Source organism: Schistocerca gregaria, unplaced genomic scaffold (genome assembly GCF_023897955.1).
Source record: "Schistocerca gregaria isolate iqSchGreg1 unplaced genomic scaffold, iqSchGreg1.2 ptg000407l, whole genome shotgun sequence".
Classification (NCBI taxonomy): domain Eukaryota; kingdom Metazoa; phylum Arthropoda; class Insecta; order Orthoptera; family Acrididae; genus Schistocerca; species Schistocerca gregaria.
Window position 1 is genome coordinate 1,165,004 of NW_026061844.1, and position 72,089 is coordinate 1,237,092.

The window sequence follows — 72,089 nt, forward strand, 5'->3', positions numbered from 1 at the left end:
AACCGTTTCAGAGAGAAGAGCGGCCAATGTGACGATCTGACATTAAGTCGATTTGATAGCAAATGACGAAAACGGGCGGATTTGTTAGGTTTTTACTACATATGTACACTTTTCACATTCTCCCGTGCAACGTGGCTGATAGTCCTCCCTGCATGCAAAATCTTTAGGTCCTAGCTCATGTCCAAGTCACCAACGCCGGCTGAAAAGTCAATAATCGATAACTAAATCTTAAATTATACTGCTTATTACTGGCTGTTATGTCAAATTAAAAGCTTCTTCTGTGTTCTACTATGGTGCTTTTAGTGTCTCCGCATATCGTAGCACACGATAAATGTAACCGTTTCAGAGAGGAGCGGCGAATGGGACGATCTGGCATTAAGTCGATTTGATAGTAAATGACGAAAACGGGCGGATTTCTTAGGTTTTAACTACATTTTAACACTTTTCACATTCTCCCGTTCAACGTGGCTGCTAGACCTCCCTTCATGCCAAATCGTAAGGTCGTAGCTCATGTCCAAGGCACCAAAGCCGGCTAAAAAGTCAATAATCGATAACTAAACTTGAATTGTACTGTTCCTTACTGGTCGATTACATCAACTTACAAGCTTCTTCTGTGTTCTGCTATGTTGTAATTAGTGCTTCCGCATACCGCAGCAAGCGACGTAAGTTTGCAGACGATAAATTTTATCGTTTCAGAGAGAAAAGCGGCCATTGTGGCGATCTGGTATTTCGTCGATCCGATAGCAGATGCCGAAAACGGGCGGATTTCTTAAGTTTTTACTACATATGATCAGTTTTCACATATTCTCGTGTAACGTGGTTCCCAGACCTCGTTTCATGCAAAATCGTAACGTCGTCAGTCACATCCCTGGCGCCAAAGGCGGCTAGTAAGTCCATAATCGATAGTAAAACTTGAATTGTACTGCTTCTTACTGGCAGATTACATAAACTTAGAGCCGGCCGCGGTGGTCTAGAAGTTCTGGCACTCAGTCCGGAACCGCGGGGCTGCTATGCTCGCAGGTTGGAATCCTGCCTCGGGCATGGATGTGTTTGATGTCCTTAGGTTAGTTAGGTTTAAGGAGTTCTACGCTCTAGGGGACTGATGACAACAGATGTTAAGTCCCATAGTGCTCAGAGCCATTTGAACCAATAACTTAGAAGCTTCTTCTGTGTTCTCTGGTGTTGCTATTAGTGCCTCCGCATGCCGCAGCCCGCGACATAAGTTTCCAGACGATAAATGTAACTGTTTTATACAGAAAAGCATCCAATGTGACGATCTGTCATTACGTCGATTCGACGGCAATTGACGAAAACGGGACGATTTCTTAGGTTTTTACAACACATGAACACTTTTCCAATTCTCTCGTGTAACGTGTCTTCCAGACTTCGTTTCATGCCAAATCTTAAGGTCGTCGGACATGTCTGAGGCACCAAAGCCGGATAATAAGTCAATAATCGATTACTAAAACTTGAATTTTACTGCTTCTTACTGGATGATTACATCAACTTATAAGCTTCTTCTGTGTTTTACTGTGTTGCTATTAGTGCCTCCGCATACCGCAGCACACAACATAAGTTTGCTGATGATGAAGGTAACCGCTTCACAGAGATATTTCAAACTCTGTGTCTGTGTCTATTGCCTGCTCATATTGTTTAAAGCAGGTTGCTGTAAATGCCCAGTGGATCTGATTCCCTTGATACCTATTCTAAACAATCTCGGATTGGTAAAGACCAAGCTCTGCTTATACTTATAGTCTGGGAAGTTGACATATCTTAGACAGTAAAATATGATGGTTAAAGATGTCCACTGAGTATTCCCATATACACTGAAGTTAGCTTTGAACAACAAATTATTAATTGGCCACCTACTCTTGACTCAATAGCTACTAAGATCTTTCACTAGTGAAGGAGGTGACGACGTTGTTATGTCCATTAGAGGCTTCTGTAGTTTGCTGAAAATGATGTGATATAATTGTGACTTGTGATTTTCTGTGGAGTTCCAGAGTAAGTTCTATACTGGTGCAGGACATTCATTCCTGCTGTTCTCATTCGAGGCAATCCTGGATTCTGAATCTCAAGCACCAGAGGATTATAAACAGCAATGATACCTCTGTCTTCCTGGCAGTGCACTATTTCAAAGTGCTCTGGTTGACAGTCTCTTCTCATTGTGCAGTTCTTGTAGATTATTGTAAATGGATTATCTGTAATATTTAGAACATCTCATTCTAAACTTTCTAAAGAACGAGACTTTTCTGTCATGACCACTTTTTGTGTGAGGTGATAAATACCAGGAATTTGATTGCATTTTGAGAACCTAATGGTAACTGTCATGATTGTCTATGTAAATTAATGGAACTGGATTTTTCCTGAGGTCAGCAGTTTTCCGAAGGTCGTCGTTTTTCCCGAGGTCGGCGTTTTTCCCCGAGGTCGGCGTTTTTCCCCGAGGTCGGCGTTTTTCCCCGAGGTCGGCGTTTTTCCCCGAGGTCGGCGTTTTTCCCCGAGGTCGGCGTTTTTCCCCGAGGTCGGCGTTTTTCCCCGAGGTTGGCGTTTTTCCCCGAGGTCGGCGTTTTTCCCCGAGGTCTGCGTTTTTCCCCGAGGTCTGCGTTTTTCCCCGAGGTCGGCGTTTTTCCCCGAGGTCGGCGTTTTTCCACGATGTCGTCGTTTTTCCCCCAGGTCGGCGTTTTTCCCCGAGATCGGCGTTTTTCCCCGAGGTCGGTGTTTTTGCCCCGAGGTCGGCGTTTTTCCCCGAGGTCGGCGTTTTTCCCCGAGGTCGGCGTTTTTTCCCGAGGTCTGCATTTTTGCCCCGAGGTCGGATCAAAGATTTTTTTCCCGAGGTCTACAAATCTATCGATATATTGAAAATCCAAAGTATTTTCATGTATGTAGACTATACTGTTATGTCATGTCATCTTGAAACATTTATCCGACCACTAGATAACGGTATTTATCAAGATAGCGATATATTTCGTTATATCTATTTATTTCGATATTCGTTTTCTTAGGGGTACAGATTTATTTTGAGACGTCCATACTTTTCCCATTATCGATTCAATTCGATATATCGACATACGTAGATGCACACATTATATCATGATATCGATTTATTTCGAGATATCTACCTGTATTGAGGAGTCTATTTCGAGGTATCGATTGATTTCGAGTATCCGATTATATCGAGATAACGATTTATTTTGATATACCGACACAATACAGGTTGTCTATATATTTCAAAGTATCGATATATTTCCATGTATTGGTGTACTACAGATATCGATTCTTCTCGAGATATCGATATATTTCAAGGTACCTCTATATCTCTAGTAATCCATAAATTTCTAGATATCGCTATTTTTAGAGATATCTTTATATTACGTGGTACCAATATATTTCGAGATATCGATATAATTCTATACCTCGATTTATCTCGATATGTCGACTAACATCGAGATTTCGGTCTATATGGTAAGCCGAAATGCGTCTAGATGTCGATATATTTCGGGATATCGACTCATTTCGATGTAGCGGTTTTTTGGAGGTGATTTATTTCGAGGTTTCGAATTATTTCACGGTGTCGATTTATTTCGAGATTGCGATTTATTTCGAGGTTGCGATTTATTTCGAGGTGGCGATTTATTTCGAGGTGTGGATTTATTTCAAGGTGTCGATGTATTTCCTGGTGACGATATATTTCGATGTTACTTGTCGACTGCATCAGCTTAGAACCTATTTCGTACAGAGTGGTGCGACTGCATACCTCAGCAGGCGAGATTGATATCCAGACGATGAATTTTACCGTTTCCTAGAGAAAAGCGTGCGATGTGACGAATTGTCATTATGAAAACAAATGACGAAAACGTGAGGTTTTCTTTGGTTTTTCTGCCACTGCTGCCAACTTTCAGCCCACCCCCTCCTCCCCTTCCCCAGTCGTGGCGATCAGCTGGTGTGATGGAAATGGACACAGGAAAGTAATAACGTTCCATGAAATCCCATTCTAGGGACGTTCAAGGGTAAATGTTCCAGACGGTTTAATTGCATTAAGACACGCATACTGGGCATCTACAATGTCACATCTGCCAGATCGTTTCTATTATCAACAGTGGAAAACAAAACAGCGTACTGAAGAAGCCATAGTGAGACGCGGTTTTTGGTAGAATACTCTAGCCATTGATAATGATGATCTAATGAGAATTCTGTTATTGTTTTGAAAGATGCATTTAAATATGCATTGAACGTAGCTCCAAATTATTTTGTGAATTATAATTGTGGTATTATGAATCTACATTGGAGATTTTGTAATGCAAAACATTTCGATCTGAGAATACTTTACGTGATAGTACGTCATTGACCTTGTGTGTCATTAGGGTAAAGTTAATTTGCCGCGATTAACAAAAAATTTATCCGCCATTAAGGCTGAGTGCAACCCGAAAAATGCCAACAGCGCATAGCGGCCCATATGGTCACCCATCCAAGTGCCGACCACGCCCGAAAGTGCTAAACTTCAGTGATCTGACGGGAACCGGTGTATACACTGCGGCAAGGCCATTGCCCCTACCACTTTTACATGATATTTTTGATCGTAGTTCAGGTCTGATGGCTGGAAAGAATGGACCTTTACCATGTTATGCACATTTATATTTTCACTACGTCGACACAGCTGGACCAATTACGACCACAGGTGATGGTAGCCATAATGATCGTGCCAAGCATCCCGTGTACATTAGTTACACCCAAGTGTGTGGGCATCACAGCATTCGTGACATTTAAGTTTGTTACTTCTTTGCTACTATATTCGCAATAAATTTTGCAGACAGTATCCGCTTATGACGCTGAATGTACCTATAAAATTATATCATTGTACGACACATGTTTCAGGAGATACGTCATAAAAACTCAGGACAAGGCCAGACGCTGCATAGTACGGACGTGGACGCACAGCTGTAAATAAATGCCTGGTCAACACCAAGCTTTTCCGCTAGTCATCTATAAAGATAAGAAATCCCCAATATTGTCTACCAGCGTATTTTTGAAAAACCTTCATTTTGTCATCCATTTTTTTCCTGTAAAAATCGTAAAAGCCGTGCATCATTGTGTTTTTAAAAATCGTTTCTTATTGTCATCTCTTTTTATGTATTTTAAACCATCTATCGCTTGTGTAACCTGTGGCTACAAGTCCATTCCCTTTATGGGGTAATCGAAATAATAAACAACGGAAAAAAGTGTGGCTCAATTTCTTCCTCATTTTTCGGAACTTCTGATAATAGTAAATCGTTGGCTCTTTGAGGGCGTGGTAGGTACATACAAGAGATTAGTGTAAGATTAGAATTTGGGTTAGATGCAGTGCCAGGAGGTTCTGTTTCTATCTGGCTAGCTTCAGAGTACTTCACCATCTACCAAGTGATGCGTTTCATTGGGAATGGTGTGTTCTGTGCTAGGTCTACCCTTTACTGCACAATTCTGTTACTTCGATGCTATTAAAACCAGGATGTTATCAAAATATATGCACAGTGGCAGACTGGAGTCTGCAGAAATATTTCCAGTGGTGGGGAGGGGGGAAGGCGCGTCGGGGCTGGAGTGCATGATTCTGAAACTGGCACTCTGTGTACAAATCAGCTGGTCAGTTACGAGGTGCATCAAGCTACAAGACCCTAACTCCATGAGCGCTACAACTGGTCAAAGCTAAGGTTTATCAGTATTGTGGAGAATTCTTATCTGGAAGAGTATACTGTAACGAATAAAAACTCTTTACTCCAGATTCCAGGGAGGGTTGGGGGCGATGGGTGAAAGTGCCCTTTTGCCTATCCTCCCCTCCCCACCTCCTCCCCTCCCCATCCTCTCCCCCTCCCCCTCCCCTCCCCCTCCCCTTCCCCCTCGCGGACGCCAATGGCTGGCCCGTTCATTTTGAGAACATCAGAGCTGCAGTAACCTTTCTGAGAAACTGTTCTTGATGTCCTTGTGCGTCAATCTTACCACTCAGAACACCAGTGGGAATGTTGGTTATCGCTGAAACAACTGGTTTTCGGCTCTTATCAGTTTCCCAACCCTTCTTTAAGCTAATTGTTAAAACCCGTCACAATACCAGTTCTTGTAATAACCGATTTTCAGTCTTTTATTTACATTATTTCCTCTAGTAAACGTAGAAATCAAACAAATATTAAACAATTTTTACTTTCTCAGTTTCTTGATAAATGTAATCAAAATGTCAAATTAAATACCCTTATGATGACCTGCAGCCGTTCAGAACGAAATTAGAATTATATTAATACCGTCAGCTGCTCACGGGTGTCGATATATATCAACGGGGACAGGTGACAATGTGTGCACGTCTGGGACTCGAACCCGGGATCTCCTGCTTACATGGCAGGTGCTCTGCCCATCTGAGCCACCGAGGGCACAGACGATAGTGTGACTGCAGGTATTATCTCGCGCCCGCCTCCCGCGAGACTCACATTCTCACCTTGCACGTCCACACACTACATTCGTAGTGTCCCACACCGACACACTCATTACTCGTGGAACACATTCTTACCAAGTCCCGTAACAGTTCGCGGAATACGTGTGCATCTTCACAGAAGAAGGTCATGGCTGGTATTGCCAGAACCATATACTTATATGGATATGGACATGTCTTCCACGAGGAATGAGTGTGTTGGAGTGGGACTCTACGACTGTAGTGTATGGACATTCAAGGTGAGAATGTGAGTCTCGCAGGAGGCGTGCGCGAGATAGTCCCTGCAGTCGAACCATACACTGTGTCCTCTGTGCCTCAGATGGATAGAGCGTCTGTCATTTTAGCAAGAGATCCCGGGTTCGAGTCCCGGTCGCGGCACACATTTTCACTTGTCCACGTTGATATTTATCAACGCCCGCGAGCAACTGACGGTATTAATATAATTCTAATTTCTTTCAATTAAATAGTCCAATAAAACTTTGTCCGATGTTCGCTGCTTCTCTCAAAATATAGCGAGTGCTTCTATACTACAGAAAACTGCCAGTATTATCCTACTGATTTTAGTTTTTAGAACTCTGCTCAAAAATTATATTGAAATCGGTTATCACAGCACTATGCGGGCATTACGTATAGTCCAGCGATAAAGAGTGAAAACTGCGGCAGGAGAACTCTCTTTTTCGTTTTAATTTCTCTGTTTTTAAGGGCTAAAAGCAGATAACGGCATACTACGTAGACACAGCAGCAGATGAGGCACTTTCTACTTTTATCCCGAACTATGAATGATTTGTTAAATTTTAACTTCTTTCCTTGTATGATGTCGCAAGTCGACCAAATCTAACTTTGTTCTTCACTCGTACCGCATATCGTAAAATACTTCCAGACTTCCAGATGGTGCCATTCTATGTTACAACTGACGTTCGACAACAGCGAGAAACTGTGTCCAGTCTCGCGCACTGCTTGTGTAACAGGGACAATATTGTCTCGGCAATGTTGGACCAATCCATTTGTTGCTCGTTTCTATCAGCAGTGTTATTAAAGTGGCATACATAACTTTTCCCATTTTTTTCTGTAATAACGCCGTGTTTCAGTGCTATGGAAATCTTACGAATAAAAATAACTCGTCTTTTTTAAAAAAGGTTTATTTGAAAACAAAAAATTTTACTACCACATCTGTGGCTAATTGATATATCTGTTTTTAGGTGGTTATCAGAAAAAAATAAAAAGGTACTTGTTATAACCGAGAGCAAACAAATACCGAAAGACATCGGTTATTCAGAACTAAAATACCCATATCGTTTTAACTGATCGGTTTTTCTATCTCTAAACTGCAGTGTCGCCATAGAAAAGTGTGTCGCTCCATCAATGTCCATAGCAACTTTGAGATATGTGTTTATGCGCAATATCGGCAAATGGAAACACGAAGAGGTAATAAGCACCTGAGAGATAGAATTTATTTCACAGTCAGAAAAGTCGAGTGACAGACAAGACTGAATCACTGTAATAGAAATTATATGGAAAGCTGTGTAAAGGAAAATTTCCAGTTCTTTCGTGGATTCCAAAATTGAAGCAAATTCCGGGACACCAAGGTGACATAGTCTTATACGGATAGTATTCCATGACTAACGTAATTGGCCCATATACTGTACTGGTATACGGATTATATTACACGACTAACGTAATTTACGTGAAATAATTTACAAACATGTTACTGTAACATTCGCTACTACTCATTACGCTAATTCACCTTCAGCCATTCAGCGCAAATCTCAGTTATGATACGTGCGCCAAACAAAAATTTATCAACGTAGTAACTCAAGACAACTACAAACGATCATTGTGTGCAAAATAAATAGAACACTTCATGAGAAGAACATGACGGGTTTGAATCATTCTCACCGCAAAGGATGAAAAATTCAGGCTCGCACACAAGACCACTTGATAACTAACCAGAAATTCAGATTAGTTGTAGCTTCGGTGACAATCGCCTTTTTTACATTTTCCCCGTAAACTAGATAATTATGAAACGTAAGCAACTACTCTGAAATATCTGCGGCAACGGCCTTGCCGCGGAGGTTGCATCGGTTCACGTGAGATCACCGAAGTCGCTGATTTCACAACGAACTGTTCGTTGTCTACTGAGTATACTGTCTGTTGCACGACACTATCCCTCCCACGCTGCTAAATGTAGGTCGTCGGCAAAATATGACTGTAGTGGAACAAGGGCGTCTGCAGAAATTTCCCCAGGAGGTGGTGGTGGCATTGGTAGTGGTGTGTGTGTGTGTGTGTGTGTGTGTGTGTGTGTGTGTGTGTGTGTGTGTGTTTGTGTGTGTGTAGGACTATTACTATGAAACTCACACAGTCCAGACCGCCAAGGAAAATAAACCTTGACATTTGGAAAGGGTGTTGATCTTATACAGCTTATACTGCATATTTCGAAATTCCACCTCTAAGGGGGAGACGCAGGACATGAAAGGATTTCTGAATCATGTAGCTATTAAGGTAATTTTGAAGCTAGGCATACGAACATTTGTATCTGGTTTCTAGGTCAGAAATAAAGAAATATGTGTTCCAGTATCATTGGGAACTTAACCTCTATGAAGTGAAATAGTGGATGAACATTTTATTTTGAGATAAATAATTATGGAAGAACTATGAAAGTATTTTTAAGGCTACATCTAAGAAAATTGGTATTTGACTTCAAGGCTACAAATAAGAAAATACGTGTTTCGGTGTTTTTGGAAGTTCAACCCCTAAGGGGATGAAATAGAGTGAGCTGGTGCGTTTCTGGTGCCAGTTTCCGTCGACCGTTGTTTCGGTCTTTGAGTCGCAGTCCAGAGGACACTGTTCCTAAGTGACTGTAGTAGTTCTCTGTGCGGCCCCACATCGGGCTTACCGCGCTTACACTGGACACAGTTGCCAAGAAATCGCCTGCCATCGCGATATAGGTTGGGCCAAAACATGTATTCCCGAACTCGGTTCAAGGTCTTGAAGAACCCCAAATGACCCCCGTCCGCCAAATCGTGGAAATATCTGAGTGCCATGCTAACTCGTTCCTGTGGAATACAGACCTTCACTTGGCCACGGTTGGCTCCCCCTTTACACAAGAGGCCCGCACGAAGGCAACAGCCAGTGACGACGTCGCCATCCACCAACTGCTGCCTATTCGGTCCCCACCCGTCGTCCTCGGCCTGTTTGCCGGCTAAGTCGAAGAAGAAGCCGGGTGTCTCGGAGAGAAGGAAATTCACCCCCAGATCTGGCTCCACGTTTCTGAAAATGGTTCATTATGAAAGCATTATGAAAGCATATCTGACAATTCGTATTCGGCTAATCTGTTACAATTTTTAAAAACTACGTGTTTCACTGGTTTTTAACTTCGAGCATAAGGGGATGAGAATTTTAATGAAATATTTATTGCGTTATATTAAAATATTTTAAATCTGCATCTACGATAACCGGTATTTCACTTCTCAATTAGATATAAAGAAATATGCGTTAGGGAATGAAAGACTCTGCGGAGATATCACCACAAGAATACAAACGGCTTGATTAACAAAAACCTTGGACTCCAGCTGTCAGCATTGCTTTTTGGTCATTCAGCAAAAGACCATGCTTCAACGGCATTAAGTTTAGAAAAGTTTAGAAAGTGTTGCAGTTTATAAAAGACATAAAAAAACGATTAAAGAAAAAAATGCTTTGCAGACCATGAACGGTCTAAGTAAGTAAAGAAGCGGATGATAAGCTAGCTCTTTATGCAAATAAGTTGGTCAGTTTAAGTTCCGAGACATGTCATGCAGCAGGAACGGAATCCTATAGTTGCTACGATTGGCTAAAGGAAAAGTTTTGCAGAATCACGCGAAATCACTTCTGCAAGTGGCTGAGAATCTCGTAATGAATAAAAATTCTGTACTAAGAATTCCAAGGTTGGAGATGCAAGATTCCTCCCCCCCCCCTTTCCCCCTCCTCACAATCCTATCCTTCTTTACCTACAGCAAAAAATAAATAAATAAATAAAACTAGAGAAATTTCTACTGTGAAACTATTTGCATACAAGAGAACGGCCATTAAAATTTAACTCTTCAAAGTTTTAAGCCCTGCCCCGTTCGAAAAATTTAATTTCTTTGTAGTTGCATTTTTTAAAGGTGTACTTGTCTAGACTCCTGGAACGGAAAGGTTTTTTTTTTAATCCGTGCTTTACAAAAGTTTCTACAGCCCAGTGTTTGAAGCAGTGTCACGGCTGCCATGAGCCGCGCGGGGTACCCGCCATGTCTCCAACGCCTTGTCAGGGTTTGCGCGGCTCCCCCCGTTGGAGGTTCGAGTCCTCCTTCGGGCATGGTTGTGTGTGTGTTGTCCTTAGCATAAGTTACTGTAAGTAGTGTGCAAACATACGGACTGATGGTTCAAATGGCTATGAGCACTTTGCGACTTAAGATCTGAGGTCATCAGTTTCCTAGAACTTAGAACGACTTAAACCTAACTAACCTAAGGACATCACACACATCCATGCTCGAGGCAGGATTTGAACCTGCGACCGTAGCGGTCGCGTGGCTCCCGACTGAAGTGCCTAGAACCGCTCGGCCACATCGGCCGGTCTATCATGTATTCTAGAAGTGCTGCACGGTCGTCAGTGGCGCCTGTTCTTTCGAGAACAGTTACTTCATATCTATGGTTAAACGTTACCCAGCCATTGACCTTCGTCTGTGCGAATGCGCACAGGTTGCCCGAACTCTTACGGGAATCGTCACATTAGTGTGAGCCAGTAATGAGTGGATAGGCAAATACCTATTACGTACATTACGTATGCGGATTGTGGACGGTTGGGGATGTGTCTCACGGGAAGCGTGCAAGGGATAAATTCCTGCAGTCGTGCTGTTCATTTGTGCCCTCGATGGCTCAGATGGATTGAGCGTCTGCCATGTAAGCAGGAGATCGTGGGTTCGAGTCCCAGTAGGGGCACACTTTTCAGCTGTCCCCATCGGAGTATATCAACAACACCTGTCGGCAGCTGAGGGTTTCAATTAATTATCAGTTGTGAAGGTGATTCGATGAACCATTTGCCAGGCACTTAAATGTGTTTTGCAGGGTATCCATATAGATGTAGATGATAACTCGTCCCGTGTCGCACGTGCTCAAAATGATTTATACTGCACAATGCATGCAAACATACTCACCGAAAATAAGGACGATTATCAAGTGCAGGCTGCCGAGTGCTGCAAATCCAGCTTAGACAGATCGGCTTTTCCTGCCAAGAAGAACAGGAAGTTGCTGTCTAGGAACAATCAGAGGTAGAGGAAGGGTTGATAAATACTCCTTGAATTGCAGACTAAACGTAAATAACGAAAATACAATTTTGGTAAAAATTGGTCAAAACATAATCGTTTGCCCTCCGTATTGGATTAGCTGTTTTGAATATTGAAAATCTGACTTCAGATTCGTTTTCAGCGACATTAAAAATATATATGTAACACTCAGTTCATGCAAATCGAAGTAATAATATAACTAAATGTTTTCCCTAAACATTGAACACATTTTTTTCGGGTAACTATTTTCTCAGAACGGCATGCAGCATAAATTGAAAGTGGTTCGATCTCTTAACTTCTACCTCTGACCCCTAAAAGTAAACACTTTTCTTAGGAACTTATAGCTATAATATGACATTTGTTAATATTAACTAATTTTTGTGTAGGCATAAGGAGTGAAACAAACCCCCAAAAATCGAACTCAAAGTTCGAATTAGCACCGTATCGTTAAATTTAAGGTTGTTTCATTGCGGTTAGGCATGCGCTCGCATAAATTTTATGTTTTATCGACTGATGTTATCCATTTTCAATTTCAGAGGAATAATGTAGTATCAACTGATGTTACCCATTTTTGAATTCAGGTAACATCTGTGGTGCCACACTGCACGCACTCTGCGTACTCCAGTCTCGCAGGCCCTTGATCAAATCATAATTACGGGCGCCATTTTTATTGAAAATCTAAAATTAAGCTCATAGTATTATCACTCGTAATTCCCAAACACATCCTTCGAATGTATTGTCATTGTCTCAAAAAAAAAATTTCAAATGTACCCTTTGTTGCTCATTTGTATGAGAACCTGGCCGTAACGCCGGAATATAGTCACGAGATTTTTTTTTTCAGAGACGCTGTACGATCGCGAGAAGACTTTCGTTCTGCGCGTGTCGAAGGACATTCCTCAGATATTACTGTGTGTGCTACTCAGTCGTGCCAGTTAAGTGTACATCTTTGCATAGTTTTCCTTTCACGATGTAAACAGTGTTCCGCTCAATTGCTAACTGGCCAGTGAGTGGTTCCGAAGGTGTCGGATGTGCGGTGCGTTCGGTATGCTAGGACAACAGCAGACTGGCGTGGTGCGATGGCAGAAGCAGACACTGAGGGAGCTAGCTGCTGGGACGCCAGCGAACAATTTATGCCAAGTAAGACGAAGAGGACTATTCTAAAATTACTAGCCGTCTCAAAAGTGTTTACCATTGGTAAATCTTGCTGTTGAGTCTGACAAAACTGGCAGTTGGGCCTAGAGATACATTAGAGAGAGATACAGGAAATCCCCCCACCCCCCTCAATGAATTTTTGGTTGTGATGACAGGCCGATTGGTAGTGTAGCCCGAGATCTAAGTTAGGTTGGAAGGTGGTAATTTGATTGAGAGTTGTTTACGCCAACGATTATGAATGCCGACTAAACGTTGTGCGAGCAGATTGCCCTGTAGCGTAGCCTAGTGTTTCCGTCCGCGCCACATTTAACACACTTTCTCTAACTGTGTACAAAAGTCTCACAACAGCCACGATAACTACGTTTCTGGTGGGGGGAGGGTAGAGTCCACTATGTAACTTTCACTGCAAATTTTAGTAACCGCCGAAACTAACCGAAATAGAAGCGTAATTTTAACTATATTTCCTTTTGTGGGAAAATAATGGTTCTCCTCTTTCGGCAGCAACTGTAATATGTAGGCGACTTATTAGTTTTCTTTAAACTATGAATCATGATCTCAATAGACGCAGTGCTTTTTTTACGTTACTTGATTTGTGGTCTATAGTAAACAATGCAACGAATTGGTAAATTCTTTGAAGTTTGACGTGTGTTACATAGACGACGTCTGCAATGTTCGTAAGGCCAAGTTTGCATATATTCGGTGTCTGTTTTTTTGGCCATGTACTGTATAATTAAGGGGAGGAGGATTATGTTCAAGGAGCAGTGTATTAGCAGTCTATGGAGAAATTGAGAATTTGGATCTAACGAACGGCATGCTCGGGCAGTTCGTGCTATTCTGTTGACCACTGTGTAATTCGGACACAGTGATCATTGCCTCTCCCTAGTAACCAGGGGACTCGGGTGCTAATCCTGGTCTGGCACAAATTTTCAACAGTGCCCATTGACTAAAGTCTGTGCCCATTGTCAACTAATGTCATTGTTTCGGTGTTAAATTGTATTTTGTTCACGATACGTCGTTTAGCTTTTTCATGGATAACAGCTTTGAAAAGCGTACAGGTTATATTGATATTCGCTCGTCGTTAGTCCAAGGCAACTATAGCGATTTATGAACACAGTTGTAGTTCGTATTAAGCCTACATACGTAATTGTGTCCTGTGTTTCTTTACCAAGAACTGCTTCGTAAGTAATTCCCCGGTAGTGGTATTTTGTTTCAGTATTTTGTTTAAATATTTATAGACTGCAGGCTTGGATGAAATATGAAACACATGTCCGAAGTTCCTGTTGATACTGCAGATACTGTTTCATCCGTACTAGGGGCCAAAACATTTAATCTAATACAAAAGGACACAATTTGTCTCGAGATTTAGCTATTTTTCGTAATAGAGGCCTTGCTTCGATATGTTTTTCTCTAATTCTTGTTTGGATATAATCTTAAAACACACTAACTCTTCCACCAGTTATTCGATATGTTGTTTCATCCCTTTCGTAGCCTAGAGTTCCTAAACGGTCGATAATATTAATGATTTCCTTTCTCAATTTTATTTTCTGTAAAATCTCCTGTTTATGGTTAATTCTAACATGTTTCACGTTCTCACTTTTATTATTTTTATTTTTCTAGTTTTTAGCTGGTAGCCAAATTTTCTTTGAATCTGGTTTTTAATTCTGAAATAGTAACAGTTGAAGGTCAAGAGAAGATGGCGATCTATTTGAGGAGAGTGGCTTGGAGATTTTTTATAATAGACGTACACAGGTCATGGGGATCCTTACCTATATAAATTTACTTCGAGTGTGATGTAGCCCATTCTCTTGTCATGATCTCGGCTGTATCGTAGCACATTGTCTCGGTTAGGTTGGAGATTTCTGTTGAGAGTTGCCGAAGTCAACGAAAGTGATTACAAAGTGAGGACTTTGCTAACAGAACGATCTGTAGCGTAGTCCAACACGTTCTTTCTGTCCTTTTAAAGCCTCTTTTAATTAAAAATAACTAAAGCTGCAAGATACAATCACAAAAACTGTTACGTAATAGAGTAATCCCAGACTATTGTTGTGTAAGTTGTGTGCGTACACTTTTTTTTGTCAGTGAATATACATTTTTTTACTCATTTGCTGGGTTTCAGTTTTCCCCGTTTTCCGGCGAAAAACCTTTTCCTGTGAAGGGCCCATTAGCTTGTCGGTTATATTTGTGACTTTCTCGACGGTCAGTAATTTCGTGATAGTCCATCCACCGGCGTCATTGTTAACATCGAATATAGATTTAAGTATTAGGAAGGCTAATATGAAGCTAATGCATGAGTAGGTCTAATAATTAATAAAAATAGGAATGCGGGTAAGCCACTACAAACAGCATAGTGAAAGCATTGTTGTGGCCAATATAGCCACGAATCCCACGCCTACCACAGTCGTAAAAGTAGTCCGCAGATGATGAAGAAATTGATGGAATGTGTGATGAGATAAAAGAAATCATTCAGATAGTGATGGGAGATGAAAATTTAATATTAGTGGGTGACTGGAATTCGACGGTAGGAAATGGAATAAAAGGAAACGCAGTAGGTGAATATGGAATGTGGGTAAAAAATGAAAGAGGAAGCCGCCTGGTAGGTTTTTGCCCAGAGCATAATTTAATCATAGCTAACACTTGGTTCAAAAATCATGAAAGAAGGTTGTATACGTGGAAGAGACCTGGAGATACTGCAATATTTCATATAGATTATATAATGGTAAGACAGAGATTTAGGAACCAGATTTTAAATTGTATGACATTTCCAGGGGCAAATGTGGTCTCTGATAACAATATATTGATTATGAACTGAAGAAACTGGAAAAACGTGGGAATTTAAGGATATGGGACCTGAAAGAACTGACAGAATCAGAAGTTGTAGAGTGTTTCAGGAAGTGCATTAGGGAACGATCTACAGGAATGGGGCAAAGTAATACAGTGTGATGGGGGATCTGAGTGGTATACTGTCAAGGGGGAGGGGGTTCCTCAGGGATCAGTGTTGTGGCCGCTCTAGTTCCTTATTTATATAAATGATATGCCCTCAAGTATTATGGGTAACTCTAAAATATTTCTGATTGCTGATGACACTAGCTTGGTAGTAAAGGATGTTGTGTGCAACATTGACTCCGTTTCAAGTAGTGCAGTACATGACCTCAGTCAATGGCTTGTAGAAAATAAACTAACGTTAAATCACAGTAAGATTCAGTTTTTACAGTTTCTAACACACAATTCAACAAAACCTGACGTTTTAATCTCACAGCATGGGCAAATGATTGGTGAAGCTGAGCGGCTCAAATTCCTAGGTGTTCAAATAAATAGTAAGGTGTCATGGAAAGCCCACATTCAGGATCTTGTTCAAAGACTTAATACTGCCATTTTCACTATTCGAACGGTACCGAAAGTGAGTGATACTTCGCCAAGTAAATTAGTCTACTTTGCTTATTTCCATTCACTTATGTCGTATGGTATTATGTTTTTGGATAACTCTTCCCATTCTAGAAGGATATTTTTGGCTCAGAAACGGGAGGTTCGGGCAAAAAGTGGTGTGAGTTCACGGACCTCTTGTCGACCTCTGTTCAGGGAGTCTGGGTATTTTGACATTGGCCTCTCAATATGTATATTCCTTATAGTCGTTTCTTGTTACCAATATTAGTTTATTTCCAACAATAAGCAGCTTTCACTCGGTTAATACTCGGGAGAAATCAAACCTCCATTTGGATCGGACTTCCTTAACTCTTGTGCAAAAATGTGTGCAGTATACTGCTACATCCATTTTCAATAAGCTGCTACTCGAATTCAAAAATCTTAGCAGTAATCCACGCGCTTTCAAATCGAAACTGGAGTGTTTCCTCATGGGTCACTCCTTCTATTCTGTCGAGGAGTTAATTGAAAAATTAAGCTGATTCTCATTGTACTGCTGATAGCGTTTGCTTAAACTTATGGACTGATTTTCTCTCTGGTTCATGAACATGTATTTTTATCTGTTATTACTTTTATGTTGTAAGTTCATGTGTCGCCCAAACCGCCGTCTGCTTCACGTCTGCTGTGCAGCGAGCTACCTTGATTGAAGTATTAACTGTAGTTTTCTTACTTGTCACTACTTCTTCCGTGTGTTTTTGCTTTTAGGAAGCTTTAATTGTCGAGTGCTAGTAATAGAGTTAAATAGATTTCATGTTTGTTTTGAATACAGTCAGATAGAGTCCTTTTAGTCAGCCATAGTGCTAGTAGTGCTAGTGTTTGTTTTCAATACAGTCCAGAGACAGGTAGTGCTATTTTCATTGTTTTCTACAAGAAGTGGTTAGCAATCACAGTTTAGTCAGTAATCAGCCGCCTTTAGTGAATTAGCAGTCTACTTAAAAGTTGATTAAGTCTCTTCAGTATATTGATTCCTTAGGATGGATAGGATGTGTGACTGCTGTGTACGGACGCTGGCCACTCTTCGCGAACAGCTGAGCGTGTTGATGGCCGCGGTCAGCCGTCTTCAGGCTGCTGCCTCGGAGGGTAGCGGCAGTGTGGAGTCTGGTGCGTCGCATGGTGCACCCCAGGTGTTAGATGCTTCACCCACTGTCCCTGCTGTCGAGACATTTTCGCGGGTACCGGGCGCGGTTGGGCCACCCTCTCCCCAAGGGGAGTGGCGGGTTCAGCGGCGTTCGCGGCGCACGAGGCAGAGGGTCAATGTGGAGGCTGGCCGTGTGGCATCGTCCGCTCTGCCTGTGAATGGACATGTGGCTGCTCATTCAGCAAGGTCCGAGAAGGCACACGGGGGGAGGGGTTTATTAGTTATTGGGAGCTCCAACGTTAAGCTGGTGATGGAGCCCCTTAGGGAAATAGTGGAAAGGTCGGGGAAGAAGGCCAGTGTTCACTCTGTCTGCTTGCCGGGGGGTCTCATCCGAGATGTGGAGGCGGCCCTACCGGCGGTGATAGAGAGCACTGGGTGCACCCGACTGCAAATTGTTGCTGATGTCGGCACCAATGACTCCTGCCGTGTGGATTCAGAGGTCATCCTCAGTTCGTCCAAGCGGTTGTCGGAGTTGGTGAAGGCGGAAAGCCTCGCTCGCGGGGTGGAATCAGACCTAACTATTTGTAGTATCGTTCCCAGAACCGATCGCGGTCCTCTGGTTTGGATCCGAGTGGAAGGCTTAAACCAGAGGCTCAGACGATTCTGCGGAGAGCTGGGGTGCAAATTTCTCGACCTCCGCAATGGGGTGGAGAAATGTAGGGTCCCCTGAATATGTCAGTCGTGCACTACACGCCGGAAGCGGCTACGAGGGTAGCGGAGTACGTGTGGAGTGCACATGGTTTTTTTTTTTTTTTAGGTTAGAGAATTCCCTCCCTAGACCCGACAAGACGCCTCCTGAGACGCGGCAAGGCAGGAGTAGGCAAAATGCAACAGGGAATAACAATATTAATGTGCTAATAGTAAACTGCAGGAGCGTCTATAGAAAGGTCCCAGAACTGCTCTCATTAATAAACGGTCACAACGCCCATATAGTTCGCAGACAAAGGCTGGACAGTAAAGGGGGAGGCGTGTTTATAGCGATAATAAGTGCAATAGTATCGAAGGAAATTGACGGAGATTCTAATTGTGAAATGATTTGGGTGAAGGTCACGGTTAAAGCAGGCTCAGACATGGTAATTGGATGTCTCTATAGGCCCCCAGGCTCAGCAGCGGTTGTGGCTCTGCACCAGAAGAATAATTTGGAAAATATTTCGAGTAGATTTCCCCACCATGTTATAGTTCTGGGTGGAGATTTTAATTTGCTGGATATAGACTGGGAGACTCAAACGTTCATAACGGGTGGCAGGGACAAAGAATCCAGTGAAATATTTTTAAGTGCTTTATCTGAAAACTACCTTGAGCAGTTAAACAGAGAACCGACTCGTGGCGATAATATATTAGACCTTCTGGTGACAAACAGACCCGAACTATTAGAATCAGTTAATGCAGAACAGGGAATCAGCGATCATAAAGCGGTTACTGCATCTACGATTTCAGCCGTAAATAGAAATATTAATAGAGGTAATAAGATTTTTCTGTTTAGCAAAAGTGACAAAAAGCAGATTACAGAGTACCTGACGGCTCAACACAAAAGTTATGTCTCAAGTACAGATAGTGTTGAGAATCAGTGGACAAATTTCAAAACCATCGTACAATATGCGTTAGATGAGTATGTGCCAAGCAAGATCGTAAGAAATGGAAAAGAGCCACCGTGGTACAACAACCGAGTTAGAAAACTGCTGCGGAAGCAAAGGGAACTTCACAGCCAACATAAACATAACCAAAGCCTTGCAGACAAACAAAAATTACGCGAAGCGAAATGTAGTGTGAGGTGGTCTATGCGAGAGGCTTTCAATGAATTCGAAAGTAAAGTTCTATGTACTGACTTGGCAGAAAATCGTAAGAAATTTTGGTCCTATGTCAAAGCGGTAGGTGGATCAAAACAAAATGTCCAGACACTCTGTGACCAAAATGGTACTGAAACAGAGTATGACAGACTAAAGGCCGAAATACTAAATGTCTTCTTCCAAAGCTGTTTCACAGAGTAAGACTGCACTGTGCTTCCTTCTCTTGAAGTCGCACAGTTGACAAAATGGTAGATATCGAAATAGACGACAGAGGGATAGAGAAACAATTAAAATCGCTCAATAGAGGAAAGGCCTCTGGTACTGATGGGATACCAGTTCGATTTTACACAGAGTACGCGAAGGAACTTGCCCCCCTTCTTGCAGCGGTGTACCGTAGGTCTCTAGAAGAGCGAAGCGTTCCAAAGGATTGGAAAAGGGCACAGGTCATCCCCGTTTTCAAGAAGGGACGTCGAACAGATGTGCAGAACTATAGACCTATATCTCTAACGTCAATCAGTTGTAGAGTTTTGGAACACGTATTATGTTCGAGTATAATGAATTTTCTGGAGACTAGAAATCTACTCTGTAGGAATCAGCATGGGTTTCGAAAAAGACGGCCGTGTGAAACCCAGCTCGCGCTATTCGTCCACGAGACTCAGAGGGCCTTAGACACGGGTTCACAGGTAGAAGCCGTGTTTCTTGACTTCCGCAAGGCGTTTGACACAGTTCCCCACAGTCGTTTAATGATCAAAGTAAGAGCATACGGACTATCAGATCAGTTGTGTGCTTGGATCGAGGAGTTCCTAGATAACAGAACGCAGCATGTCATTCTCAATGGAGAGAAGTCTTCCGAAGTAAGAGTGATTTCAGGTGTGCCGCAAGGGAGTGTCATAGGACCGTTGCTATTCACAATATTCATAAATGACCTGGTGGGTGACATCGGAAAGTCTCTGAGGCTTTTTGCAGATGATGCTGTGGTGTATCGAGAGGTTGCAACAATGGAAAATTGAACTGAAATGCAGGAGGATCTGCAGCGAATTGACGCATGGTGCACGGAATGGCAATAGAATCTCAATGTAGACAAGTGTAATGGGATGCGAATACATAGACTGATAGGTCCTTATCATTTAGTTACAAAATAGCAGGTCAGCAAATGGAAGCAGTTAAATCCATAAATTATCTGGGAGTACGCGTTAGGAGTGATTTAAAATGGAATGATCGTATAAAGTTGATCGTTGGTAAAGCAGATGCCAGACTGAGATTCATTGGAAGAATCCTAAGGAAATGCAATCCGACAACGAAGGAAGTAGGTTACAGTACGCTTGTTCGCCCACTGCTTGAATACTGCTCAGCAGTGTGGGATCCGCACCAGATAGGGTTGATAGAAGAGATAGAGAAGATCCAACAAAGAGCAGCGCGCTTCGTTGCAGGATCATTTAGTAATCGCGAAAGCGTTACGGAGATGATAGATAACCTCCAGTGGAAGACTCTGCAGGAGAGACGCTCCGTAGCTCTGTATGGGCTTTTGTTGAAGTTTCGAGAACATACCTTCACCGAAGAGTCAAACAGTGTATTGCTCCCTCCTACTTATATTTCGCGAAGAGACCACGAGGATAAAATTAGAGAGATTAGAGCCCACACAGAAGCATACCGAGAATCCTTCTTTCCACGTACAATACGAGACTGGAATAGAAGGGAGAACCGATAGAGGTACTCAGGGTACCCTCCGCCACACACCGTCAGGTGGCTTGCGGAGTACGGATGTAGATGTAGATACTGGCACGTTCCATGACCTAGAAGATTTGCTCCTCAATTTGGGCCTACGGAACTTGACATGCGCAAAGAAAGAGGGTAACAGAAGATATATTGAATTTAATTTATGAAAGGAGAAAATACAAAAATGCAGTAAATTAACCCGACAAAAAGAAATACAAACGTCTCAAAAATGAGATCGACAGGAAGTGCAAAATGGCTAAGCAGGGATATCTAGAGGACAAACGTAAGGATATAGATGCGCTTATCACTAGGGGCATGATAGATAGTGCCTAAAGAAAAACTAAAGAGACTTTTAGAGAAAAGAGATTCACTTGTATGCATATCAAGAGCTCAGATGGAAACCCTGTTATCAGCAAAGAAGATATTGCAGAAAGGTGGAAGGTGTATATAGAGGATCTATACAAGGGCAATGTACTTGAGGACAATATAATGGAAACGGAAGAGGATGTAGATGAAGATGAAATGGGAGATGACATACTGCGTGAAGAGTTTGACAGGGCACTGAAAGACCTTAGTGGAAATAAGGTTCCGGGAGTAGGCAACATTCCATTAGAACTACTGACAGGCTTGGGAGACCCAGCTCTGACAGAACGTGACCGTCTGATGAGCAAGATGCATGAGACAGCCGAAATACCGTCAGACTTCAAGAAGAATGAAATAATTCCAATTTCAAAGAAATCAGGTGTTGACAGGTGTGAAAATTAGCTAACTATCAGTTTAATAAGTCACAGCTGCAAAATACTAACGCAAATTCTTTACAGACGAATGGAAAAAATAGTAGAAGCCGACCTCAGGGAAGACCAGTTTGGATTCCGTGGAAATACTGGGACATGTGAGGCAATACTGACCCTACGACTTACCTTATAAAGTAGATTAAGAAAAGGCAAACCTACGTTTCTAACATTTGTAGACTTAGAGAAATCCTTTGACAATGTTGACTGGAATACTCTCTTTCAAATTCTGAAGGTGGCAGGGGTAAATTACAGGGAGCGAAAGGCAATTTACAATTTGTACAGAAAGCAGGTGGTAGTTATAAGAGTCGAGGGATATGAAACGGAAGCAGTGGTTGGGAAGGGAATGAGACAGGGTTGTAGACTATCCCCAATGTTATTCAATCTGTTTATTGAGCAAGTAGTAAAGGATACAAAAGAAAAATTCTGAGTAGAAATTAAAATCCATGGATAAGAAACTCAAACCTTGAGGTTTGCCGATGACGTTCTAATTCAGAGACAGCAAAGAACCTAGAAGAGTAGCTGAACAGAATGAAGTGTCCTGAAAGGATGATATAAGATCAGCATCAATAAAAGCAAAACGAGGATAATGGAATGTAGTCGAATTAAGGTGGGTGATGCTGAGGGAATTAGATTAGGAAATGAGACATTTAAAGTAGTAAAGGAGTTTCGCTATTTAGGGAGCAAAATAACTGATGACGGTCGAAGTAGAGAGGATATAAAATGTCGACTGTCAATGGTAAGAAAAGTGTTTCTAAAGAAGAAAAATTTGTTAACATCGAGTATAGCTTTAGGTATCAGGAAGTCCTTTCTCCGAGTATTTGTATGGAGTGTAGCCACGTATGGAAGTGAATAATGGACAATATATAGTTTGAACAAGAATAGAATAGAAGCTTTCGAAATGTGGTACTACGGAAGAATGCTGAAGATTAAGTGGGTAGATTACATAACTAATGTGGAGGTATTGAATAGGATACTGGAGAAGAGAACTTTGTGGCAAAACTTGACTAGAAGATGGGGTCGGATGGTAGGACACGTTCTGAGGCATTAAGGGATCACCAATTTAATATTGGAGGGCAGCGTGGAGGGTAAAAATCGAGGTGGGAGACCAGGAGATGAATACACTAAGCAGATTCACAAGGATATAGGTTTGCAATGGGTACTGGGAGATGAAGCTTCCACACGATACAGTAGCATGGAGAGCTGCATCAAACCAGTCTGTGGACTGAAGACAAGAGCAACAACAACAACAACAACAACAAGGTATTTGTCTGATGTGTAACCTTCAACAGAAGTGGGGCAGACAAGAGGGTTAATTCATTAATGGTGTCGGAAGAGATGGTTAGCAAGAAATCCTTTAGGCGTGGTGCGTGATGCGGCGCTCCCCATCCCCATATACCGATCAAATCAGTCACGACTTGAACCGAGCGTGCCCGAACATTGTCCTACAAAATGATGGCCGCCTTCTGCAGAAACCGACGCCGCTTCTTTCTCTCAGTTGCTTTTCTACTTTGTAACACAGTCTGTTTCGTTTTCGAGTGCAAACCGCTTAACATATATTGTTCAAATTTGGCATGGAGACAGTTTGAACCCTGAGAAAGAACATAGCCCACTTTAAAAAGCAAGAAAATTTTTTTTGCATCATTGAACGTAAACTACATTAAAACTTACTTATTTTGCTTGTACAACTTAAGAATTCTATAATGTATAAGTACTTCAGTAGTCGCCGCGCGGGATAGTCTCTACAAACGAAATTGCTCCCACGTCCGAGGCCTTTCAATATCACGTCTTCCATTCCGCTTATAGTTCAGAATATTTTGGGGAAGTCTGGGACGTAGCATTCTCACCAGTCTTCACGATATTTTTGAATTTTTTAGTTTCTGTTGAAAATACTTAATTTTTCTCTAGTATCTTCATTCCTAATCATTTCTTGTTGTGCAGCTCTTCGAATTTCTTAGGAACCTCATCTCTGCCGTGTGATTTATTTTTCGTTTTTTTTAACCATGTTTTCGCTTTCATAGCATAATACAGGAACCGCGACCACGTTATAGAATTTCGGGACAACCTTTTTGTACTTTATTGCCCAATGTTCAGATAATAGTGTCACAGACAGCTTAGAATTTGTGTAATTTATTTTAAGTATCAGAGTAAAAATCAGATCTTACAGCGTAGCCTAAATGAAAGATTAAGAGACTAGTTCTAAAGCAGGATTATCCAAAACTAGTTTTAAACTGACTGAGTATTTTCCTCGGAGTGCACTTATTTTCGTTTTATTACTAGAAATTTTAAAGTTGTATTCATTGCATATTTCGTTCAGGTGGTATATAGATCTTTGGAGGTCATTTCGTGAACTTGAATCATGTCATCTACAAACAGAAGCACAATCAGGTATTTCTCATTCGTTATCCCAATTCCTTGGTCTTGTCGTAGTTCCTGCTTTCATTTATGAAGAACGAAGTCAATGTAAATACTAAAAATGCTGACTTAATCTGCTCATTTAAATGTATACCAAGCGAGCTGCCGCAGTGGTTAGTACATGGTATGATGATGATGATGATGATGATGATGATGATGATGATGATGATGATGATGATGATGATGATGATGATGATGTTTGGTTTGTGGGGCGCTCAACTGCACGGTTATCAGCGCCTGTACAAAGCCCCAACCTTTACACAGTCCAGTTTCGCCACCATCACGAATGATGAAGAAATGATGACACCACAGACACCTACTTCCCGGGCGGAGAAAGCAACCCAGCCGTGAATCGAACCCGGAATCCCATCACCAGCAACGCTTGCTACACGACGAGCTGTCAACTAGTACACTAGACTCGCATTCGGGAGGATGACGTTTAAATCCGCATCCGGCCATCCTGATACGTATTCCGTAACTTTTCTGAATCGCTCCAAGCAAATGCTGGGATGGTTCCTTTGAAAGGGAACGGCGGACTACTTTTACCCTTCCCTGACGCAGTGCCAACTCCTGCTCCGTTTCTAATGACCTCAACATCGATAGCACATTAAATGCAATCCTCCTTCCGTCCTTCATTTAAAGGCATAGGTTTACGCAATAAGTCGGGCGTTAAAAGTTAAAAACTGCGTACTCGTCTAAGGCAGCATAATTTCATGGCGCGCAAATTATCGAGAATATATTCACCGAGCATTTGTGAAAGGCAGCACGTGGCGACTTCCAACAAACTTCACACATAATTTCGAAACTTTTTTTCCCTCTGACATCCCTGGCAGAATGATGAAAGGAAAAAGACTTTTATCACTTCTACATTTTCGCTGTTCGTGTAGTAAGGTGTCAGCATCAGGCTTGATGTTTCACTTTATTACTTCTTTACTACTCACTTTATTCGCAACACATTTGTCAGACAGTATCCACATACGTCGCCGAATGTACCTGAAAATTATAGAATTGTACAACACCTAGTTCAGTACATAAATATTGAGACTTGTCAAAAAACTAGCTTCTCTTACAACAGAGCGTCTTCAACTGCAAAGGGTCATGTTTCTTCAGGTCAAGTTTTTAACACATTAACTGATACGGAAAGTGAACGAACTTCTGAAGGTGGTTTACATATGGGACTTCCAGTTTTCAGACAGCAATTTGGAGGGGAGAAGGGCGGGTGCTTACGCGGTCTATTTGAAACTTCAGTGTTTCCGTAAATGATGCAGTTGCCTGTAATAAAGTTCTGTTTGAAAGAAGCCACGCCCTCATAAGATTTCAGTGTAGTGCAAAGCATGACAACTTAGTTTAAATGTTCCCGAAATGTAGAATTGTTCGGTTCACAAAACGATATAACCTTATCCTACGAGTATAGTGCAGCGAGTCAAATTCGCAATCGCTCAACCCACATGAATACCTGGGTGTAAAAATTTCTAGAGATTTGAAATGGAACCGTCACATAGTCGCAGTCTTAGGGAAATACGGTGGCTGGCTGCAATTCGTTGGTAGAATTCTAGGAAAATACAATCAGTGTACAAAAGAAATTGCTTACAAATCACGCTTGCGACTTATCCCCCAATATTGGTCGAGATTCTTGGATCCTAATCAGATACAACTGCCAGGCGAAACTGAATGTATACAGAGAAGGGCGGCACGAATGGTCACAGGTTTTTTGACCCGTTGGAGAATGTCACGCAGTTTCTGCTCAAATTGAACAGGCAGGCGCTTGGAAACAAACGTACAATATCCAGAGTAAGTCTACTTGGAATATTTCCGGAGGAATCCTTAACTGTTGAATATAGGCGAATGGTAGTCAATGGAGGGAATGACTGTGAATGCTCGTTCGATTTGCGTTCTCTTCCGTAGGCTGCGATGCAAACTAATCCTGGTAATATTCCCGGTGTGAGATGTAGTTGGCAGCTCTGTAAATGCTGACCGGTGAGTCGCTTAAAGCCCAGGTGAAATTAATCTCGGAGGGACACATCACGCTCCCAACCGATGAAGCATATCCCCTAAGGATCGCCGAGAGCCTGTGACTAGTGCATTGAATTTAAATATGGAAAACTGCAAAATCTCACTTTTTGAACTATTTGTAATTCCATTAACTAGTTTTGTAACCTTTACAGACTCATCTTCAAATGTGGCACACAGAATTTCCGTCTCTCTGACGTGGAGACAGAGCGACAGTTACATGGCGACATGTGTCGGAAAACCAGTTATTCCACTTACTGACTAACGGACAGTTCATGGTAGACACAGACTATTCCGTGGAAGAGCAAAGTATCGCGAGGAGACCTAATTAGAAAGTTTCTAGAACTGACGTTACATGATGAATGTAGGAATGGAATATACTGAAACCGCCTACGTATTGTAACTGTAGGAAGCGTGATGACCAGAAGAGACTAAGCACAGCACGCACAGAGGCTTTTAAGCAGCCACAGTACGCACGCTCCATACGTCAGTGGAGTGGGAATAAGTCCTAATAACTGGTATACTGGCAAGTTCCATCTGTCACGCAATTCACGGTCGTTTATAGACTACAAATTATAAGCTGCCTATGTTTTGTTTAAATTTGGATTACAAGAAAATGGGCGTTTTGCAAAATATCCTACATAAGTCTCCTCTTCATCAACACCACCACCATGAGTGTTCTGCCCTAGGGCAGGTCTTCACATGTAGCTCTCCATGCAGTCCCATCATTTGTTACCCTCTTATTTTCTCACAACTATTTTCTGTTCTTACGCTGTCCACCACCTGGTATGTTCTGAGTCTTCTTCTTCTTCTTCTTCTTCTTCTTCTTCTTATTGCATTCACCATTTCCTCCATACCATCAATAAACAATCTCTTCTCATTCAGTGTCCATGCCAATTGTGTTTGCTCATCCTGCTACCTTTAAAATTTCTCTCTGTTCTCCCACTCAACACCACCTCATTTCTCACTGTGCTTGCCTATTTTATCACCTATCAACGCACCCACATAAAAGCCTCCTGTTATGAAACGTCTCGTTGGCAATTGCTATACGTATTTTCACCTCCTTATTACTTCCAATGTCGTCCATAATAGCACGTCGCAGTTATCTAAAAATACTAAATTGTTGTGTGTCTTCCTGCCTAACATTATAGTTGTTCTTGATTTTCTTGCACCTATCACCGGACATTTTGCGTTTTTCTTAATATTTCTCATTCCAATTTACTCACGACTCTTGTCCAATTCTTTTAACATTTCAGTCATACTTCTTTCGCTCTCTGTCAATAACACCACATGATCCGCGAGTCTAATACATTCTGCTCTCCTAACAACAACCCGCTCCCGTCTATTTCATTTCAAACGTTTTTGAATGACATGCTCCAAATATATTTACACACTAAGGAGAATAAACGTATCCCGAAGGACTTACCCCAGCGCGATGGAAATCGATACACGTGATGTCTATTCATGCCCAATAGTATCCGAACGACCTGAATTGAATTTCGCCTGATTCACATGCAACCCACATAGCGCAACTGTCTAGCAGGTCTCCTTATCGCTCCTTGGTACAGTCGTTTGACTATTGAAAGTGGTTCCAACAAGTCACCACGAGAAAAAACTGTTCTGTATCGCAATAACTCAAAATGTAAAGTAATACCACGATACTACAAATATCACGGAACACCTTATCACAGATAAGACTGCCCTTAAGGCTTGTAGCTCACATTTATTACAATAAATGACATATCTGACATTTTACCACTCTCATTATTACGTCAGATAGGTAATGCACGTATTAAATTTGTCGTATTCTTCATTTACTCTTCAAAGTAACATACCGTACTAATTAAACACAAAATAAGATTAAAAATTAAAGGTATTCACGAGCAGCTAATTGAGAATATTTATGAACTTCAAATGACACGACGAACCGTCTCGTTCTGCATATGGGTGCAAACTCAGGTCATGCAGACTAAGCAATGATTTCGTGCCTGACGGATACTAACAGTCACTCGTGATTAGGCATATAGAGAGTGATATACCTCGATTTTAGACAGAGCCAGTTTGCAAATTCCAACTTTAAATTTCATAGCGCAAGCATTTTTGCCGGACGCGAATTCCTACCCAGCACCTGTTGTCCCTGTTAACGAACGATGAGAGATGTTGAATCTTGGTTCCTAACAAGTAACTTACTTGAATTGCCGTGAGGTAAGGCTTTGTATTTGGCAGGGATTCGAACTCAGAACTTAATCGGATAGATATCGACGCACAATCAACTGTGACATTTCGGATTTTCTCGGCAGTAGCTAGATGTTTTAACTGAAATGACGAGACGAAACATTATATTTTTTTCCTTCCCAAGACTCCAACCTGGCACAAATCGCTGTTATATTCTACAGAAAACGAACGTTAAATATGGGTTTGTTGCACCAGCAGCGACATGTGAGCGTGTTTGAACTAGAAATAATATGACGAAGAGTTCAGTGCTCACTGGGAATACAGCTCCACACATCATATCGCTTTTGACTACACACAAAGATGCGTCAGCTTCCGAATTTTTGTCCAGCTCGGACTAACATCTTGAACTTACAGTGATCTCGCAAATAGTTCTGTCTCTCACTGGGTGTCAAAACGTCACATATCGTTAGTGTTGACAAGGAATGAAAATACATTAAACATTAAAATAATTATCCACCAGCAGATAGGTGTTCTCATGCTAGAGCTTGATAATACATAATGAAATCTATAGTGCCAGGCCAGGATTCGAACCCATTCACGCGCAGTATGTGGAGATGTTGAGGAATCTGCAGTTCTGAACAAACAACAAATTGTAGCCGTGCTGTATTCTCACGAAGGGATCAAATTCAGCCTTAAGTACGGTCTAAGTTGCATTCCCAGTTCAGAACCGATTTTATCGACATACAGAAGCTCAGATAAAATATGGACTAAATGTCCTGTGAGCCTACATAGCGTTTGTTTCGTCACTAGAAATAAATAATAAGTATAAGAAAGGTTTCTACGTGTCGCCGCCCCAGTCTTTATTGTGATTCATCCTAACGTCTACTTTGTAGAAAAGGAATATCATTTTTCATGTTAATTTCAGACCACAATGTCATTATATCTTCTTCACTTGGTGTAGCCAGAAGAGAATGGAATCTGTCTCACCTTATCTAAAATCATTGACAGAAGTTGGAATCGAACCAAGTCTATAGATATACAAGCATATCATAAGTATGTGGCTCATTTTTCTATCGTAACGCCGTTGCACCACACTGGATGAGAATTCTGACACACAGGCTTCCTGTAGTAATTTGCAGCAGGTTCAGTAAATTCATTTACTTGGTTGGCCGAATCACAATGAACTAGCTGCCTCGACTACCCAGTGCATACATTCGACTTTATTTTGTAATCACCGAAATAAAATCACGTACCTGCCACCTACACAGAACAGCCAACAGTCTAGGATGCGCAAATTTAAATAGGAAGTGTTTCTTTCCACTTGGTCTACTGTATTGCGCCATCTCTTTGTTGAAAACGTCGTGCAGTGCAAATGTCGCATTTCGTAAGTAAAGTTTTGTATTCCTAGAAACCCAAAATTTGCTTGTCATCGGCGGGAAGAGGAGTTACCTGTTGTGCAGCATTGTAAGTTTTCACCATTGCACTATGAGCCGAAAGTATTTTTTTGCGATTTCCTTATCGATGTTTTATCTGACTGCTTGTAGCTCTTTCACAGAAGGGATAAAAACGTTACAGTTAGTGAGACTGGAAGTGCGAACCATAACAGATGCTTTTTCTCAGGTCAGCGCATTACCATAGAGCTGGGGTAGAAATACGTGTCTTAGCTCACTCTTACGAGATCGATAATGTCTAGCACTCGTAAACCGCTATTTAAAGGACGAGATTAGTTGCGATTTCCACGTGCAACGACTTTCCTGGGCTGAAAACAGTAAATTTATAATCTTTTGTTACACCTAAAACGATAATAAATCAGATTATTCAATGGAAATGACAGGTAAAATCAAGTGAACCTTGAGGATAAATTTCGTGCACACCAGGAAGGAACTGGTCGATCACAGAGTTCCCAAACATACGTTGCCTTGTTGTCAAATCTCAGTTACAGTACCAGCAGAAAGACGACGACCCGATGTGATCGTACAGCGGGCTGGGAAGTGACCATAGCTGGTGTCTCCAAGTCGCGGCTACTACGGCCTGGAATACGTAATGCGTCTGATTCGCATTTCTGTAACTAGGTTTAGGGACTGGAGCGTGGTTACTACCAATACTCCGAACTGACTGAAAACTAAGCATCATATATCAGTAACTCTCACAGTTGTTTTTATATTTATTTCGTAAGTGTACTAAAAAGTAAGAAGCTCATTCAGAGACGTTTTGATGCCTCGCCGATAGTCGAGCAAAACAAACAAATAAAGAAAAAAAGAATGTGTGTGTGTGTATGATAGAGAGAGAGAGAGAGAGAGAGAGAGAGAGAGAGAGAGAGAGAGAGAGAGAGAGAGAGAGAGAGAGAGAGAGAGAGAGAGAGAGAGAGAGAAAGAGAGAGAGAGAGAGAGAGATCAAAAAGAATGAGAGAGAGTAAGAAATTGTTGTAAAGAAATTGAATCATGGTATGTAAAGAAACCTTTCATTAAAATGACATGTTACACATCATTACGAAATATCGTTTTCATGATCTATGCATTAGGAGGTGTCTGCTTCGTGCAAAAGGTCTTGAGTTCATATTGACGACAACAAGTAATTCTTCATTATAGACGTTTATTTACAAACAGAACTGACAGACTCAACAACAGACTCTCCCAGCCAACCGCACTGCACATCCGAACTGCCCATTGACAACTCCTAGGTGTACTAATATCCTTCCAAACAATGAGAGTCTTTGACAATGCTTTGTTCACAATACGATAGCAATTCACGACTTAAAACCAAATCAGACATTACAGAACTTTAGCACAGATTAAAGCAAGTAAAAGGATGAGCACATATAAATTCTTACAAGCATAATTTCAAAATAGAGTTAATAACATTTTTCTACCAGCCTTCGGATAACCTTCACCAGACTTGCACCGACGTTTCCAGAAATATCTTGACATTTGATTCTGGATATTTCTTGGGTGATTTAGAACAATTATTTATATGTAAAATGATTTAAATCCTGTTTCAAAACGTAAATAAATCTTTTTAGCAATATTTCTTGATACTAATCGTCTTTCGAAATTAGGTTATGAAACAGTTTTCACAAGTTTTCGTATTTTTGGGATGATAATATAGAATTTCTCCATAGAAAATTCCAGATGTGTGCATTAAACGTTCATTTACAGACTTTCTCTTTAGCTGGTGAGTTTTTTAAAAGTATTTTGTCCATATTATACGAAATAATTTAGCTCAAAACTGATAATTTATACAATTAATCAGAGCTACAGCAAACAGTGAGTCTTTCTTTTACAAAATGAAATATAATTACAAAATTGAATGAAAATAGGTTACTAACACTAATATATACTTATATTAATTCTATTTTTGTTCTTTCTGTGCAAAATGTCCTAATATTGACACAGTACAATATTTAAACATCACCAAAGTTTCCCTTTACATTTTGCATATCTGTATCGACATCCCCTAAAAGTCTACAGTATCGAATACTTCAATATGTCCCAATATGTCCTGTAATGTTACAACATGAATATACATTAAAAGCGCACGTTGGTTTTCACTAGCGGGACGGTGTGCACGTTATAGGGCTTGAACTGAAACTATGAATGTTTTTGTATTGGATCAGGATGCGGACCCACATACTTACCTTTGGAGGAGACCTAGAGAAGGTTGCAGTCTTGCGAAAAGGAACGAAATGGTTGAACTATAATGTTCCGAGTGATTCAGATCCTCGAAAGAGGAGAAACGAATTCGAATCACAGTCCAGCACCAAATTTTTCAACGTCTCTAGTTCAATCAATTACAAGTAAAATAAGAGCCCCATCCTTTAAATGGCTATCGCTTCATAAAATAAAATAAAATTTTCTAATGTAAGTAAGTTTACTGGCGACTGTATTTCTGTTTACGATGACTTCCGCTATGTCGTTTCCCAACGTAACCTGGCTCTGCCCAGTTTGTAATGATGGAACGTGATTTGTATTGCGAAATCTGGATTATAACGTCTTTCTCTTGAGGTTACCAGAGGCAAAGTAAATCTGTTTGTGCTTCTTAAAAGTAAATGTCTGACCCACGCATTGCTCCTGTGATAGTTCCACCAGACCATTGTGCCCACATTTCCCAGCCCCAGGAGTGAGCTGCAACGGATGATGTGCTGAGCTTACAAAAGTAGTCACGGTGGATAAAACGCGAGTCTATTAAATGGTTAAGTAGAAACAAGCTTCTGACGCGGAGATTATGTTATTCTCATGTCAGCAGGATGTAAAGACCCTTGTAGGCATCATAGGCTCGATGTGAAGCTATTTTGAAATGTTCACAAATTCATAAATTTTCTTAGTTCGTGAAGATCCACTGGGAAGTGTGAAGTTACCGGATAATTGGATTATTACCGTCATTATTACTATCATTTTCTTCATGCCGCTGCTGGAACACTGTACTTGAATATCAGTTCGTTCCTTTTGGTCACTATACAAGTAGTTTCCCAAGAAGAGGTTTTTTCACTGTCAACAGAATTCTTTCCATGTTAAAATCAAACACCAGCAATTACTCATAGATTACATTAAAACTAAAGTAATCGATGAAGACGTTACTTGATAACAAAAACGCTCTGCCTTTCTTCTATTACTTGCGCCTAGAAATGGCTGTCGAGTACTGCCAAACCAAAAGCCAAGAGATCTTACTGCCTGCCGATATACGTCGCTGTCAATTTTTCCATAAGATTTGGTCGACGTGACCTGTTTCAAGTTGTGTATGACAGAGAATGTTTTAGAAAATCAATTGTTTTCCTTTGCAATAAAGAAAAAGATATTCATTCTAAGCTATCCAAGTTCAAAATTTTTGGAATATTAGTTCCAGTTTAATATTCGCTTCTATAATGTAGGAAAGTATTTCGCACTTGCAAAACTCGGATCCGGCCCACTGACCTTGCACTCAGCTGCTGGCCATAAATTCTGGCTCAGAGTGACACCAGATTAATTAAACTAATATACCGAAGACTATTTGCCAGTGCTCTCTCTCACCGGAAAATATGCAGTTCACTCATTAATTGGGCTCCATTAGTACACTGTAACAGTAATTTCTGTGTGTCTGCAATGCATTCGGATTGTAGAATTTAGCGGTGCTCTCTCTCCCACTTCTGTATACAATATGACTGACCTAAACGGGCCCTTTATCGTTACAGGCCCTGGGCAGTGCTACATCATACTGACAACAGTAATGTTCTTATACTGACAATCTGACTGGTCGTTTTACCTGATTTTGTAATCATTTAAATAAGACAACATGACCTTCCAGTGGGAGACATTTCTTTCTCCCTTTTCCTTCTGTGACATTTTTCCGTAAGCTATTTGCCTTCCAATCAGAGAAATGCGGCAGAGTACGGCCGGTAAACGATTTACAAACCACGATTTAGTCCCGTTAAGACGATTTCTTCAAACATTGTCGTTGCTGAAGGAATTTACTTTCGTCTTAAATCGTCTCAAGCAGCAACGTTCACAGACATCCCAAATACGTAAAAGCTCATTATCCTGGTACGAAGTTTGTAAAACAAACTTCCCACAGTTTGTGTCAGGTTGATCTTTTCGTCTGATAGCACTGCCTAAGTATCACAAGTAGTGTCCCTGTAGCTGTGGGAATCATTGGTTAATAACGAGTTTAACACCAATGAGTATAGTATTGCTAAATATTCAAATTAATTATCAACCTAAGTGTGAGTTCATCCGCAGACTGTAGCGAATTTATTATACTGAAGCTAGACTTTGCATCCTTGTCCTCCTTGAGTGGGCATTGGAAGGCGTTTGCACACACGAACACAACACTATGAATACTTCTAACGCCATAGTTAACGTTGCTCTCATAAACTACTTTTGTTTTCTTAATTCTTCTAGGTGTTCAGGGTGCAATATGTGTTGTAGATACAGCCTTAGAGCAAAACATTGACCGCCGAGCCGTCCACATAAGGTGGACAACACAGTCGTGCTCCTCTCAGGATCCTGTGTCCGGCAGTATGCTCGATCAGCAACATTGTAGACTGCGGCACTTCCCAGAGGAAGTCTTGAGTTCAGTCTTAGTCCATTATTCTTGACTAAGGCTGTAGTCTTGAGGTAAAACGCGAGACTAGCTAATATGAAATCTGGCGACCGGAAGCAGACAACGACAAAATTTTTATCGCCCCTTTCGTCTCGGTGCTGAAGCTATGCGTGTAATTCAAGCGAATCTACAATATATTTCGCTTTGTGTCACACTGGTAATAATAGTTTGGTTCAACAATGTTTTAGCGAAAGATTTCTTTACCGAGCATCTGCCTCTGAACACCGTTTTCTGCCTACCGGCGGGGGCTGAGGCACTGCGCTGCCTTCTGCCGACAACATCTGCTCCACTCCACACTCTCAACCATGTACAATGCTTTAATGTTGTTGAGTAGTGACCCATAAAATCTGTCTACGATTTGTGTTTCACTCCTGATAGCAAAGGAGGCACAAAACCGTTTTTATTTGATGATTACTTTATTACATTAGAATGCAGTACATCAATGTGACACAAAATTAATTTCATTGTTTCAGATCCAGTGCGCTATAATTAAAGCGTCACATTCTGTTCTTTTCCTTGCACAAGAGATTCTTCAAATAATTTATTATTGTCGTGGATTCATATGTATTACTCAATGTACAGGGAGTAAATGCAATGTAATGTGTTTGGTTTCTTTCTTTGATTTTCTATGGTAAATGGATGAAAATGATTGCGTCAATACCTATCAGAACCTGCTCTATAGCTACTAAGGCAAATTGCTTGTTTTGAGGTCCATAAATTTAATTAATGGAGAAGTGAACGCTTTTCACAAATGATATTTAGATTATTCAATTGGATTTAAGGCGACAAAACTGCCCATATTTGAAGCTACCCAGAGAAAAAGTAAGTTGCTAGAGACACTGTCAGCACATGTCTGCAGGAAAGTTTAGCATAGAGTAATCAAGAGGCTCATTTCCTTCATACTTATCACCCTGGAATGTGAGTTAAGTGAAGAACAATACTGAAATTCGTATCGTTGATGGTCGATTCGAATTTCTTCAGAGACGCTGGTATTGCGAAGCAGCTTGGCAGCCAGAACGCCATGATCTATGACGATTAACACAACTTACTGAGTCGAGCTACCAAGAAGATTTGATGTGTAAAGGTTTTCTTCCGATTTCGATACAGAATTTTTTCTGGAAATTCGCAGCTCCATAAAAAAAAAAGCTCGCACACGATGGTCCCTACCTCAGTTGGAACTGACGACTGATTGAGCCGTTCTGACACGAGACATGGGCGGCACCACCGGGTTACAGACACACTGCTACCTTTACACCACTCTCATCATGGTATTGGTCGCTCAGCCTCATAACGCATCGTGAAAAATAATAAAAGTTGCCACTTATGTGGAGAATAGCATTTCTTTAGCCAAAAAATTGAATTTTCTGCCTCAGTATCTTAGTTTACGTAAGGATTATACAGCATGAGCCATTCAAATGGAAAGGTACTATCAAGTAAATTTAGTGAGCCAATTCAGTACCATAGGCGGAAGTGATTGCACTGTCACAGTGTTGCCTAATGTTTGTGACGATGTTGCCAAATCTCAGGTATGCTAGGAACAGCTATGTAGCGGTATGCGTGGAGAATCCCCTGCTCGTGTCTTACGGGGATATGGAGAGGAACCGCGGGGTTTGGTTAGGATGCAGCGTTTTCTCCTAGCAGTTTTGTCAAACATTAAGGTGTATAATCTTCCATTACGATTACAGTTTCCTACAAAATATATACGAATAAAACACTTACCTTGTTTCTTTCCGACAAAAGATTATTTCAGTACGATAAAAAGTTTTTGGAAATCTCTTATGCCCACCTGTCACCAAAGTAAGATAAACACTTTGCACCTCGAAATCGATTGCATGTATGTGCAGTCTTGTGATGCTTAAATAACGCTCAAAGGACATTTAGTCCATATTTTATCTGAGCTTCTGTATGTCGATAAAATCGGTTCTGATCTGGGAATGCAACTTAGACCGTACTTAACGCTCAATTTGATCCCTTCGTGAGAATACAGCACGGCTACAATTTGTTGTTTGTTCAGAACTGCAGATTCCTCAACATCTCCACATACTGCGCGTGAATGGGTTCGAATACTGGCCCGGCACTATAGATTTCATTATGTATTATCAAGCTCTAGCATGAGAACACCTATCTGCTGGTGGATAATTATTTTAATGTTTAATGTATTTTCATTCGTTGTCAACACTAACGATATGTGACGTTTTTGACACCCAGTGAGACACAGGACTATTTGCGAGATCACTGTAAGTTCAAGATGTTAGTCCGAGCTGGACAAAAATTCGGAAGCTGACGTATCTTTGTGTGTAGTCAAAAGCGATATGATGTGTGGAGCTGTATTCCCAGTGAGCACTGAACTCTTCGTCATATTATTTCTAGTTCAAATACGCTCACATGTCGCTGCTGGTGCAACAAACCCATATTTAACGTTCGTTTTATCTAGAATATAACAGCGATAGATGCCGGGTTGGAGTCTTGGGAAGGAAAAAAATTAATGTTTGGTCTTATCATTTCAGTTAAAACATCTAGCTACTGCCGAGAAAATCCGAAATGTCACAGTTGATTGTGCGTCGATATCTATCCGATTAAGTTCTGAGTTCGAATCCCTGCCCAATACAAAGCCTTTCCTCACGGCAATTCAAGTAAGTTACTTGTTAAGAACCAAGATTCAACATCTCTCGTCGTTCGTTAACAGGGACAACAGGTGCTGGGTAGGAATTCGCGTCCGGCAAAAATACTTGCGCTATGTAATTTAAAATTGGTATTTGCAAACTGGCTCTGTCTAAAATCGAGGTATATCACTCTCTGTATGCCTAATCACGAGTGACTGTTAGTTTCCGTCAGGCACGAAATCTTTGCTTAGTCTGCATGACCTGAGTTTGCATCCATATGCAGAACGAGACGGTTCGTCGTGTAATTTGAAGTTCATAAATATTCTCAATCAGCTGCTCGTGAATACCTTTAATTTTTAATCTTATTTTGTGTTTAATAAGTACGGTATGTTACTTTGAAGAGTATATAATGATTTCGACGAATTTACTATGTGCATTACCTATCTGACGTAATAATGAGAGTGGTAAAATGTCAGATATGTCATTAATTGTAATAAATGTGAGCTACAAGCCTTAAGGGCAGTCTTATCTGTGATAAGGTGTTCCGTGATATTTGTAGTATCGTGGTATTACTTTACATCTTGAGTTATTGCGATACAGAACAGTGTTTTCTCGTGGTGACTTGTTGGAACCACTTTCAATAGTCAAACGACTGTACCAAGGAGCGATAAGGGGACCTGCTAGACAGTTGCGTTATGTGGGTTGCATGTGAATCAGGCGAAATTCAATTCGTTCGTTAGGATAGTTTTGAGCATGACTGTACGTGTAGGGCCAAATGAATGATTAGAGTTGAAGAAAAACTGGATGATTAATTCAAGACAAAGAGCTTCACAAATTGATAAGTCGATAACGTGTTGGGCCACCTCTGGCAGTTACTAGGCTTGACATTGACTGATAGGGTTAGTGGATACCCTCCTGATGGATATGGTACCAAATTCAGTTCAGTTGGTTCATTACATCGCCAAAATCGCGACCTTCTTTACAGAACCTGTCCATTTTGCTCCAAATGTTCAAAATTGGCGAGAGATGTGGCTATCTTGCTGAGAAATGTATTGCCTTGCATGTACAAACACGTAGATACGATCTCTGTGTGTGGTGCGTAAATTGTCGGCAGGCACCTCACTTAGTGTCCCGAGCAGAGTTCAAGCCGCCATAGAGACAAAGGTTGGACACACTGCATATTAATGTCCACTAATAGGTGTCTGTACATTCATTGATAGGATAGTGTATTTCGAAATGTTAGCAGATAAAGCTTACGTGGGGCGAGTCGTAGAATCTCTAAAAAGAGACACCTCTGGCAACACTAGTTGAAAGTTGCTTTCAAACTAGCCGTGCTGCGCTCTCTACCTCCGGCTATTCTCGTGGCCGTCAGAGCTCCCGTAGCCGAGACGCCCCCTGGGTAAACGCGCCTCGCGATCTGTCACGAATTATGGAATGTATTCGCAGATACCAATTGTAATACGACAACGGCTATACAGTTTGCTGGAAACGTACAGGATGTTCTGAAATTCCCGTCACTACCTGCTAGAACTTGTAGAGGGGACTGAGTACATAATACTCATATTTTAAATTGTAACCCGTCTCCCGAGACGTACCGTATACTAGAAGCATTTGAAAACATGTTGGTAACGCTGTCACATTGACAAGTAATTTGTTACACTGTGGAGCCAAAGAAATATCGTTTATGGCCCCCGCGAGAAATCCCTCAACACGCCGTGGCATGGACTCTATTGATGGCTGAAGTCGCGCAGCAGGGAACTGACACCATGAAACCTGCAGAGCTGCCCATAAATCCGTAACAGTAAGAGGGAGCAGAGATCTCTTCTGATCAACACGTTGCAAGGCATTCCAGATATGCTAGTTAATGCTATAAAATTTACTAGAAACGTACAGTATATTTGGGGAGTTTGGTGGCCAGCGAAAGTGTTTAAGCTCGGAAGAGTGTTCCTGCAGCCACTCTTTAGCAACTGTGGTTGTGTGGGCCGCTCCTTTGTCCTGCTGGAATTAACCACTTCCGTCGAAATCCACAATGGACTCGAATGGATGCAGGTGATTAGACAGGATGTATCTAGACGTATCAGGGATCCCACATCACTCCGAATGCGCACGCTCTACGACATCACAGAGCCTCCACCAGATTGAACAGTCCGCAGTTGACATGCGGGGTCCATGGAGTCATGATGTCGTATTCATACCCATACTCTTCCATACTGTATATACATTTTGAAATGAGACACGTCCAACCAGGCAATATGTTTCGAGTCATCAACAGTCCAATGTTCGTACCGATGGGCCCAAATGAGGCGTAAAGCTTTGTACTGTGCAGCCAGCAAGGGTACACGAGTGGGCCTTCGGCTCTGAAAGCCCATGTAGATATATTGAATATTTCGCATGCTGAAACTTGTTGATGGTCAAGCATTGAAATTTTCAGTAATTTGTGGAAGGGTTGCACTTTCGCCACGCTGAACGGTTCCATTCTTGCAGGATATTTTTCCGGCCGCAGAGATGTCGGAGATTTGTTGTTTTACTGGATTGCCAATATTCACGGTGCCCTCGTGGAATGGTCGTAGAGGAAAATCCCCACTTCATCGCTACCTCGTAGATGCTGTGTCCCATCGGCCTTGCGCCCAGTATAAAACCACGTTCAAAGTCATTTAAATCTTGATAACCTGCCATTGTAGCAGCAGTAACCGATCTAACAACTGCGCCAGACACACGTCATACACAGGCGTTGCCGGCCGCAGCACCATATTAAACCTGTTTACATACCTCTCCGTTTGAATATGCATTATTATACTAGTTTCATTGGCATTTCAGTGTAAATGTGATCTAGTACATCTATTGTATTACACTTTCACTCGTTAATAATCAAGAAACAAAGAAATCGGTCTTCAGATACACTGTTTTTACAGGAGGGCCTTTTCCAATTTGAAATTAGAATGATATTATTTCCTTCAGCTACTGACGGGCGTTGATATATATCAACGAATACAGGTGAAAATGTGTGCCCCGACCGGAACTTGAACCATGGATCTCCTGCTTACATGGCAGTCGATCTGTCCATTTGAGCCACCGACGGCACAGAGGATAGTGAGACTACAGGGACTCTCTCGCGCACGCCTCCCGCGAGACCCACTTTCTCACCTTTGTATGACCACACACTACATTCGTAGAGTCCTTTCGGACATGTCCGAAAGAACAGACACCATATCCATATAAATATATTTTCCAATTCTCGTGCGCTGCGTCTCCACGGGGCACCTCAGACGCACCTGCTAAACGGTGAAGGCACCCTTACTCGAAGACGTTGCGCAATGGTAACGAAAAGCGTGTGGGGAGGAGTCAGACGTTGTGGAAAACGATCTTGATAAAGGCGACCAGCAGCTCTCCCAGTACTGTGCGCTTTGGCCACACAATACTCGTGTCGGTGTATTCGGCAAAAGTGTACTCAGCAATGTTCCTCTAACACTCACAGAAACATGAACGAGACTCGAACCAGGTCAGAGAGGAGACAGCTGTCAAATGACATCATACGATCCGACGTAAGTAACCCCCCCCCCTCCAGTGATTATAACCCTGTTGCATACCACATTAGCGAAAGTGTATTCATACGGCTGTAGCACGGTTATACCTTTCCATACATGGGCTCCTCTTCAGAATATCATTACTCAGTTCCCTAGAAGTTTTAACGTGATTTTGGAACATCCTGTATCTCTCCAGTAACTATACAGCTGTTTCCAGAATTAGTTCCCTCTGGAGCGGAGTGTGCGCCGATATGAAACTTCGTGGCAGATTAAAACTCTGTGCGGGACCAAGATTCGAACTCGGTACCTCTGCCTTTCATGGGCAAGTGCTCTACCATCTGAGATACCCAAACACGACTCACGCCCCGTCTAAACAGCTTTACTTCTGCAGTACCTCGTCTCCTACCTACAGCTGTTGTACCACATTCGAAATATACGGATGTATTTCAGAATTTCGGCGTAATGCTACTTCGCAGAAACATGGCTGAATTTTCCTGTATATTGTTATCATTAAAACCAAGCACCGTCTCTGTCTCCATATCAAAAAGTATTAGGTACTATTTTCATCATTTCTAGCACTATTAAAGTTGGTAGGTGTAGGAAAAAATACTACTATCATTCTGAAAATATCGTTGAGAAGCGATAGAATTCCTACAAACAAATTTAAGAAAATCATTTTGGGTACTAGGCCATTTCATTATGCAACAGTGAAACAACTAAAATAACGACATTTCGACCATCGTTTCAACGATCCTCTTCAGAGCGAATAAATGCCACGAAATTTCAAATCAGCAGCAGCGAAATGAAAGGTCGATTTGGAAACAATTTCTATTTCTTCTTTCTTATCTTCGATTAATTTCCCAAATATCTCGTTCGTTTCGTATGTTGCTTTCTTTATACAAGGTGTTTCACATTTCTAGAGCTTGCAATTTTACCTAGTAACTCATGCATGCAAACGTCATCTAACGAGGCTACAGAGCATCAAAATACAGGCGCCAGCTCCGGCAAATGTATGTAAGTAGAGTGTGATGCCGTGATTATGTATCAATTTGATCATGTATCATGTTCCGGAAGTTACAAGGGAATATCGTTATCATACCTCTGACGGCGGAATACAAGTACTGGTACTGTTGTTGCTAACTTTCATAGGTGGTAGTATGGATCAAAGTAAGAAAAAAATGTCCGGTAAACATGGGATACAAAATGCATACCTGAGGCGCTATGAGCACTTGTTCAACAGTGGAGATATGTTTTATGCTAGCGAAGATGAACAAGTCCTCACAGCTCTTAAGGTATGCATTTTACAGCCCATGTGTACTGGACATTCGGTCCATACTACCACCTCTGAAAGTTTCCTGCCCTACATCTTAGCTGCAACACTACCGGTACATACTGTCACACGTAACAGGAATGTCTTCTCTTCCAATTTTCCATTATAGGGACATAACCTCAAATTTATACATTTATCCATCTCCATCATCATAGAAAATTGCTAACATCTTCATTGGATCTCCCTGTGTACACATATTTTACAGACTCCAGTGCCTGTAACTTTGTTACTCTGTAGCGTCGCTGGATGACGTTTCCAGACATCGATTCCCAGGTAGGTCCCCTCTACAAACGCGATAAGTGTGTCGCACGACGTGTGAAACTTTCTGTATGCAAACTCTCTCTCTCTCTCTCCCTCCCTCCTCAACTATCAACTACCGGCTTCCTTATAAGTCTTACATCTGCTGGCTGATTTTTGGCAGAGCTCTAGATAACATGCCGCTCACTGTATTTTATTGCTGGTTGCATCTTAAATTCAAACTGTATATTTTGGTCAAAACTGTGAAAAGTTATTTTCTACATCTATAGATGTTATAAATATGGGTTGAATTTCTTCAACCGATCTCTAGCGGCTAGTGTGTTCGATTTTCCTCTAGATCGTCTCCTCTAATGTGTTCCATTCCTCTGCAAATATTTTGGATCTGTATTTTCAGCCAGGACGTATGAAAGAGATGGTTCGGTAGTATTCACAATTATCACTATTTGCCATATGTGGTGTTGGTGTTGTTTTTTTCGTTTATTCTGAAGATTTAGCAGCATATCAGCGAGCATAGATGTTGAGCAGTGAAGCAGCAAACGCCGACAGAGTGAGTCCTCGCCGATGCTGATAGAGCCCTCTGGTAGCGAAGCTCTGCACTACAGGCAACGAAGTGTGTGAGGTACTAGTAGCGACACGTAGCAGCGAAGTGATGAACCGCAAAATGGCCGCGAATATTGAGTGACTTAAATGTCTAGTTGCTGTTTATTTCTTCCTTTACACTATTATTACAAAACAGACTACGGCATCACTGCTCGGTTTGTCTGTTACCGTATTTTTGTGTATTTCACACATTACAAAATAATTCTGTTCTCTTAACATATAATGCAAACTACATCTCGAGCGACATTAATGTACGCAGAATGTTACATTCATCATTCCCTCTTCGTAATTTAGTATTACTAATAGTTTTGTCCACTCTTTTAAGCATTAAAAATGGATTTGTGGCTCGGAACAGGGCTACTGTTATATTAAATGTTAACAAAATAATCGCACGGTATAGTGAGTTAAAGAATATTGAACAGCAACGAGAACTGTAAGTAAGTTTATGCAATGCAACGCTAGTGATATAATAGTACAACAGTAATAGACTTTTTTCATCTCTTTTTCCTATTTTACAGTTTCACTCATTACCGATGGCAAATGCCTTGCAGAGAAGGTAACATTCAGCATCTTCGGCTGAGGCCATTACAATCTCTTTCATTCAACCAGACTTAACGCGTAGAAGTAGTAATATAATTTCTCTTCTGATCCAAAAGATACTTTTACATAAAGTAGAGGCAGAGAGGTAGTCATATAACTATTAATCGAAATATTATATCAAATATATGGGCGTGTTAGTGAAATCGCCAAGAAATTCCTCTTGTTAATGTTAAGTGTTATCTGTTTGATACAGCACTCAGCTCACATAAAACCACGAGAAACAACGTTTTTCATACAAAAAAAGAGTTTATCTCTTTAGTGACCTGTGTCACATCAAACATCCCATTTTGATACTAGAATAATTTGAGAAAAAAGAAGGCCTTTGTTCGTTTTTGAAAATGCAATTATACAGGATTTATTTATCACATAGTCAATCATGATACTAAAAATAACACAGCGTTGGCTTGTGATTTGCTATTGATGTAATATTTGGCATTTTCTTATGACGTTGAAATAATTACTGCTTTTTCAGCACTGAGAACGTGTGAAATACAGTATGTAATATATGAATCAGTATGATAACCTTTTCTTTTCGAATATTGACTGTTAACTACAGGAAAATGGCACATGTTTGGGTATTTACCTCAGCAGTATTCAGTACACGAAGGAAAACAAAATCTTTTTTTTGTAAGGGTTTTATTTGATAGTTGTAATCCTACAAATATACCAAGCAGTTTCTTTTGATAGTGAGATATATTAAATACCTTAAAATATATGTAGATGAAGTCTGGTGAAGAAAGTGTGTGAATTAAAATTTTAAATGTTTGTAGCAGCATAATTAGGTACAGTTTGTAGTGTGGGAGTGAGCTCCACGTGGGATCCAAAGCACGGACCCCACGGGGGTGCCTGACATGCGCCACATGCCAAGGCAGAGGTGGAGGCTAGTGTTCGGAAGTCTGAAAATTCCAGCGCCGGCCGGGGATTGAACCCCGACCCGGCTGGGGCGAATAGCCCCAGCCGAGGCGCTGGAACGTTTCAGACCCTCTTACCACTAGACCACCGGGGACCCCGGCTGTTTCCTGCTCTGGAGTCCAGCTAGTGGTCGTAGTGCACTTCCTGCTGTCCTCCGTGTTTACACCGAGGCAGCAGTGGCGTGGTGTAACAGGAAGTGTTTACCTGCGTCCGCTGGATGTCCACTTAGTGTGGGACTTATTTACCCGGCTGACGTTCGTGTCGCTATAAAGTCCTTAGTTGAGTTACAATTATTTCCAGGGACCGAAATCTGCCTATGCAGTTCCACACAGTCGCGTCTCACTATTTGAACCTCTGTAATTCGATCGTGTTGTCAAGACCGATGTAAGAACTTCTGTTTACCGAAGAAACCTCCTGTGTTCGGTACATTCCATAAACGGATGCGGCTGTCATAACAGACAGCCCCGTAAACATTTCGTAATGAAGTGCCAGCCGGTACATATTACTCGATATCTGGAATTGTTTTATCGGTTATTAAGATAATCGTTTCATCCCTAAACACTTTGAAAAATTCCCGTGTTTTCTCAATAAAGCATAAGTACAGTACATAGATCCGCCGTGAAAATGACATCGAAGAAGTACAAGTGTTCGAGTGCCACAGAAAAGAAGTCCGTCCTTGAAGGTGTGGAACGAAGAGCAGTACAAAAGTAAGATGTCACGTTTCGGGATTCCCTCATACTCGCTGTAGACACTCCAGAAGCAGGAAAATAAGTTTGATGATGTCTCATGAGGAGCGAGGAATAAATTCACTCTCATATAACTACTGTACGAGATGCCTCGCCGCCTCTTAAAGGGTGTCATGGGCTTCTGCGGCCGTGGACTCGGCGACCCGTGAGTCAACGTGGTGTTTCTGGCCACATACATTTTAGCTGCGGTTTCTGCGACCTGCAAGGGAAGCCGCGACAATGGGGAGGCTGTGTTTTGTAATAAGATCGCCCCTCCACATTTTATCTAGGCTTAAGGCTGTCTATGCACATAGTGCATAGCCGTGTTTAAAAAAATATTTTTTTTTTTACATTTTCCGTTCTACAACATTACTTCTGTCTTATTTTACGAACTTTTCGTACGAATGACGTAAATTTTAAACTCCTTAAATCCACCAAGTCATTATGTATTCTTAAAATATCTTTTAACTCCTTTTCAACACGGATTTATTTTTAATCTCTTTCACTGAATAGGCTAACCGACGGATTACTTTTTTTTTTAATTTCAGGTATTGATTTTATTACATTCTCCTTTAGCATATTGATCAGAAATTGTAGGTTCAGATACCTTTGCCTGATTGAGTATCGTTTGCTATGCCAAACTTCGACAGTATTCATGGTCCTGTGCATCGAATTGATGACGGTAGATAGCTGACCGAAATCACTTCGAAATAAATTCTCTGAACGCAGATGTGTTAGCTATCGAGGTGTTACCTAACGCAACTGAAGACAAGTTAAGCATGAATTTATTTCGATATAATTTCGGTCGACTGTCTGTCTTCACCAATTCCACATTTCAGATGGTGTACTAGGATTTTCCATCTATTGACTGACTATATAGTCAACGAATTCATGACCTTTTCGCCACCGGGCATTTGCTACGCTGTTACCATCCATGCATCATCAAGGCAGTCCGGTGGAAGATGTGCTCTACAGCATGCATGCGGCAAGACAATCGAACTACTTCTTCATCCCTGTATTTCTCCACTAATCCATTGCAGTTAATATCCATCTGACAACTTGGTTTTAGTTGTATATTGGCCACTGGTCAATCTCTCTTCATTGTAAATATAAATACGCATTGTCACCATATATCACCAGCATAACGTTTAATACAGATGTACATTACAAAGATCTTCACTTAAAAGTACAGCATACTTTGTTTCAGAGCAATTTTTTGGATTTTTGTGCTTATAACACGACGGCGTGCTGAGAAGATAACGACTCGGTCTGTTTTATTTGATGAAGTCAGTAACATTCTACATCTTTACTTTGGATTCCTACAGCCCTCTGATTTTGCGTAAGGAGCGTTTTGTAACAAGTGTTTATCCTTATTTTGGATAGTTACCTCTCTTATCTGAGTGACTATGTTGGTGGGTGAGAAAGAGCTCACAAAACTAAAAGAACGAATTCGAAGACTTCGTCCGCATGTGGAGCACACTCTCCTTGAGCACGGCAGTGCCAAACTACACACGATCGCTGCGGCATCTGCAGCAAGCCGACGTCCTTGGTTCACTGCCGTCGATCATCCTACACACAGTCTCGATTTTCGTCTATCGCAAAACTAAGAAAACCTTTGAGCACTTCAGTTGTGTCAAGCGGTGCAAGCAGGGGTAAGGTTGTGGCTCTGTTAACATAGTCAAACAATACACTGTGACGGTGTCAACAAAATAGTATCTAGTTGGGGAAATTTTGCTTGTTCCGAGGGTGAGTGTCTTGAGAAATAAATTTATAGACGTGAAGAATACAATGTAGAATGTTAATGAAGTTTGTTTTATTTAAAAAGCTTTGCGAGTTTTCACGTAAAACATCTGTCGACATTACTTTTCAGTGCGTCCTCGTACGGTGGATGTCTGAGAAAATACGTACATTGATTAAAATAAGTGGTGACATGAGTGCTGTTAAGAGCACTAGGTTCAAAAAATTTTAACTGTATGCCAATTGCAGATTAATTGTAATGGCAGCTAGCGCGATTATATGAGTGGAGTATTAGATTTAATGGTGAGCATTTATGTAATTTTTAAGCATTGTCATTCTTCCTCTCTTAAGTACCTCGTCCTCCAGTAACACTGCCGATCGATAGCATGATCTGTTGTCCGTCCATGGTTTTTCAGAACATTGATTCAGTGCTGAACCCAAACTGCTGGTTTGAGTTATTTAGCCAGGTTAATCCTGTGCGTCGTGGATCACATATTCCATTAATCTTTCAAAAAATGGTTCATATGGCTCTGAGCACTATGGGACTTAACATCGGAGCTCATCAGTCCCCTAGAACCTACAACTACTTAAACCTAACTAACCTAAGGACATCACACACACCCATTTCCCGGGCAGGATTCGAACCTGCGACCGTAGCGGTCGCACGGTTCCAGACTGAAGCGCCTAGAAACGCTCGTCCAGACTGCCGGCCATTAATGTTTCCTTTAATTATTAATTTCAACAGGTTTTATTTGTTGTTGCGGAATTGCGCTACCAAAACAATCGAGTTTTGCTCTCTGGATGCTGTTGAGAATTTCTACATTTTCGTACCGCCGTACTTTTGACTAAATCTGTCGATGGTATCCTTAATATTTTTCCATACGATCGCATTTCAAATGCCTAATACAGTCCATGACTCAGCTCCATAGAGTAGGACACCGAACGTGTAACATCGAAGTAGTAGAGTGCGAATCGTAATGACTGCTCTGAAGGTTCTCAACAGTCGCTACGGACTAAATGACTTCAGGGGACTCGGTTCATTGGCTACAAGTCTTCTAGTAATTCTGGAGATTTTCCATTGGACTAAGTGCGAGGTAGTCCCTCGTTGCTTAGATCGTGCAGTTTTCAGACCGTTTGTGTTACTATGGCTACACTACTAACTGTGTGTCCACCACCGTATCAGTAGATATAATGAAACGGCGGCACTCTTTCGTTATGTCTTACAAGGAGATTTCTCCAGGGGTAGGATCGACTTTCTGTAACCATCTATATGGTTATGTAGGTTAAGCACCCAAGTATTACACAGTGCAGCCATTCATCCTGGTGGGTAGACGGTTTCGAGGAACTGACGAGAAAAGAAATTCGGAATTTTGTGTGAGACTCAATAACGTGAAGAAAGCCGAATGACCTAAGTTGGTTGTGAGGGTATTGGAAAGGATACTAGCTTCACATGCATGAGGTTGTGGGTTTGAATCTCACCAGAGGAAGAAATCTATGCTAGGTGTTTATCGAAGTGATATTGATAATCATTTTCATTCAACTGATGTAAATATATTTTTTTTTATTTCCGCTCCTCGGTCACGTGATTCAATAGTGATATGAACTTCTTCATTTGCTCTAATTTTTCTTCTTATCATCCATTTTCCACTGGAAATATTTGTTCGTGAACTTTTAATTATCTTCATGTATTAATTCCGATTTAATTTCTCCTATTTTTATGGCCCTGTGTTTTCGTTATTGTGTTCATCATATCGATTTCTCACATTGCTTGAATTTTGTTTTACTTAGAAAACTTTCATTCATATCCTCATCTACCATACATTTCCATAGTACACAAAGAATTTAGGTTATGTTTTATATATTTGTATGTCGATTACCATGCAAAAAAAGGCACGTCTTGTAACGAAAAATACGTTTTTCACGTTAATGCACAGTCAATATAAATAGATTATTTCGTCTTTTGTTTTTTTAATTAATTTATCGGAGTTTTGAAGTAATTGAATAGTCAAACAGATAGGTACAATAAAATACACATTCACAAAAATTCCGATTGGAAGAAGAATGATGTAAAGAAAAATGAAACAAATGGAAAAGTTCATACGGTGATTAAAACGATGTGACAGAGGAATAGAACGAAAGAAATTACATTTAAAACAATAAATTGAGTAAAAATAGGCACCAAAGTCATTTCGATAAGGATTTAAAAAAAAAATTTACTGCACCTGACGAGGCATGGTTAAGCTTCTGTCCTAACCATTATGACACGCAACCAGACTATGGAATAAGACTTCCTTAACGCTATATAGCATGACGCAAAATTCCAAACTCTTCTGCGTCAGTTACTTGCAAACGGAGGCCCACCTGGATGCAGGGTCTGATACTGGGGGGTCTTGAGTTACACTACCGCTTATTTGGTTTCAAAAAGTCGACCCCACCGCTGGGGAGCTCTCCATGTTGGTTTTAAGAGTAACAAACGGCACATTTCGAAAGAACAGTAATGTCGCAATCCAATAGAAGCAACTAGCGGTGGCTCCTGCAAACTTAAAAGACGGCTCTAGCAAAGGCAAAAAAAAAAAAAAAAAAGAAATTACTGTAGCAAGTAACCTGGCAACGCTACACACACGTTAACCAACAGAACAACAACGAAATAATAATAATAACAAGCAACAAACCTAGCAACCAATACAACTGGATACAGATCACAAGTATACACAACATTTACTACCAGATGCCCAGAATTAAAATTTTTAACAGAACAACGACTAGCTGATCAGATCTGTGTAATAATCAGAATTAGAAAACATCAAACAACGAGTACAACAAATACTGGAACAAAATAATGCCCAATCAGAAGAAGAAGAAGAAAATAATACAGTAATGGACTCACACATCCCAGAGCAAACAAACGAAGAACAACACGCATCAATTAAACAATCAAAGGGAAACGAAATCTTAAGACTGCCACCAGAACAAGTACAAATAGAACACGAAGTGACACACATGTTAGATATAAAAGAAAAATTTCAGCTGACATATATAGAATACAAAGACACAAATACAGACATTAGACCATTCTTGCATACACCGCAAAATAACCCACAAGTCGAAACAACAATAAAAACTATCAACACAATCATACACAACAAAATAAATGAAAAAACAACTATGGGAGAGTTACAACTACTGGTTTAAATAGGAGCATTCTCTACACTAAATTTACACACTAGACAGACATCAGAACCAACCAACACACAGAAGAAACCCACAAAACCTGCATGGCAACACAGGCTACAGATCGGAATAGAAAAACTGAGAGAAGACATCAGACAGCTAACACAATTTCTAAGAAAAGAAATATCATATAAAAAACGAAAAAGGTTAGGTAAAATCTCACAACAAGAAGCGATAGAGCAATTAGATGAAAAGAAGCAGAAATTAGAAGCATTGGCCAAACGACTTAGAACATACAAAAAAAGTGAAAATAGAAGGAAACAAAACCAAACATTCAACACAAACCAAAAGAAATTTTACCAGACAATAGATAACACACGCATTAAAATAGACAATCCACCAAACATAACAGACATGGAACACTTCTGAAGCAACATATGGTCAAACCTGATACAACATTAAAGACATGCACGGTGGATACAAGCGGAAACAGAGACATAAAAGATGATACCACAAATGCCTGAAGTGATAATTTTGCAACATGAAGCGACCAAAGCAATTAATTCTACACACAATTGGAAAACCACTGGAAAAGATAAAATAGCAAATTTCTGCCTAAAGAAGTTCACGTCAACACATTCACATCTAACTAAATTATTTAACAGTTACATTGCAGACCCATACACATTCCCTGATACACATACACAAGGAATAACGTGTCTGAAACCTAAAGATCAAGCACACACAGCAAACCCAGCAAATTATTGCCCCATGACATGCCTACCAACAATATACTAAATATTAACTTCAGTCATTACACAGAAAATAACGATACATACAACACAGAACAAAATTACAAATGAAGAACAAAAAGGCTGTTGCAAAGGAGCACGAGGATGTAAAGAGCACCTGATAATAGATGCAGAGGTAACATATCAAGCTAAAACTAAACAAAGGTCGCTACAGTACACATACATTGATTACCGAAAAGGTTTTGATAGTGTACCCCACTCATGGTTACTATAAATATTGGACATATACAAAGTAGATCCTAAATTGATACAGTTCCTAAACATAGTAATGAAAAACGACACTTAATATCCAAACAAATTCAAATAATATCACATCACAGCCAATACAGATTAAGCGTCGAATATACTAAGGAGACTCATTAAGTCCTTTCTGGTTCTGCCTTGCTCTGAACCCACTATCCAACATGCTAAATAATACAAATTATGGATACAATATTACTGGAACATACCCACACATGGATGATCTAAAACTACTGGCAGCAACAAATCAACAACTCAACCAATTACTGAAGATAACATAAGTATTCAGCAATTATATAAATATGGCTTTTGGAACAGACAAATGTAAGAAAAATAGCATAGGCAAGGGAAAACACACTAAACAAGAAGATTACATATTGGATAACCACAGCGACTGCATAGAAGCGCTGGAATAATCAGATGCCTATAAATATCTAGGATGCAGACAAAAAATAGGAATACATAATACAAATATTAAATTTAGGAGAGTATATTTTATGTTGTACAACTTCTTGTGGTTGTCCCGTACCTCATATTGTCACATTATGACAGTTCACCTCTCCGTGTAAATGGAGTGTTGCCTCGTCACTAAACACTAACTGTGGGAGAAAACAGCAATGCTCCACCTTGCCAAGAGTGAAATTACGGAACTTCACACGATGTTAGCACCCTCACGAACAGCTCGCAGTAGCTGAATTTAATGTTGTTTGATGCAGAAACGTCGACGCATAGACGCCAGACGGACATCGGGGGCGTGCTGAGCTGTCGAGCTGCACGGCGAACGGATTTCTGCGGACCCCTCGTGAAACTGTGGCGGATGCGTTCGACGTCTGTATCATTCACTCGGGGACAGCCCGGCGGTTTGCCTTTATGCAAACATTCTGTTTCTCTTAACGCTAGGATGCATGGTGCCGAAAACAAACGTGAATTCATATGCAGGGCCTCCAAGGCCCTGACCTAATTTAAAATTTTCCTCTTTCCACATATTCATTCTTTGGAGTTAAATTTCGTTCTGTCAAATTTTTTGTCATATTGCAAGATTCCTAAGATACAGTGACAGGATCTGGTGGGCCTGATTAAAATTTTTTATATAAAACTCTAAGAGTGAATTTTTATTAGTTACTTTCCTTTACAAACAACATATACAAATTATTTTATTAATTCACTTATAACTTGCAGTTTACATTTTAAAACACTTATTACAACCAATTTCTTCAATTAAAACATGCTCATTATTCACAGTATTATGTATATAGGCAATATTTTTATAAAAAGTTATTATTCATTGTTCACATAAAATTGCATCTTTCTTAGTTTCCAACATGTGACAAACAAGAAGCACAAAGAACGCCACTATGTTCCTTACAAATGTTGGGTTTGCACTTAATGCATGTCATAGCACTTTTCCTGTGTTTCTTATATGGACAATAATTGCATCTTCTTCTTTTTCCTGAAACATGTAGTTGGTTCGGCAATATGACATCTTCGCAAATCATCAACGATTTTCTTTGGAAGATTAGGGATCTGAATATGAAGTTCCATTAGAGGTCTTACCATTTCCTCTGCTACACCTCTTAGGAACAAACGCCTTTTATTGCTTCTTCCACTATGGTATGTCAGATGTTGGGCGGAAAATAAAATTTCAGTGGTCATTGCTGCGATGTCCATCATATTCATCCATAATGCAAATGGACATCTTCTCGTTTGTCTCTTGCAAGTGTAATAACGAATATTCTGGTCCATTTATCTACTCCACCCTTCGTAGAGTTATAGAAGTTTATTGCATCTGGTTTCTTTTTTGCATGAGTTTCATCAATGTTTCTGTCGTATTGCATTGTGCTAATGAGAACTATAGACTTCTTCTTATTGGGAAGATAACTCACCATTGTAATGACACCTATAAATGCAAACAAAGAGGAATGAATTGCTCTTGAGACAGATGGTTCATCTCATTAGGAATTTCTGGTTTATTTTGTTTGATTGTTCCCACCACTGTAATTTGCTTCTGAAGCACACTAGTAAAGAAGTTGTCAACGGTAATATTTTTTGATGATCATTGAATGCTTTTAGCAAGATCTTTCACTACATTCAATCCAAGATTTTTCTGAATAAATTCATGGGGCTTCCTTCTCGTGTAAACAGTTCCCTCTAAAGCATATGATCACATAACAAAAATATTTTTATGCCGCACTTGGCTGGTTCAGAGGGCATATACTGGGTGAAGCTGCATCTTCCACGGATTAGGACTAGCTGTTCGTCAACTGTGAGCGAATGATTGGGATTCATTCTATTTCTACACTTATCAAGAAATAGTTCACATACATAGCGAACTGCTGCATCATCTGCAGATCGAGCTTCACGGGTACGCCTGTCATCAAATCTAATCATTCTCCTTATATCCTCGAATCTATTTACTGACAAGGTAGCCTTCTATGTAGGATTTTCCTTTTCATCCTAGAATAATTCTCTAATAAGGACATCCCAAGTCTTCTCATCACCAGAAAGCAGTAAAAGACCAAGAAAACCCACCATTCCAGCAAGCAAAACGTTTTTCCACGTAAAGCAGCCACTCTTCTGCCTTCAATATTTGTGCAGATGATCATTTCCTTGGAGATGAAATAGTCCCAGGCATCCTTAGGTTTACAGGTATTCAAACCAAGGGCTGGACTAGATGCCTTCTTTACGATGTTATGGACAGGCGTACGAAAAGTTGCAGGAGGATCTAATTTCCAAATCGCTCCATTCCGACTAATGTATGTGTGGTCTTCTATACCTTTTTGTGGTGGTGCTCCATTTTCAGACTCTGATGAAGTAATATTATCGGAAGGACTGCCATCTGCCTCAATATTCACATCTGCAGGTTCATTGGCTAATTCTTCACTACTTGCATCTTCAAATATATTTCCTTCCTCGCAAGAATCATCTTCTTCAGACCACTGAGCCACAACACTTCTAGAGCTTGCAGTTTTACATAGAAACTCATGCCTGCAAACGTCACCCACCGACGCTGTGGAGCATCAAAGTCACAGGCGCCAGCTCCGGTAAATGTATGTATATGCAAGATGATCCGTGATTGTGTTACAAACTTCCTAGTATGATGGAAACAGACAAATGTATCGATTTGAGGTAAGGGCCCCTGTACCGGAAACAAACGTGTCGAAAGTTGTAAGTGAAAATCGTTATCCTGCCTCTGACAGTGGAATACATGTACTGGTACTGTTGTTGCTAGGATTGTAGGGTAGGCAAAGTTCAGAGGCGGCAGTATAGACCGAAACAAGAAAAAAAGTGCAGTAAACATGGAACTCTAAACTGCATAATTCTGGAGCTGTAAGCACTTGTTCAATAGTGGAGATGGCTTTCACGCAAGCGATGATGAACAAGTGCTCATGGTTCATGATGTATGCATCTTACAGCCTATGTGTACTGCACATTGTTTTCTTCTTTCGTTCCATACCACCGCCTCTGCAAGTTTCCTGTCCTACATCCTAGCAACAACGATAACGTTACATACTGTCAGAGGTAACAGAAAGGTTTTCTGTTATAATTTTCCGGTGCAAGGACATAATCACAAATGTACGCATTTATCCATCTGCATCATCTTAGAAAGTTTGTAACATCTTCATGGGATCCATCTATTTTTGTAGTTGCCGGTTCCTATAACTTTGACGTTCTGTAGCATCGCAAGATGACGTTTTCAGAAGTAGATTCCTATGTAAAACTTGATCAGTTAAATCCCCTGTATAGTCACGAGTAGTGTGAAACACCGTGCATATAGAATGAATAACATCAGGCAATGGACTAGAACGCTGTCTCACTCACTTCTCACGTATTGCCTTACTTTTATGTCCTTCGACTTGTACAGCCTCTGTCTCATTTCTGGTGGAGTTCTAAGTAATGTTTCTCTCGCTATATTTTATTCCTGGTTCCATCTTAAATTCAAACTGTATATTCTGGTCAACATCGTCAAAAGTTTTTTCTGTATCGAAAGATGTTATAAATATAGGTGCTGTTCCCTCCAAATTGATTTTCCTCTAAATCAGCTTCTGTAAGGTGCTCCATTCCTCTGCAAATAGTTTGTATCAGTATTTTCAGCTAGGAGTTATCATAGTGGTGGTTTGAAAATATTCGCACTGACCACGAGTTGCCTTATTTGGTATTGGTGCTATTACGCTTCTCGTTTAGTGTGAGGATTTAGCGGGTATCTCAGCTGGCGTACTCGTTCAGGAGTGAAGCAGCAAATCCCGGCAGAGTGAGTCGTCGCCAGCTCCGCTAGAGCCCTCTGGTAGCGAAGCCCTGCGCTACAGACAACTGACTGTATGAGGGACCAGTAGCGACACCTAGCAGCGATGTGGTGAAAAGGAAATAGTATTGCTAAAAGTTTTATCCACGCCTTTTAGCATTTAGAATGGAGATATGGCACGGAATTTAATAGCAAAAGAAAACAGCTATAGTAGCAGTCTCTCTCTCGCAATGCAACAATAGTACAACAACAATAGACCAACTGAATCTGTAGAGGTAGTAATAAAATTTCTTTTCTGACCTGCAAGGTACTTTTATATAAAGCTGAGCCTTAGAGGTTGTCATGAAACTACCAACAGAAATATTATATGAGACATGTAGACCTGTCAGTAAAATTCATTTTTTTAAATGTTAACTGTTTAATTTAGCATTCAGCTGACATAAGACCAGGAGAATTATCCTGTATCATACAAACAAAGAGTTTATCTCATTAGTGACCTGTATCCTATCTTAATCTCATTTTGACACTTGAATAATTTGAAAAAAAGGCCTGTGTTCGTTTTGAAACTACAATTACTGACAATATTCACTTATAAATGGCACTGAGTGTGAACTGTTACGAAACGATTTCTGATACAGAATTTATTTATTATCGTATAATCAATCAGGATACTAAAAAGAAAAGGCAGACTGAGACACCTGAAAATATCTTGTGTGATGGTATTGATATAATATTTTGCATTTCTTTGACATTGAGATAATTTATTCAGTATTATAGCCAAACTTACTTTCATAATTACCTACAAGAAAATGAAAGCTGTTTTGGTATTTATCTTAGCAGCATTTAGCACAAAAAGGAAAATAAAACTTATTAGTTTTTTTAGTGAGGATTTCATTTCATTGTTGCAATCCTACAAATGTTCATGATACTATGCAGTTTCTTGCGACAGTGAGATGTCTTATGTAGAAAGTACCTGGAAAATATATGTGGATGTGGTCTGGTGAAGAAAGTGTGCGTATTAAAATTTAAAATAAGTGATTGCAGCAGCATAATGAGGTATATTTTGTAGTGTGGGAGTGAGCTCCACGTGGGATCCGAAGCACGGACCCCACGGGGGTGCCCGGCATGCGCCACATGCCAGGGCAGAGGTGGAGGCTAGTGTTCGGAAATCTGAAAATTCCAGCGCCGGCCGGGGATTGAACCCCGGCCCGGCTGGGGCGAATAGCCCCAGCCGAGGCGCTGGAACGTTCCAGACCCCCTTACCACTAGACCACCGGGGACCCCGGCCGTTTCCTGCTCTGAACTCGGTCTGGTAGACCTGTCACACTTCCTGTTGTCGGCTGTGTTTACATCGGACGCTGAGTGGCATAGTGTAGCCGGCAACATTAGAACGCTGTGAGGAGGAAGTGTTTACCTCCGACTAGTAGCTGTCCCCCCTACCCAGGTGAAGTAGCTTTACAGTTACCAAAGACATTTGAAATCAGCCTTTGCGACTGTATGCAGTCGACGGTTGTTAATCGTTTGTTTCAACCTCGAGAAAACCGAAGCAACTTCTTCACTAATCGAGGCGACTGTCATATCAAAACGACCCGCAGACATTCTATAATTACAAGTCAACACCTAGCTTACACCAGATAATTCTGTCTGTTTCATCAGTTGTTTTAACAATGCACGAAATACCACAGCATATTATTAATCCGTTGCAAATAAATTTCTGTGTGTGCAGTTCAGGTCTGCGCCGTACATTTTTCGTGAAAACGTCGGGATAAAATCGTAACATGTGTTTCATATTAATATGAAATTAAGTTATCAATATCTTTATTACAGTGTTCACACTCACAATTTTGGACTTTTCAGTGGCTGGGGTACGATATAGCCTTTGAGTACGTTATCGCGTTGCGCAATTTCTTCCTTTTTTTCCGACTCTGAGGGAGCTGTCGCCTTCTCTCAGCGCTGCCCTATTTAGGCTTCTGGGAGGGCTTTTCTCGCGTTTTCTGTAATTTAGAGCATATTTACAAGTCCTGAGACGAACTCTCCCTTTGTGTCGTAGGTTTAAACTCAATATAGATTTTCGTTTATATTCCGGCGAATATTTTTATTTTCTGTTACTCCTAGCGGCGCTCCCTAAGCTGTTCATCGCAATGACACACAAATGAGAATCCTATCTTACAGCTACACCAGTTTATAACTTTACATAAAGATGATTCCTAACAATGACCCGCATATGCCAATACAGGCAATAAGTGACAACCACGTGGACTTAACCTTTGTTTGCGCACTGTCAGTCTCGTAATTAATAGTGATTCAAATCTGACGCCATTTTGTCACACAAGGAACTTCTACCACGGAGAAAGTAGACGTTTTTCACTTTAGGATATTTTCCAGGAAGTTTCCGACATTCGTAAAACAGAAACGAGTTTCGACGCTGTGGAATGCAACGAGAAGTAGCAGGTAACGAATTGTTTCGGGATTCCACCATCCAAGCTGCAAACGATCATCGAGCGGAAAGATAATGTTGCTCATAAGTATTAAAAAGCGGGAGCAAGCAGACCGGGCGAGGCGAAAGTTTATGGTATTGCCTTACTCAATGCAGGGTACAAAAGGTATATGTCGGAGGTTATAGCTTTACGGAACGCTAAGACATTTACGGTTAGTCTGGGAACAGAAGTCTCAGATACAAATAAGGAGTGACAAGCTAGCTCCAAAGACATAAGGTCCTTTATGAGAAACTTAATTGACAAAAAGCAACCATTCGTGACAGTTGATTCAGCATTGAAAAATGAATGAAGCTGAATTTATGTATTTTCGAACATTTGTGTGTACCTTCCTTTTCAAATACTAAAGCAAAAAACATGTAAGAAAACTGGAAATACGTTAGTAAAAAGAAAATAAAAATTTTATTTCGATTTTTCCTGATTTCATCTAGAGTAAAGTCGAGTTAAATAGAATTAATTATTCGAACTTCGAATTGTGCAGACTCGATTGTAACGGTCCTTTGCGCTTCGAATTTTCTAGTCAGGAGTAATGTCTAAAAAGTAAAAACAAATCTTTTCGTACTACTATCCACGTTGCAGTAGATGCTGGTTTGGTTGTCCTTTTTAGTATATCAGTATGATCATAGAGTCATAATCAACGTACACAACGCTGTTACGGTATAAAAGTACTTTTATTTTTACCAAAGTCGCGTAAGAATGCGCTTTTGCCATGCATCCCAACTCCCTAAATCCGCCATGAGGGAAAAGAAAATGAATACTCTTTCCTTTGCTTTCACCCTTCATCAATGACAATTGATAATGACTTGGCAGCAGAGACCTGTTTAGCTTGAGTGAGCTTAAACGGAAGGCATTGACGAATAAAAATACAAAACAGATATATACGTAACGTCACGTAACCATGAAGAAAAGCAGACTTGGTTCATTTTACCATATAAGTTCATTCTTTTAAAACATCGTAAGTAGAATTAACAATTTCGGTCGCTTTCAACATCTAGGAATGTTCTTTATAATAAATAAGTTTCTGATATTTACTTACAGCAATCTTGTGTCTTTTCCCCTTGCATTTGGAGTTGTCTTCTCTGACTGCAGATCTTCGAGCAGCAGTGATGTCATTATCCTACATTTATGTTGGTCTGCTGCGCTGAGGTTGATCCCTCACCTGTGGTCGAGTGAGAGATCATTCCAAAGTATGGCAGGCAGCGAAAGACTTTGCGAGGGGCCGATCGTAGGGCCTCCAGAGGAAGCTTCTTGGAACGCAAATTCTGTGTGTTCACAGAAGGTGAGTTTGCTGGTAGTTCGGAACTCCAATAATAGGCGCGTAATTGGCCGCCTTAGTAACATGGCTGCCAAGGAGGGGAACGACGGCAGTGTGCACAAGGTGGGGGAGTCAGTCCTGATTTGTAAAGAGTGCTTCCGGATGCCATGAAGAGTACAGGGTGCACCCAACTGCAGGTGGTGGCCCAACTCGGTGCCAATGGCGTGTGTCGCTTTGGATTGTTGGAGATTCTCTCTCCTTTTGTTTAGCGGATATGGTTAAGCGAGTTTAAGGCGGAGCTCATAATCTGCACCATCATCGACAGAACCGACTGTGGTCCATCGGTGCAGAGCCGAGTGGAAGGTATGAATAATAGGCTCAGGCGGTTACGTGACTGTGTAGGCCTCAGATTCCTTGACTTGAGCCATAGTGTGGTGGGTTTCCGGATTCCGCTTAATAGGTCAGGAGTCCACTACACGGGTAGTGGGGTCGGCTGGGGTGCATTTTTAGGTTAGAGGGTCTCAGGAAAACATAGAAATGGCGTCTGTCTAAAAGGGGGCAGGTAACACACAGTAAGGTGGTTGTAGAAACGATCGGTGTTGTAAATTATCGTAGCTGTGTTGGGAAAGAACCAGAGCTCCAGGCCCTAATAGAAAGCACTGAAGCTCAAACAGTTATAGGTACGGAAAGCTGGCTAAAGCCGGAAATAAGTTAAGCCGAAATTTTTTCAAACGACCTAACAACGTTCAGAAGGGATAGATTAAACATAGTTGGTGCTGGAGTATTTATTGCTGTCAGAAGTAGTTTACCTTGTAGTGAAACTAAAGTAGATAGTTCCTGCGAAACAGTATGGGTAGAGGCTATACTTGTCAATCGGACTAAACTGGATCGTTTTACCGACCCCGACTGAGAGGATATAGTTGCTGAACAGTTCAAAGAAAACGTGAGTCTCATTTCAAATCGGTACCCCACTCCCACAATTATAGTCGGTGTTGATTTCGATCTATCCTCGATATGCTGGAAAATTTATACCTTTAAAGGCGGCGGTACGCATAAAACGTCAGCCGAAATTGTACTGAATGCTTTCTAAAAACATTATTTTGAACAATTAGTTCGTGAGCCCACTCGAAGCATAAATGATTGCGAAGGCGTACTTGACTCTTAGCAGCAAATATTCCTGGATGAATAGGTAGTATCATGACGAATACAGGGATTAGCGACCACAAGTCAGTTGCCTGTACACTGAATACTGTAACACCTACAACCATCAAAAAGAAACTTAAAGTACATCTGTTTAAAAAAAGGTGACAATGCTCTTAACGATTTTTAAGGAAACAGCCTCCACTCCTTCCGATCTGATCATGTAAGCGTAGAAAAGATGTGGAATGATTTCAGAGAAATAGTATCGATTGCAATTGAGAGATATATATACCACATCAATTAATAAGTGATGGTACTGATCCCCCATGGACAAAACGGGTGAAATCGCTGTTGCAGAAGTAACGAAAAAGCATGCCAAATCTAAAAGAATCCAAAATCCGCAAGACTGGCAATGTTTTGCAGAAGTTCTAAATATAGCGGTTACTACAGTGCGAGATGCTCTTGATAATTTCCGCAACAAAACTCTGTTTCGAAATCTGGCGAAAAACCCAAAGAGATTCTGGTCATGCATAGAGTACACCAGTGTCAAGACGCAATCAGTACCTTCACTGGGCGAAAGTAACAGTGGAGTCACTGATGACAGTGCCACTAAAGTAGAGTTAAGAAACGTGGTTTTCCGAAACTCCTTCAGCAAAGAATACGAAGTAAGCATTCCCGAAGCCCAGTCAACAGAAAGTGCATATCCTCGGTGTAGCAAAGCACCTTAAATCACTTATTAAAGGCAAGGTTTCCGTTCCAGATTGTATACCAGTCAAGTTCCTCTGAGTGTGCTGATACAATAGCTCCATGTTTAGTAATTATATACAACCGCTCACAGAAAGATCCGTACCTAAAGACTGGAAAATTGCTCAGGTCACAAAAATTCCTTACAGTACTGCCTTTTGTGATGTTTAACAAAACTGTTGGCAAGCGTACTTGTTATACAAATGGGCACGGCAAAGGCTTAAGGTCGTAAAAAAAATTTCAGCGTTAAACTGGAAATAGTTGTAGGAGAGTATCAGAAGTAATAACCTAATGACATCTTTAATTTCTTGTACATTAGGTTTTTGTGTTGGAGAAGATTCTCATCAGTAATTTTAATAGTCTCATAAATGTGAATGTTAGCAAGTAAATTAATTACGTTAAAGGATACGGAATTACCATCATCAGAAATGGAAAAGTTTTTAATTTTAGCTGTTAGTTAAAGGGAATTTTTGACAGTGTAGTTTTCTTCAAAAACATAATATTCTTTAAATGGTGTATCTAATTTTTTGCCGATTTCGTAGAAGCGCCGTCTGTATAGTTAACACTGTGGACAGGAAGCGAAGGCGGCGTGCAGTCGGAGGCGATGCTGGGCACCAATTGTCGGCTACGACAGGACTGCCCGGGAGGCACACTTACACTCCAGTGGCCACACGAGTCACAGTGGATGCAGCGAAAGGTCCGCAGCAGCACTGATACTGTCGCGGTTGTGTGCACCACCTGTTCTAGTGTCTCGTATGCACGAAGGACCTCTGCAGACCGAGTTGCAACTTTCTTAGCTCGCTGGACCGTGCATTTGCTGATTTACAGGGGCTGTGCTCGATGCAGCCCGCCTAGCAGTGGTGTGTTGCAGCGTGGCGTCAGCGCCTGACAGCTTCCGCAACTGGACAAATGAACTGGCGGTAAAAAAACGTCACAACAACTTTCGTTTTCTGACAAAGGCTGCAGCCAGAAATTTAGTTATAGAGTTTGATGGTCTTTTCTATGTGCCTGAGCGATCATCCTTACGGTGAGTTGCTGACTACGCTCAGAGTATTTGCTCGAGTTACCCGTTGCGTGTGTTATCGCCGCGGTATCATTTCATCGACGTGGTGACTGTGACATGTGAATGGCTGGTCACATGAATGGACTTTCGTGGCGGGCAAAAATTGCAGGCCATTTCTGTGGGTCTCTCTAACGGATCGGGCCTGCCGATCCAAAGCCCATAGTTTGCCACTAATGTGCGGGTACTACCATGGACCTAGGACTGTGGTGCCCCTCCTCGGCCCCAGGCGATGTATTTCGGGAATCGTGACTGTCTCACAGCAAGTATATTGTACAGTGCGGCGTTTGATACAAAATTTATTTATTATAGTATATTTTGGCACTTCGAAAGTAGTTTATATATTTGAAAGAATGGACGATAAGAAAAAAAAATTGTGGCAATCGCAGGCAGTTTGTACACTATGAAGTCATGTATTTATTGAAAGAAAAAAAAATCACACAATACCTGTAGATAATAGACATAACTCAGTGAGTAATAACCGACAATTACGAACATAGAAGCATAATTTTATTAGCAGTCACCTACAGTGTTGGTTGACACACCTCTTGCCCACCTTGTACATTTATTTCGAGAGGCCTACTTTTTTCTGAGATTATTTTAAATACCATCACTGCTTTCAGGAATGTGTCTCGCAACTCCAAGAAAATGCATATTTCCGTCACCAAATGGGTTTCGCTTTATGAAAATAAAATCAGTGATCTTAATTAAACATATCTACCATTGGGCTTCCTTTCTCCATCTACAAGCAGTTCATTACACAACATTTTGATGTTAGTACTTAAGATTTTTGTTCACACGTTCAGAAACACAGAGGTCATTACATTTTATTTTTTTTTTCAATTTAGGTCTTTCACTTGGGGGAAAGTTGTGGCAACCCTGTAATAGGTTTCAATTTTCAGTCTCATTGCAGCATTGTTATTTAAGACAAGGCATAAGAATGTAATGGGTTTGAATCATTGCATGTCAGTCATCCATGAACTGCAAAATCTTACACGTCATTAAGACACATTTTCAAAAGAGAAAAAAGGTACATTGCATAATATACAAAAAATGGACTCGCTCGCTGAGGATGTTATACAAACTTAATTATGTACGTAGACAGTTCATACGTTCCGGGAATAGAGAATCTCGACTATTTTCACCCGTTATCGACATTGATCCTGGCAAGATACCGATCCCACGGATTAAAAGATTTTCGAGAATGTTTTCATTTTAATACTATAAATGTGACAAAGTCATGCAGGAAGCAGGCGACCAGTATTATTATTTTAATAATGAACAGCCTCTGTTGCATCGCTTACCTAGAATTTACCCAGGTTTCAGTAGGGATAACTCAACCTTCTTCAGAATAACAATGTTTACTGTGTGTTCATAGTGGAGATCCAGTACAGCACTCGTGGCTGCCGTATCGCGGTCGCGAAGTGGGGCCGATGCAGTGCCAGATAAGTTTTACAGTCTGGCGATAGTTTATGAATTAGTAGTATTAACTTGGCGATGTCCACTATGGACAGACAGTAGATACTGTTATTGTGAAGAAGGTTGGGTTATCCCGACTGAAACACAGGTAAATTCTAGATAAACGGTGCAACTGAGACTGTTCATTATTAAAATTAATGTTTATACAGTTGGTGACAGGACCGCGAAATGTTGCAGATATTTAAGTATTACTGTTATTAGAGTAAGTAGAAGTTCTGCATTGAGGCTAACTGTGTCTGTTCTGCTTCACATGCAACTTTGAACGACATATGCAGATGCAGTAATCGCATATGGATATCTGATGACGGCTACATTCCGAAACACAATACTGCCATTCCTTGCGCGATATTTGACGTTTAGTATTGGGAACCAGTCAACATGAACGCAGAACTACTGATGTTGTAATTTGAAGTTCGATGTTGGATAACAATTTCCGTGTGATATAATAACAAATTCCCAGTTTTCGGATTTTTCCTTTACGTGTACTGTAAAACCTTGCTCCTTGCTAATTTTCATTAGTGTAGGTCAACAGAAAGTGCCCTCTAGGTCTGTATATTTTACACCGTGAAGGGAACACGACCTCAGTATGTGAAAAAAATTTCAACTTGATACATCTCCCCGTTCCTGAAGCAAAGGATCTGCAACAGACAGACGAAAACAAGGGTAAAAGATTAAGTGGTATATTTAGCCAAAAACATGGCACACTGCACTTAAAAATACAAAAAAAGAAAGGCACCGAGATTCGAACTCACGACTTCTACTGTTCCTGCACGCTCATTATCGCTAGACTACCAAGCCCGACATTTGCCTTTTTATACTTATGTGGGGGGGGGGGGGGGGGGGGGGATTGTGATGCCCAGATAACATACACGCAAACGCGATCCTGTTGCCAGTTACAGAGCAGTAAAACGCCCAACTCACATCAGTATATTGCTTTATTTGTATCACATATTCGAGCACAATTTCCATCTGTACTTGTGTAAACTTTTAAGAAGCTAATCGCCATAACTACGCTTACGTCTTTGGTCACGAGATATTTTTTGTACTCCTACTGTCAAACTCTGTGTTACCTTTTGCGTCGGTAATCACGTGCTGATTATCCAAGTAGCAGCCGACTGTTAATAAATGTTTTACTTTTTATCAGCGCACCTTGTATTCACGCATACGACTGTGTACAGTTCTCAGAGATTATCAGCATTAACTTCCAAGCCATCCACAAGGAATCAAGAGTGGCATTAGAGCCACCCTGAAGTCTAGGCTGGTCTTCACGGTGGCACGAAATCTTGGTCAAGCAGAAAATTTATAATTCTGAACTCAGGCGTAACGAGTTACCTCAGACTGAATGAGCTCCCCCCTGCTAAGCAGCATGGATTCCGAAAACATCGACTACGTGCAACCCGACTCGAACGACAGTCTGAATACCAGAGATCAAGGCAGACAGAGGAAAACGGTGTTTACTGATTTCCGAAACGCATTTCACTCACCAGGACAACTGTGCTTTTTAAGTGAATTGGGTTTCGCATGATCTATATTCTCAAAATTCATGCTGGCTCGCGTTGAGGTCGTTCTGTTTGACCTCAGAATATGTTCTAAGGTACTACAGCAAATCGATAGCGAAAAATAAAACTGTGCAGTTAAACAGGCGAAAAAATACCGTACCCTATTACCGTGATGCCAAAGAGTCGCAGTTGTAACAGCTGAAATCATACAAATACATTGTTGCAACACTTAATAGGTATAAGAAATGTCACGACCACAATAGTCTGAGTTGTAGGTAAAGCAGCAAAACAGTGCAGCTGACTATCCCCGCGAATTTCCGCTAGCCCCTTGTAACTCAAGGGCAGGCTGCCGCTTCTTGTGGTCGAACAGCCAACCCCTTACTGCATTCCACGGTTACGCCGATGGCGATGGCTGTGGTACTGAGATGAGAAGAATTTAGTGCACGAAGGCTGAGGGCTTACACATCCACACTATGTTCGTTTAGGACTTAAGCTCACGTTCTCTAAACACTTCCATAGTGGAAAATGATGAAAGGTTTCTGTTCCAGTAGTGTGCTGCAGCGTTGGCTCTTGCTATACCGTGCCCAGTTGGCTGTGTTTTGCCTTGCAATGCATAACACACTCATCCACTCGCAACTTTTATTTATCATCATCCCATTGAACCATGAACCATGGACCTTGCCGTTGGTGGGGAGGCTTGCTTGCCTCAGTGATACAGATAGACGTACCATAGGGCAACCAAAACGGAGGAGTATCTGTTGAGAGGCCAGACAAACGTGTGGTTCCTAAAGAGGGGCAGCATCCTTTTTAGTAGTTGCAGGGCAACATTATGGATGATTGACTGATCTGGCCTTGTAACACGAACCGAAACGGCCCTGCTGTGCTGGTACTGCGAATGGCTGAAAGCGAGGGGAAACTATGGTAGAAATTTTTCCCGAGGGCATGCACATTTACTGTATGGTTAAATGAGATGGCGTCCACTTCGGTAAAACATTTCGGGGGTAAAATAATCCCCCATTCGGATCTCTGGGCGAGCTCTACTCAGTAGGATGTCGTTATCAGGAGAAAGAAAACTGACGTTCTACGGAACGGAGCGTGGAATTTCATATCCCTTAATCGGGCAGGTAGGTTAGAAAATTTAAAAAGGGAAGCTCTGCAGATGACGAAGAAATGTTTGATGAAGTAAAAGAAATTATTGAGATAGTGAAAGGAGACGAAAATTTAATAGTCATTGGTGACTGCAATTCGGTAGTAGGAAAATGGAAATAAGGAAACGTGGTAGGTGAATATGGATTGGGGGGGAAGAAATGAAAGAGGAAGCCATCTGGTAGAATTTTGCACAGATCATAACTTAGCTATGATTAACACTGGGTTCAAGAATCATGAAAGAAGGTTGTATATGTGGAAGAGACCTGGAGATACTGCAATATTTCAAATTATATAATGGTAAGACAGAGATTTAGAAAACAGGTTTTAAATTGTAAGACATTTCCAGGGGCAAATGTGGACTCTGGACACAATCTATTGGTTATGACCTGTAGATTAAAACTGAAGAAACTGCAAAAAGGTGGGAATTTAAGGAGATGGGACCTGGATAAACTGAAAGAACCAGTGGTTGTACAGAGCTTCAAGGAGACCATAAGGGAACAAATGACAGGAATGGGTGGAAGTAATACAGTAGAAGAAGAATGGGTAGCTTTGAGGAACGAAGTAGTGAAGGCAGCAGAGGATAAAGTAGGAAAAAAGTTGAGGGCTGCTAGAAATCCTTGGGTAACAGAAGAGATATTGAACCTAACTGATGAAAGGAGAAAATATAAAAATGCAGTAAATGAAGCAGGCAAAAGGGTATACAAATGTCTCAAAAATGAGAACGACAGGACGTGCAAAATGGCTAAGCAGGGATGGGTAAAGGACAAATGTAAGGATGTAGAGGCTTGTCTCACCAGAGGTAATATAGATACTGCCTACAGGAAAATTAAAGAGAACCACTTGTATGAATATCAAGAGCTCAGATGGAAACTCAGTTCTAAGCAAAGAAGGGAAAGCTGAAAGTTGGAAGGAGTATATAGAGGGTCTATACAAGGGTGATGTACTTGAGGACAATATTGTGGAAATGGAAGAGGATGTAGATGAAGATGAAATGGGAGATATGATACTGCATGAAGAGTTTGATAGAGCAGTGAAAGACCTGAGTCGAAAACCTTCCATTAGAACTACTGACAGCCTTGGGAGAGCCAGTCCTGACAAACCTCTACCATCTGGTGAGCAAGTTGTATGAGACAGGCGAAATACCCTCAGACCTCAAGAAGAGTATAATAATTCCAATCCCAAAGAGAGCAAGCGTTGACAGATGAGAAAATTACCAAACTATAAGTTTAATAAGTCACAGCTGCAAAGTACTAACGCAAATTCTTTACAGATGAATGGAAAAAATGGTAGAAGCCAACCTCGGGGAAGATCAGTTTGGATTCTGTAGAAATATTGGAACACATGAGGCAATACTGACCCTACCACTTACCTTATAAAGTAGATTAAGGAAAGGCAAACCTACGTTTCTAACATTTGTAGACTTAGAGAAATCTTTTGACAATGTTGACTGGAATACTCTCTTTCAAATTCTAAAGGTGGCAGGGGTAAAATACAGTGAGCGAAAGGCTATTTACAGTTTGTACAGAAACAAGATGGCAGTTATAAGAGTCAAGGGACATGAAAGTGAAGCAGTGGTTGGGAAGGGAATGAGACAGGGTTGTAGCCTCTCCCCGATGTTATTCAATCTGTATATTGTGCAAGCAGTAATAGAAACAAAAGAAAAGTTCGGAGTAGGTATTAAAATCCATGGAGAAGAAATAAAAACTTTGAGGTTCACCAGTGACGTGGTAATTCTGTCAGAGACAGCAAAGGACCTGGAAGAGCAGTTGAACGGAATGAATAGTGTCTTGAAAGGAGAATATAAGGTGAACATCAACAAAAGCAAAACAAGGATAATGGAATGTAGTCGAATTAAGTCAGGTGATACTGAGGGAATTATATTAGGAAATGAGACACTTAAAGTAGTAAATGAGTTTTGCTATTTGGGGAGCAAAATAACTGATGAGAAGTAGAGAGGATATAAAATGTAGACTGGCAATGGCAAGGAAAGCGTTTCTGAAGAAGAGAAATTTGTTCACATCGAGTATAGATTTATGTGTCAGGAAGTCGTTTCTGAAAGTATTTGTATGGAGTGTAGCCTGGTATGGAAGTGAAACATGGACAATAAGAGAATAGAAGGTTTCGAAATGTGGTGCTACAGAAGAATGCTGAAGATTAGATGGGTAGATCATATAACTAATGAGGAGGTATTGGATACGATTCGGGAGAAGGCGAGTTTGTGGCACAACTTGAGTAGAAGAAGGGATCGGTTGGTAGGACATGTTCTCAGACATCACCAATTTAGTATTGGAGGGCTGCAGGGAAGGTAAAAACGTAGAGGAAGACCAAGAGATGAATACAGTAAACAGATTCAGCAGGATGTAGGTTGCAGTAGGTACTAGGAGATGAAGCAGCTTGCACAGGATAGAGTAGCATGGAGAGCTGCATCAAACCAGTATCAGGACTTAAGACCACAAAATCCCAATGATCAAATTTGTGCTGTATTCATATTAATTTATCTCATTTTTAATACAATATACAACAAATAACTGTTTTTATGACACAAGAAATTATGTGCTTTACAGACCTATTCCTTGATGTTGTGATTTCATTTGTCACATCATATATTTTTGTACAGTTGAGCAGAGCTATTCACTTATACTGTAGTGACATTTGTTAAGCATGTGGTTATTGATCTTCTTATGGGCTTGCCAGACATATTCATTGATGAAATTTCGTTCATCACATGAAATTAAATCCTTATACATTTGCGCACAGCTATTCACTTATGCTGTAATAGCATTTGTCAAGCATGTGGTTCTTTATAACAGTTTTAAATTTATCCTAATTTTCCAGCTCTTTGATATGTTTTGGTAGTGCATTAAAAAGTTTGATGCCTTGTTTACATACATGTTTCTCACTTTGGGTCCCTTATTACAGCCTGTAAGTGGAGATCTTTACATTGCCGTGTATGGTAATCTGTATTGGTTTTTCATTTTGTCGTGATTTTGTTTGAACACCGACAGACATTTCAGAATGTATAATGATGGAATTGCAAAAATTTCCAATGCTTTAAAAAGGGGCCTACGACGTGTTTGATGTGGGCTCTGGGTCATTATCTGAATAGGGTGTTTTTGTAATTTGAAAATCACATTTAAACAACAATTTGTTTTTCCTCAAGGATACTATCCCATAGGCCTCAATTGACTGTAAATAGCCAAAATATACTAATCTGGTACAGTCATTACTACAAACTCTTGAAATTATTCCAAGTACAAAACATGCCGAATTGGGTTTTAGTGCTAAGCTCACCACATGGTCCTTCCAGTTTACCTTCTCATCAATGTGCATACCCAGGAATTTTGCTCACTGAACTCTTTCAAGTTGTTTCCCTCCATAGTGAGATGTAGGTCGTCATGTTCACTTATTCTTCCATATTGCACATAATTAGTTTTTTTTTTTTTTGCATTCAGTGTTAGCTTGTTTGCACTGAGCCATTTTTGTGTATCTTGTAGGACATGGTCCACAATAGTGTGCAATGACTGCTTCATAAAACAAACAATTAAACTAGTATCTTCAGCAAAACAACTTGATTCTAGCTTTTCTCTCTGGCACATGAATATAATTAATGTAAATGGGGAACAGCAAGGGGCCTAATACACTTCTTTTGGTGCTGTAATTCCAACCACCGTCATCCTCTTTTCCAGATACTACTCAAGCCACTTTTTGTTCCGGTCCTCTGATACCTATAGCTTCAAGCTTTTCCAAAAGTATGCTGTGGTCAACAGTGTCAAAGGCTTTTGACAGCTCTAGATTTATCCTGACAACACTTTTTCCCTCTCCCAATTTACTAATTATTTCTTTTGGGTTTCTTCCAGTACAGCTGTTTCGGTACTACTCCCAGCTAGAAATCCATGCTGATTACTGTTTATCAGATTCCATAATTAAGATAATGTGTCACTCTATATTTGATTAGTATCGCCAAAACCTTAGAGAAAGTTGGGAGAAGTGAGACAGGTCTGCAGTTTTCTGTTTCAAGATTATCACTCTTTTTCAACAGGGGAACGAATTTAGAAATTTTCCATTTCTGTGAAAAAAACTTGCATATTTTTTGACAAAATACAGTTGATATGCTACACTGTTTTTTTTTTCTTTATTGTGTAGATACAGGGTCTGGTCCATAATATTAATGTGACCACTGCCAGCAATCAAAATCGACATGCAGTAACCACTAGCAGTGAAGGGTATACAAAGCATGTTGGGAGCCACAGAAAACAGTGCAGTTGTCACTATAAGGAGGAGACAAAATGTGCACTGTCATTGGCTTTTGGGGAAAGGGTGGAAGCATTTGGGAATGACTAAGTCTGTAAACTGTTTGCATGTCAGTGTGGTTAAAGTATACTGTGCTCAGCAAAATGGCGCTATTCAGAATTGGTGCCGAGGATACTGTGGTGTAGTCGTGGGCCACAGATGACAGGGGTGAATGTCAGCTGCAGAGACGTGCATCTGTTAAACAACTGACCACCCAGATGAACTGAGAGGCATTTCAAATGACAGATGGCTATTGGAATGCACATTGTTAAATGTCTGAAAGCAAAACACACTGCAACAACTGTCAGAATGGGGCACGACAGGGGAGGGAGTCTGTGGCATTCCCTGGGTGGTGATGATATTCTGGGAGGCACAAAGGATTAACAGATGTATCCGTCTGTCCTCGAGGGCCGTGTCCACCCGCACACACAGTTTGTTTTTATTCAGCATAGTGACATTTACCAGCAGTACAATGCAACACAGCTCGCAGGGTACATGTGTGGTTCAAACAGCAACAGGACGAGTTTATCACATGCCTCTAACCACCAAAGTCCTCGGATTTAAACCAACTGAGAATCTGTGGGAACCCCCCTGCCAGGGTGTATTGTCCGTGGATCCTCACATGAGAAACGTAGAACACCTGGACTTGGCAATGAAATCGTAATGGCTCCACACCCCTGTTAATACAGAACCTCACAGCCATGTGGGGGAGCCCAGTTTGATAAGGGATTTTTGTGTCCTTGGAAAGTGGGCATTGTGTTGTTCTTGTCATGAACAAGCATGTCTCAAAAGCAGCATAAAATGAAAAGAATTGCAGTAGGCAACTGATCGAGCCTGGATGGGGTCTGCCAGTCATTAATGCCATATGATCATTTCCATGAATCTCTTCCTGCATGTCTCGCAACGGTGTGCACTGCAAAAAGAGGTTATTCGAGGTCTTGACGGGTAGTCACATTAACGTGTATTTTCAGAAGAAATGAAGGTAACAAACTAAATAAATCATAATTACATTATTACTTTGCAGTGAGCCACAGGAGACCAAGGTCCATTGTACCAAAATACTCATAAAACACCTTTGAACCACCACCTGAATTTTATCAGTGGAGTTCATCTCACCCTTTATGTAGGAGAAAGTAAAAAACCTCCATAGACAATTTCAGAGGAGCCTCATATCTGATAGTACACTGATAAGATATCTTTTCGGTTGCTACTTTGCACTTCTGATCACTGTATGTTTCTAAGGAAAAGCCATAATGTTCAGACTTTGGTGACCAAGGTAGACAAAAGCTTTTAAATTTTGAAATAGTATCCTTGTTTGTTTATAGCCCAACACATTTAGCATATTTGGTCACTGTTCCTCTTTAGTACGTTTCCCTTTCTAATGCTCTAGGTGGAATGAAGTGGTCATATGGACATTGATACCTGGGAGTCACTTGCTGGGTAAATTTGGCTGACAAGTTGCAGGTCTTTTCTGTTGACACCACGGTGGGTGACTTTCATGCTGGCGATGATGAATCAATAATAAGGACAACATATCACCCACTCCCTGAGCAGAGAGAAGGTGCGACATGACTGGAAATGAACTGCATGGCAGTCAGATATGCTGACCACTCAGTGAAGTGGGTCGATAGATGCTACTCCACGTTATTTGCCTCCCCTCATCACATATTTTATAATGTGCCTTTTACATGCTCTTTCCTCAATCCTCCTCATATGGGATTATTCTCTCCCAAATGCTTGTCTACAAGGAATGTTGTACCACACAATGTGGCCACATTAAGATCCTAACTCGTAGTTAGTCATCGAGA